General features: G+C 32.0%; 3 protein-coding genes, 1 long non-coding RNA gene and 2 other non-coding genes across 6 annotated transcripts; 1 reads left to right on the top strand and 5 right to left on the bottom strand.

Moving 5' to 3' along the window:
• Positions 1-3371: 3371 nt before the first annotated feature.
• Positions 3372-3480, bottom strand: LOC126685261 (small nucleolar RNA snoR113). Its single transcript, XR_007643372.1, has one exon. It is a non-coding gene; the product is annotated as a small nucleolar RNA snoR113 (small nucleolar RNA).
• Positions 3481-13067: 9587 nt separating this feature from the next.
• LOC126680199 (uncharacterized) lies at positions 13068-14067 on the bottom strand. Its single transcript, XR_007641078.2, has 2 exons — positions 13874-14067; positions 13068-13589 (listed from the first exon to the last, which is right to left on the bottom strand). It is a non-coding gene; the product is annotated as an uncharacterized LOC126680199 (long non-coding RNA).
• LOC126685260 (small nucleolar RNA snoR113) lies at positions 13726-13834 on the bottom strand. Its single transcript, XR_007643371.1, has one exon. It is a non-coding gene; the product is annotated as a small nucleolar RNA snoR113 (small nucleolar RNA).
• Positions 14068-40177: 26110 nt separating the features above from the next.
• On the top strand, positions 40178-42992 carry LOC126683378 (glycine cleavage system H protein 2, mitochondrial). Its single transcript, XM_050379250.2, has 3 exons — positions 40178-40420; positions 41624-41883; positions 42605-42992. Exons 1-3 carry the CDS (start codon positions 40342-40344, stop codon positions 42731-42733), a joined length of 468 nt encoding a protein of 155 aa, XP_050235207.1. The 5' UTR covers positions 40178-40341; the 3' UTR covers positions 42734-42992.
• Positions 42993-55784: 12792 nt separating this feature from the next.
• Positions 55785-57108, bottom strand: LOC126681593 (uncharacterized mitochondrial protein AtMg00810-like). Its single transcript, XM_050377140.1, has 3 exons — positions 56796-57108; positions 56558-56629; positions 55785-55990 (listed from the first exon to the last, which is right to left on the bottom strand). The coding sequence occupies exons 1-3, from the start codon at positions 57106-57108 to the stop codon at positions 55785-55787; spliced, it is 591 nt and encodes a 196-aa protein (XP_050233097.1).
• Positions 57109-62357: 5249 nt separating this feature from the next.
• Positions 62358-64839, bottom strand: LOC126683001 (patatin-like protein 7). Its single transcript, XM_050378810.2, has 3 exons — positions 63819-64839; positions 63081-63143; positions 62358-62971 (listed from the first exon to the last, which is right to left on the bottom strand). The coding sequence occupies exons 1-3, from the start codon at positions 64701-64703 to the stop codon at positions 62681-62683; spliced, it is 1239 nt and encodes a 412-aa protein (XP_050234767.1). The 5' UTR covers positions 64704-64839; the 3' UTR covers positions 62358-62680.
• Positions 64840-72089: the final 7250 nt, after the last annotated feature.

Here is a 72089-nt window from a genome sequence, read left to right as displayed (position 1 = left end):
ATTGGAATGAAATTTAAAGGTGGGAGGGTTTTGAGAGAGTTTTTCAACGTCAGAGTGTAATTGAAAAAAATTTAAAGGTGGAGGATTTTTAAGTGATTAGCCCAAAATTTTATTAATGAAACTAAGTGAAAAGAGGAATGTCGTGGTAGAATTTTGTAATTTGACGTTTTTTTTTATTCTTAAAATTTTGTGGAGTTCATTGAATTTTCCCTTCTTGATGACACTTTTATTTTTAGGCAAAATATTCCATAAATTACTTACCTTTAATTTTTTTTCAGTTGCACTCTGACGTCGTACGTTTGCCAATTTTATTCTATTTCGCAATTTCGACTTTCAATTGTACCGTAAATTAAAAATTTCGGACAATTTTGTTACTTTATAAATGAAAACGTTCAAACCAACTAAATACAAGTGTTATATCATATTTTTTTTACATAAAAAAATTCAAACATGTCCTTTATCTTTTAAAAAAATTCAAGTAAGTTCTAAATGAGAAATTAATTAGATATATAATTAATTTTATCAAAAATTAAATAAATCAAAAACTAATATTTGCCTACGTTTAATCCTCCGATCCGCCATTTGGGCAGGTCTTGGAGGAAGATATACCTGTTTTCCTCCATGAAAGACGAACAGATATGCTTGAGCTCTAACTCATCTCCCATGAGAAAGACGAGCCACATCTGATTCAACCAGATCTAATTCATCTTCCTCCATGGAAGACGAACCAAATTTGGTTTGGTAGGTCCTAGAGCAGCGGTGGCTCGAAGAAAAACAAAGGCAGAGTCGGAGGCGTTTGTCAAATTAAATATAAAAAAGTAATATTTTTAATTTATATTAAATAATAATAATTATTATTATTTTGAAATTATAGAGAAAAAGAGTTTTTGGTTGTATTTATAACATCAAAAACTATTTAAAATATATGCTAAATATAAAAGATTTATTTGAATGTTATCCGAGTGAAAAAGATGTCAATTTAATGCTTCAACGTACAATTGAAAGTCGAAAATGCAAAATAGAGTAAGGTTGATAATTTTACAACGTCTGGATACTATTGAAAAATGTTTAGAGGTCGATGGATTTTAAAATAATTTGCCTGAGGGGTTATTTTTCTCCTTCCTCTCTCCCTTTTCCTCTCAAATAGAAAATTTTAGCCGTCAAGGTTTCTTTTTCCGCTTCGGCTGCCGTCAATGATGTATTCTTGCCGTTTACGATAGCTATTCCTTTTTTTTTATTTCTTTATTTACATAAAATAAAATAAATAACCGATTTTTATCATCTTTTTTGTTTTTGTTGGTAAATTTATCGACGAGGTACATCATATCAACATAAACTCGAATAAAAAATCAGAGATAAATCAAGACCTTTTCAAGACTGAAGATGAAATTGTTTAAAGGTTATATTAGTTTTTTTTTGTTTTTTTTTTATACTTTTTATTATGGCGATTGTCTTTTTTTTTTAAAAGTTTTGTTGTCCTTTCTATATCGAGAAATTTGTTTGTTGTTTTTTATGAAATTTGGTGAGTCTTCTGTTAGACAGCAAAGCGAAGAATTGGAATTTTATGATGGTAGAACAGTTATGTAATTTTAATTTTGATTTTATAAGGCGATCTGCGAATAAGGTTTTGCTTCTTGTTCTATGTTAGGTTATTAAAAACAGTTATACCCTTTTCTAAATTCATAGATTTGTAACTGTTTAATATTAATGGAAAATTATTTCGATTATAAAATGCCTTATGTTTATTATAATTTAATTTCTGAAAATTACAGTTGAAAGCCTTGAGAGTTCATGAAAGTATCTTTGGAGATAGTATGGATGATCGTAAGAGAAAAAGGTTGCGAGACTTTAAAGCAAGGCTAACAAAGCTTTTGAGTGTATTGAGTCATGGACTTTAGTATGGACTATGGAGGACATGGTTAGTTACTTTTACTTTTAATTAACGCAAAAGGTTGCTCTTATTGTTCTTATAACGAACAATTAGTTATTATGTTGCTTTTATTTATTGAAAAATATGTTATATGAACTTTTTTAGTTATACTCTGAAGCATCCATAAAAATTTGATGTTAGTTTCAGCTCAATTTTAACCCACTCAGAAAAGAGCCAATTCGTGCCATTTTTTAAAGTTTGTTGGCATGAGCTGAGCTTGCCAAAGAAGAGTAATTGTTAGGTAAAGTTAACACTTGGAAGATTCATAATTGATGGCTTGATTGCTCTAATACCATGTAGAATTATATGAATTGATCGATATATTTATGTATGTGAAAGTTACACAAATATAGATAACGAAAAGAATTGTGATATATACAAAACTCTATGAAGCTAACCAGGAGTTGTGTAGGAGCTGTGATCTATACAGAACTCTATGAAGCTATCATCTAATCTATAACCTTGTCAATATATATACCCAAGTCTAGTGTTAATTTTCATTGTACATGGTAGAGATGAGTACTACTGCAGTTTAAACTTGGCTGAATACATAGTTTGACCCCTGAACTTGTACCCTTTTACCCATCTAACCTCCAAACTTAACGTCTCACCTATCGAACCCCTGAACTTGTTAAATAACCCGATTTAACCCCCGAACTTAATAAATACGTAAACATTTAACCCCTCCGTACACAATTTCTTCTAGAACGTTTCAAGTGACAGGTGGACACGAAGGGTTTAATACTTACATATTTATCAAGTTCAGGGGTTAAATCGGATTATTTAACAACTTCAGAGGTTCGATAGATGAGACGTTAAATTTAGAGGTTAGATGGGTAAAAGGGTATAAGTTCAGGGGTCAAACTATGTATTAAGCCGTTTAAACTTCAATGCTGCTGGTTTGATTTTGTTAGGTTTAGCAGAAGCAAAACTTGTGTCCTTGCGGACCTTGCGCCTCCTGGTTGCAGACCCAAAGAACTCCAGGTTGGGGAACTAAATACAAGATGCGGCCTCTGCCTATGCAATTGTAACCGTTCCTTTTCCACGTTCTTTTTCCGGATTTTCATAATCGAAAACTTACCCTACGCATATGCCCCCCAGCCACACTAAAATCATTATGGCAGCCCCCAAAATCACAGCACCCAGCGCCTTCTTTCGCGTATTGGCAGCAAGTGACGGTGAAGATGGCATGTATGATTGCTTAAACAATGTGGGTTCTTATGCAAATGGCAATTTTATCGTTTTTCATATTTTTTTCTTATACGGATGGACCGAGTCTACCTAACAATCTCTCAACAAATTGAACTGCAAATACAGGAGAAAGTAACATAGTCAACATTTCAAATATCTTGTTAACAATGTTTTTAATCCATAATCAAATGTTTACAAATCAAAAAGTATGGTTTTTGTTCGGTCACTTGAGAAAAAATACATGAAAAATCTGGCTCAGAAATACACCTTTTGCAAAAGAGTTCGACAATCTACTACCAAAAACCAACTAATCTTTAGTGGTGGCAGCCGTCTGTTCGGCCTTTTTTTCATCATTGCCAGTACTTTTAGTGCAAAATAAATAAAAATAATAAGAAATGTATACCAGTGCCTATAGTTTTCTTTGATAATGGAATCCAAGAGAATTACTTTTTGATTAATGGAAGCGATTGGGTCTTCTGTTCTAAGAAATTTGTAATGGCCTCCATTTCTTTTCTACTCCTGCACAGCGGCGCAATTCAGACTTGTGTTTAAGCATACTAACCCTAGTACTTAAATATCAATTCGACCCCTGAACTTATAATCTTCCCTGATCAGCCTCATGATGTTTTTTTTCTTCAATATCATCCTCACACTATAAAGTCGGCAATTTTATCTTTCTTTTTTTCGTGTTTGTGACTTCTAGTAGCACCCTTAATTGAAGAAATTAGACGATTTTATTATTGTAAAAATGAAAATAATCAAAACAACTAAATTTAAAAGATCATACTTTTTTTCTATTCGGATTAATTCAAAATTTCAACGCCTCAAATTCTAAATCCACCACCGCCTTCATCGGACCCGCCCTGCAACCCGCCGCCGCTCTGCTCGTCCTTCATGGGAGGATGAGCTGCTCGTCTTCCATAGAGAGGACGAGCTCGGCGATTGGTCTATGGAGACGGGGACGGTGACGGAGTTGGAGGGTTTTAATTAATTTATATTAAATAATATTTTTTATTATTAGTTTTTAAAATTTATAAAGAAAATGGTTTATTTGTGATATTTATAACATTGAATGTTATTTAGAATATATGTTATATATGAAAAATTTATTTTGAATATAATCCAAATAAAAAGAGTTCAATTTAATATTTTAGGGTGTTATTAAAAAAAAATATGAAAAACGAAAAAATTGCTGTTTTACAACATCATGGTGCTATTGAAAAAAAAAATAAGTAAAGATTGATAGCTTTTAAGACTATTAGCCAAGATATAAAATAGAAAGTTTAGGAAAAACACTTCAAATTAAAAATATTTATAAATTTATTTCAACATGAAAAAATGAAAAAAAAAATTCCTTTTGAACATTTTTATGTTTTTATTACTCTAATTTATATTTTAATTATTCTTTTATCTTTTTAAATTAAAATAAATACTTTTTTTCAGTTTAAATCTATATTCTTATATAATTGAGAGGACCAACATAACTCTTTTATTAATTCTCGCCAAATATACAATTCTTATCAATTCTCATCTTTCTAAAATTACTGATTTTAATTTTGTTTATTTTGAAGAGTTTTATCTATAATCTATACTATATATAAAAGCACGGATGGGGGGGGGGGGGCAGGCAAATTTACTGGATAATCCTTTTCAGTTTACTACTAAATAAAGGTTTTATAGTCATTAACTAATTAGTTATTTAATTAATCACTATTGTAATTAAAGTCCTAATTAAAATAGGTAGCTAAATTATCTCCAATTTAATTTTTAGTATGTAAAAAATAACTAAATTGTCTCCAAATTAGTAGGAATACCTATTTTTTAGTTTGATTGAACTACAAAATTAAAATACTGTATTTGGTCAATATATTATTATTTAAATTTCTATCTTATATTTTTTTAAAGATATTATCAATAAAATTAAGTTAATTATTTAATTATGATTATTATAAAACCAAAAGAAGAATAAATTCAGTATGGAAAAAAATTTAATAACCGAATATATTATATTTACTTTTACTATTAATTATAAATAAAAAATTGATATAATTATAATAAATTTACTAATATGTTCATTGAGGAGTTACGTTACGAGCCACGTGCATAGCACGTAATGCGAAACTAGTATATATAAAAGCACAGATGGAAAAGGGGGGATAGACACATTTACTTTAATGACTTTTTATTTTATTAAATATGATTATTAATTAAAAAACTATTGAGATAATTATTAAAGTCAGAGTATTAATTAAAATAAATTACTTATAGTACTATGTCAATGAGCTATAACTCAAATAGTATAAGCGGTAATCAGTAAAATTGTTATGTCGTGGATTAGAATCTTCCAACAAGCACTTATCCCTCTACAATTATCAAAAAAAAAGTGATGGGTAATTGTTAGTACTAACTAAAATAGACTATTTTAAATATTTAATAATTATTATTTTAATTATTATTTAATCATATATAATTCAAAATAAGATAAACTACTAAGAAATTACTAATTAAATTATTATTTAATATTTTCTATATATATTGTCTATAAATAAGATGGACTATTCCTAGTTGATGGAGTTGTCTTTTTCAACATGCTTTAACTTGCAAAACAGTGTAAGACTGCTAATTGAACGATGGTTGTCTGATGAGCATTTTAATGCTTAATTCAGTATTGAGGTTAAAAGAGTATTAATTGTAATTCTAATTTGTATATAAGCATATCTCAGGTCCTTTTATAGTGAGTATAGATGAATACCTTATTGAGTCCAAACAGGAAAGAGATTCCTACTCAGCATATGAATCCAAATAAGAAAATAATTCTTATTTGGCTTGTGAGCTTATTTAGGAATATGAATCTTTTAAATAAGATTATTATTCTGGAATAGGAATATATTCCTTGTTTTTCTAGAATTTGGATCTTTTAAAATCTTCTTTATTATCGATATTGTAGTTGAGTTGTATTCAGATTATATGTCTTTGATTGTCCGTGTCTGGATATGATTGTCGATTCCTAAAGAATTCGGTCTTTTACTTTTTTGGGTGAATCCTCGCGGATTCTTCTTCATGTGGACGAGTCTCGTAGGACTCAGTCTTTCTTAATTCGAATATGATTCTTTGACTTAACATTTTTCGGCGAGTCCCGAGCTCCGCTTTGTTGGGAAAATCCCACTGGACTCAGTTTATAATATTTATATAAAATTGGATTTCCATCATTAGCTCCCCCCTCAAGTGAACTAATATTTTGGTATTTATGTCTTGTTTAATTTTTAGTTTTATTTGGTGAGTCCTTTCAAGTTCCCAACGAGTCTTTCGAATTCTATTTTATTTTATCTTTTGACATATATTTCATAATGAAACACAGATCTTTGACATGTGTTGTAATAAACTGCCACATGTCCTGCATCGTGGGTGTGTCATAGGGTTTTAACCCTTTGGTTTCTTAACCGTCGTTATTATTTTATTGGTATTCGTGCGTGTGTGTGTGTGTGTATATATATATATATATATATTCATCTTTCTTTCTTTTTTCTTCTATTTCATATCTTTCTTTAAGCTTTCAATTTCTTCAAAAACTGAAACTTCGATTCTAATTGTTTTTAAGATTTCTGGCTTTCGAGTAGCTTCTTATCTCTCCTTCGATTCATTCTATCTAATTTTCAGGTATTATTTCTGTTAATCTATGTTTTTTCAATTAATTTCTTCGTTTCTTCGTGTTCTTGTCATTCTTTGATTTGTCTTATTAGCCTTTGAAAATTTTGATCTTTGTTCTTTATTCCTCTTTCCCCCTTAAAATATTTTTAGAAATGACTAATAACACGGGACAAAATCAAAATTCTAGCTAGTACCCTTTCCTCCAAAAATATTTTTGAGATTTTTACTAAGTATGACATACCCGAAGGGTTCGAGCTTCAGAGGCTTGATATGTGTTTTTGGGCTCACCATTGTCCTGGTTTGCCCTAAAAATAGTTTTATTTGAAGAGCATTTTAAAGATGGGGTTAGGCTTTCTTTAGAGCCTTTTATCCTTGAAATTTGTCTAGATTTAGGCATCTCGCATGGGTAACTTCATTCTCTTTTTCTTTTTAAAATTTTGTAGGGCTCGTGGACGAATCCATTCGCTTAGCATTTTCAATTACTTTACGTCTTTTCGAAGCGGAAAAGTGAGATGTTTATTTATGCTGGTTGTAGGCCAAGGTAAATTTTTTCAAACTTCCCAGTTCTCTAAAGAACTGAACTTTAAAATATTTCTTTGTCAAGCATGATGATTTTTTTGATTTTTTTTTCCAGGGTTTCTCCCTTTTGCAAGCTTAGCTTTCTTCTTTTCTGTTGACTCTTGATTAGTCATATTTTACTTCTGAACTTTTCCCAGAGTGTAAGGCAGACAAGCCTTTACTTTCTGATTTAATAGATAGTTATCTTAGCCATCGGGCTTTGTCTTTGACGGATCAAAAAAATGGCTTTGGAGGTATTTGTTTAACTTGTTTTGTTTTTTTTAATTTTATTTGTAGGATGTCTACAAATTTTGATGATCTTCTTTATGATTTTAAAGTAGACATGTCCACTCAAATAGGAAAAGCGAGCACGATCATTTCTTAACTTCAAACTGTACCCGAGACTCTTCATGAGGAGGTTTCAAAAGTCCTAGAAGAAACTCCTGAAGACATGAGGGAGTATATTCCGGACAGACCCCTTCTTTGCAGCCCGCATCCCAACTTGATTCAAGCTGCCTCTAGTGATATAACAGATCTTCCTACTTCAAAGAAGCAAAGAAAGCAACTAAAAAAATCGTAGAAGGAGTTCGCTTTGAAATAGATGCCGAATCTTGCTCGATGGGATGAGAGGAAAAATCCGCCTAGGATTTTGAATTATTATATTCTCAGTTTTTTTATGAAAAACTTAACCATAACCGAGGACATTAAAATCATTAACCGAGAAACAACAAGGATCTGTTCCACACTGCTTGCTTGGACAGTCTTTCAGTAGGTTCTTTATTTCTTTGTTTTGTATATTTTTTATTTCTTTGTCTTTATTTTAACTTATTTTCTTTCTATTATTTCAGTTGGTGCAGGCGGTCTTGGTTATGCAGAAACGTTGCCAGACCGTTGCTACTGAATTGGCAAAGCTTAAAGAGCTTCTTGCTGCTTTAGAGTCCGAAAAGGCGGATCTCGAATATTCTTCCAATGAGTATGAGGATTTTATTTTGCAATCGAAAACTGCCGATTCAAAATGGGAGAACCAGGTTCAGACTTTAGAAGTTCACACTAAAGCTCTTTATGAGGATATTGACTCTTTAAAGGCTTCCTCGTCTTGAGTCTCCCCGGAAAGAGATTTTTGAGGCTGGTAGACTTTTTAGATGCCGAGTCTTTTTAGTTATTGGATGCCGAGTCTTTTTAGTTTGAGATAATGTCTGAATACCGCCTAACCATCGGGACAAAGTTGCGGGAGCATAACCTTAAGTAGACCTTTCTGACGTAAGTTAGCGGAATCCTAAGGATTTGGCCAAGACTGTACTAGCTAAGTTGGAGAAGAAGAAAGATGATGCCCTCCTCGGGTCAAAGACTAGTTCTTAGTTTTTATTTTTGTTTGTATTTTTGTAAGCTAATACGTTGTTATTGCCTTTATAATTTTAGCAAGTGTTTTTTGTTTTCATAACTTGGTTGGGGAAAATAATCTTTGTTTATTAATAAAAATGTGTTCAAACTAATTTAAAAGAGTACAAAGATTATCGAGATGTATTGATAATATTTATTCAAGTGTTCGATGTTCTAGTATCTAGGTACTGGCGATCCTTCCAAAGGCTTTAGTTTGTAAGCTCTTTTTTCAGTTGTTTGTTCAATCATATGTCTCTCCCATTTCAGTTGGAGTTTTTTGACCTCAGCGTTTCCTCTTGCAATCTTGGCATTCAATAGGACCAGTTCTCCTACTTCAAACATAATTTTTTTGTTTTACTTTTTTGTTGTGGTATCAAGCAGCTTGTTGTTTGTAAGGTTCAACTCTTATTCCGGCTTGATTCATTCTTTACTCGAGCAGATCGAAGCAGAGTCTAATTTTTCCTTCGTTTGTAGTTTTGTCTATGTAGTTCACTCTTATACTTGACATTCCGATTTTTATTGGAATTACAACCTATGTGTCGTAGGCAAGTTTGATGTTTGTAGAGCCAAACACATTATATATACAATCACTTAGAGGTGGTCACGGTTCATAACCCGGCGGTTCCGGTTCGGAACCTGTCACGACCCAAATTATTGAGCCGAGACCGGCGCTAGGGAATGGGAGTGGTAGCTCCGAAACCCGTAGCAAGCCTAAAACCACTATTAATTTTTCGCATTTAAAATTATAATATCATATATACCTTTTTAGAAAACTCTTTTAAATAATATAATTGTAGATATTAAAATATCATATTAAAGTTTACATTCAAAACTAACTATTTGAAATCCAAATGTCTATCTAATACTGACATCTACTGACTACTGCAGCTCTAGGAACTCATGCTTGTGCAAGTCCAATGACTTCTGGCACAATGGAGATGGTTTGTCTGATCTGACTCCGTCTACCTGCAAACATCAGAGTGAGGGGTCAGTATTTGGGAAAATACTGAGTGAGTTTGCAAGTTACTTATAGAATTATCAAAATATAGCGCTACACGCTTAATACGTATATAAACGTATGATATAAGCAAACATTATTAATTTCAAAAGTGTGAGTCCAACTCACTAGATACGGGGACTTCCAGACTACACCGTAGCCGAGTGCTCACTCGTATCGAAATCATAAAGTGTGAGTCCAACTCACTGGTGGGTCCAACCCACTGGTGGGCCCAGCCCACTAGATACGGGGACTTCCAGACTACACCGTAGCCGAGTTTACTCTCGTATCGAATTCATATCATATCATGCATAAATATATATTAATTCTTAATCACAAAGTTAGATACTCTAGACTAATTCACTAATGATCAAGCAGCCTATTGACACCCAATAGGTAGTTGGTCATTTCGACCGCACATTAGACACTTATCTCCAAAACAACGAATACAACCACATTCATATAATCAAATCTATCAAACAAAGCATCTTCTACGAGCAAATCATATATATACGAGATATTTAATAACGATACTCATAATATAAGAAAATAACTTTTATACTAATAATACGCGAAAGTAAATTTGCCACTCACAGTGACCGCTATCCAAAACTGCATTATCGCCACCCGAATACGTAAGCTCCGTGCATCGTTTGATTTCATAGCTATTCTAGCTCGACGGCCTGGTAGTTTAACGATACGTCCAGTTCCTATTCAAATCATATGTACGTTTAATTCATAAACGTAGACTTAATCTCAAAACCCTAAGTTATAAACTTAGATTAATATAATCGTATTTTGAATACGATTCTTAATTTTGGTTCCTTTGATCCCGAAACCCTAATCGAACTCGTTAGGTTCGATATCCAAATTTCTTATCTTCGGGGTTCGTGATTCACTTTTTAATGTCCGACGTACTTGAAGTCGGAAATTTAGGTCTAAACGGGACAAAATTACTCAAACAGGCGCGTTAACTGGCTGTGCGAGCGCATGAAAGGTCCCGTGCGTTCGCACGGTCTGGTGTGCGTTCGCACACCAACTGGTGTGCGTTCGCACACTGGTGTGCGCTCGCACACCATGTGTGCGTCCGCACACTACGGTGTGCGTTCGCACACCCGCATCAGCTCCCGGAAAATCCATTTTCCGGGCGCTACGCCGCTCGCCGGCACTCCCGACATGCTCCCATTCATTATAACGCATATTCCAATCCAATTCTCACTAAAAACGACTATAGAAACGCGATTACAATTCGTTTAATTCGTTAAAACGAAATAACCCTAATCCAATAATTTCAATACCAAAAACCATCAAATTACCTTGATTTGATGCTCGCAGTAGATAGAGAATTGAATTCTGAACAAATCGATATAAAGAACGCTCGATTTGGACGAGAAACGGCGAAACGGCGGCGGATCGACGACGATCGTCAAATTTCCTTCGTCTGTTTCCATCACCTTCTGATCATTTCTTCTTTCCTTATTCTTAAGGAAAGTTACTTATATATCTTGGTTAATTGTCCATTTTGATCCTTCATTTCTTTAACTTAAACCATTTCTCTTTTGAACTTTCTAATTTAACCTAACGGTTAAATTATTCTTTTAAATCGATTATTTACATATTATTTATATCCATATAAATAATACTAACTCAAAATTATTATTTTCCATCAATAATCTTTTAATTACTACCCTCGATATTTAATTGGCTAATTTGCACTTTGATCCTTGAACTTTTCAAAAATTGCAATTTAGCTCAAAACGCATCCGCGTCCAAATTTTAAAAAGTCTCCGATGACCCGAAACTTTTACCACATATACTATAAAACATTTCGCGAACCTTGGCGAAATAATTTTCACTTCGGAATTTATATGGCTAAAATACCACTTTAGCCCCTGGACGTTATTTTGCGACTTTCTTAACATTTTTCCTTTTACTTTAAATTCTAACTCTAGAATTGGAATATGATATTAAATTCCTTTAATTTCTTGGAAATTATTTTCGATATCGCCACCCTGGCGAATCAGAACTGGACAATAGTCCAATTAAATACTTAAATATTTTGGGGTATTACAGAACCGCTGGGTCACGGTTCAAGAAAAAGTGGAACCGGCCCGGAACCGCCTAAGAGACGGTTCCATAACGGTTCGGAACCGGACGGTTCCGGTTCCGGTTTAAGACGGTTTAGAAAAAAAATTAAAAATAAAATTTAATTACCAAAAAATATAAGTTAACAATAAAATAACTCACGGAGATAGTATTACAAGAAAATATTTTTTTAAAAAAAATAAAATAAAATATTAACCAAAAATTTAACTAAAACAAATATAACATATATTTTATTGTAAAAGTAAATATATTATATGATAAAGATATAATATATATTTTAAATATATAATATATATATTTTTTATCAATGGGTTCGACCCTTGACCCGCAGGTTCCGACCCGGAACCGCCGGTTCACGGTTCAACAAATCTGTAACCGGCCCGGAACCGCTCTTTGTACGATTCCGGGCCGGTTTTAGTCCGGTTCTGGGTTTGACCGGTTCCGGGCCGGGTTTGATCGCAACTCCCGCTCTCTCGAGCCTTAAAGAGCTAAAAAACCACAATTAATTAAGCTTAACCTACTCTCGTAGCATTAAACACAATTAGAGGCAATTAGCAATTAAACACAACTCATAGGCCACCTAATTACTAACCCACTCTCATGTTGCTACTAATTAAGCATCTAATTAATTAATTCCAATTAATAAACCCTCTTTCAAGGTGAGAATTAATCTAGCAACAAATAGTAGGTGATCAATCTAGAATAGGCATTAAGCAATTAATTTGAACACACAAACCAAACCCTAACCCAATCTAGCAATTATTTCAACCATCATATCAACCCCCAAACATGGGGGTTTAGCCAAACATGCTAAACATCACTAATAACTACTAAATAAAGAGAACTAAAAGATAAAAAATACTTACTTAGGAGAAGAAGATTCAAATTAAGCACTTGCATTCAAAGATAAATCTTGTTCTTACAATAAGTAAAGCTCCAAGCCACACAACAATGGTGGAAAAGATGGAGGCACAAAACCCTAAAACTAATCTACTCCTAAGAGAATAAAAATTAAGCTAAAAGTGTTGATGTCTAGAGAATGATTGATTACCCTAAAGTAGAGATAAAAGGCCTTATATATGGCTCACAAAAGAGGAAATAAAGTTCCTAGTACCTAGGTGTGTTGGGCCAAATCCGGAATGGGTCCACCTCTTGTTTTTTCTTCAAAAAAATCAAACTTCAAGTGTCATCAGCATGAAGCTAACCAGGAGTTGTGTAGGAGCTGCGATCTATACAGAACTCTATGAAGCTATCATCTAATCTATAACCTTATCAATATATATACCCAGGTCTAGCTCCTTCCAAAACTAGTATTAATTTTCATTGTACATGGTAGAGATGAGTACTACTGCAGTTTAAGCTTCAATGCTGCTGGTTTGATTTTGTTAGGTTCAGCAGAAGCAAAACTTGTGTCCTTGCGGATCTTGCGTCTCCTGGTTGCAGACCCAAAGAACTCCAGGTTGGGAACTAAATACAAGATTCGGCCTATGCCTATGCAATTGTAACCGTTCCTTTTCCACGTTCTTTTTCCGGATTTTCATAATCGAAAACTTACCCTACGCATATGCCCCAGCCACACTATAATCATCAGGCAGCCCCCAAAATCACAGCACCCAGCGCCTTCTTTCGCGTATTGGCAGCAATTGACAGTGAAAATGGCATGTATGATTGCTTAAACAATGTGGGTTCTTATGCAAACGGCAATTTTATTGTTTTTCATATTTTTTTCTTATACGGATGATGGACCGAGTCTACCTAAGAATCTCTCAACAAATTGAACTGAAAATATAGCAGAAAGTAACATAGTCAACATTTCAAATATCTTGTTAACAGTGTTTTTAATCCATAATCAAATGTTTACAAATCAAAAAGTATGGTTTTTGTTCGGTCACTTGAGAAAAAATACATGAAAAATCTGGCTCAGAAATACACCTTATGAAAAAGAGTTCGACAATCTACTACCAAAAACCAACTAATGTTTAGTGGTGGCAGCCGTCTGTTCGGCCTTTTTTTCATCATTGCCAGTGCTTTTCTTGTAAATTAAAATAAGAAGAAATGCATACCAGTGCCTCTAGTTTTCCTTGATAATTTGATTAATGGAAGCGATTGGGTCTTCTGTTCTAAGAAATTTGTAATGGCCTCCATTTCTTTTCTACTCCTGCACAGCGGCGCAATTCAGACTTGTGTTTAAGCATACTAACCCTAGTACTTAAATATCAATTCGACCCCTGAACTTATAATCTTCCCTGATCAGCCTCATGATGTTTTTTTTCTTCAATATCATCCTCACACTATAAAGTCGGCAATTTTATCTTTTTTTCGTGTTTGTGACTTCTAGTAGCACCCTTAATTGAAGAAATTAGACGATTTTATTATTGTAAAAATGAAAATATTCAAAACAAATAAATTTAAAAGATTATACTTTTTTCTATTTGGATAAACTCAATATTTCAACGCCCTCAACTCTAAATTCACCACCGCCGCTCTGCTCGTCCTTCATGGGAGGACGAGCTGCTCATCTTCCATAGAGAGGACGAGCTCGGCGATTGGTCTACATGGACGGGGACGGTGACAGAGTTGGAGGTTTTCAATTAATTTATATTAAATAATATTTTTTATTATTAGTTTTTTAAATTTATAGAGAAAATGATTTTTTTGTGATATTTATAACATTAAATGCTATTTAGAATATATGCTATATATGAAAAATTTATTTTGAATATAATTCAAATAAAAAGAGTTCAATTTAATGTTTTAGGGTGTTACTGAAAAAATAAATATGAAAAACGATAAAATTGATGTTTTACAATATCATGTTGCTATTGAAAAAAAAAAGTAAAGATTGATAGCTTTTAAGACTATTAGCCAAGATATAAAATAGAAAGTTTAGGAAAAACACTTCAAATTAAAAATATTTATAAAATTATTTCAACATAAAAAAATGAAAATAAAAATTCCTTTTGAACATTTTTATGTTTTTATTACTCTAATATATATTTTAATTATTCTTTTATCTTTTTAAATTGAAATAAATACTTTTTATCAGTTTAAATCTATATACTTATATAATCGAGAGGAACAATTGAACTCTTTTATTAATTCTCGCCAAATATATCATTCTTATCAATTCTCATCTTTCTAAAATTACTGATTTAATTTTGTTTATTTTGAAGAATTTTATCTATAATATATATAAAAGCACAGATGGAAAACGGGGGACAGACACATTTACATTAATGTTTTTTTATTTTATTAAATATGATTATTAATTAAAAAAACTATTGAGATAATTATTAAAGTTAGAGTACTAATTAAAATAAATTACTTATGGTACTATGTCAATGAGCTATAACTCAAATAGTATAAGCGGTAATCAGCAAAATTGTTATGTCATGAGTTAGAATCTTCCCACAAGCACTTCCCCCTTCTCAATTATTAAAAAAAGAAAAAATAACAAGAAAACCAACAAAAAGGCTTTTATTTTCACGCATTACAATTTTGATAAATCTGTTTTTATTAATAGCATTTTATTTTCATAATCACAAGCTTTCTTCATTTATTTTCACCACTACCACTTTCTTCTCAAGTTTACACACGTGTCCAGTCAAATCACCCATGTAACACTTTTCTTCTTCTCCTTCATGTGGCAAACAGAGGAAAACCCTAGGTTAGTAAAATAAAACATAAAACTTCCAAATTTCAGTCAATTCTTCATTAAATCATCAAAATAATAAAGTCTTGGTTTTTAATTCTTTATCAGTAGTCTCAAACTATTAATCGGTGAGTAGTCAACAGCGGGTTCAAATCAATCGAGGATTCACGAAGCAATTACAGTTTTCGTCAATAGATTCTTGAAGAATTCAAAAATTATGTAAGGATTATTGATTATTATTTTGTCATTGAATGGATTTAGCTTTGATTGAAGTTTTTGGATTTGTGTTTAATCTTTTAATTAGTTGTTGTGAATAAGGAACAATTCAATGTTGTTGAGTTTCTGGGTTTATTTTTGATCTTCAGGATTTGATTTTGGTTGAAAGCAAATAATGAATTGATTTAGCTTGGATTGAAGTTTTTGGGTTTATATTTGATTTTTTAATTAGTTGTTGTAAATAATGAAGAATTCTGTTTTGTTTTGTTTTATCTGAATTAGTCAATATTTTTAGAAATTATGTGATGTAAATTCGTACAAATTGATGGGTTACTCAATGTCTTTAGTGGTATGTATGGATAATGAATGTCTTTAGTGGTATGTATGGATGAATGAATGAATGAATTGAGTTGTACCTGTTTGTGAAAATTATTGAACCATTATAAAGCACTTTTGCTATTAGACTTTAAACTCGGTAGGTGTACCTATAAATTTCAATGGCCTAATTTTGTTGCTACTTGTTTTTTTTTTCAAATGATACCGGAAGATAGAAGAAATGACACTTTACAAGCAAAAAAGGTCACAGTGAAGCTCCCTACTTGTTTTACTTACTCTTCACTTTAGATTGGTTATAAAATTAAATTTATTTTTTAAATTCATTTTACTTTTATTTGTAATTTTTATTCGGTTAAATGAGTATAATACCTCTATTGTTATAGTTCTGCAAGATGAATCAATTTTATTTTATTTTTCAAAATCTTATAAATCAAGACCGGCGTTAGAAAATTGTTAATAGAGTGGATACATCTCTGATACATTTGTGATACATTTGCGGTACATTTTCGATACATCTCTAATTTTATTTTTAATGAATTGAGTATAAATATTTAATCTTTGAATGTTAGATAGTGCATTTTTAGATATGTTATTGATGCTGAGGTTATTTTCTAGTGTTTATTGAATTCTAATCGATCACATTTAATTGTAATTTGAATATATTTTTGATACACAATTTATACATAATAGATACATATTTGATACATTAATTGTATTAACTGACTAGATTGGTTCGTTTTTATATTGAGAAAAACGTATAAACATATATGTAATAATACTAATTAAAATAAATTTTTCTAGTGCTTATTGATTTCTAATCGACTATATTTAATTGCAATTTGAATATATTTTTAATACATCTCTAATACACAATTTATACATGATAGATACATATTTGATACATTAATTGAATTAACTGACTAATTCGATTGATTCGTTTTTATATATAAAAAAGCTTATAATTAGTATTATTATATTTATTGTTTTTTATATATATTTGATCGGTTTGTTTTCATGATTTGACTGGAAGCCCAAGGTGGAAGAAAGGAAAAAAAGAGTATAAGTGCAAAATATTCGATAAATATTTGATACATCTCCGATATATATTTAATGCATCTCGGATACATACGTGATACATTTTTGATACATAATAATACGTGATATTTATAAAAAAAAATTAAACATGATACATAATTCGATTGGTTCGTTTTTATATTTTAAAAAGCTTATAAACATACATATAATAATATTAATTAAAATGAACTAATTATTTCATTTTAATTAGTATTATTATATTTATTGTTTTGTTTATATTCGATCGGTTTGATTTCATGGTTTGACCGGAAGCCCAAGGTGGAAGAAAGGAAAAAAATAAGTAGAAATACAAAATATTCGATAAATATTTGGTACATATCGGATACATATGTGATACATATCTGATACATAATTTATACATATTTAAAAAGACTATTGTCAAATTACGTTGAAAATTGAAAAATTATCAAACATATAATTTAATATATCGCCGATACATATATGATACATATTTAATACATCGCTGATACATTTCTGATTTGTCAAGTTCTATAGTTTCAAGGACTTCCATCGTTGGAGTATTATTTATAGCGTGGATACATATCTGATATATTCAAATAAATCATCGTCAAATTCTTTAAAAAATATATATATATATAAACATGATAGACACATTTTTTTAAATGTATTTAATAGATACATCGCTGATACATAATTTATACACGATAGATATATTTTTAAATGTATTTAAATAGATACATGATAGATTCATTTTTACTAAATTTATACATTTTTATTAAATTTACACACTATATATTTTTTACATATATTTGTTTGATACATCATTGATACATAATTATTTATTGTAGTTAATTAAACTAACTTTCTAATTTTTGTAAATATTACTTTGAATAATTTTGTGAATTTTTTTATATTTATAAATATGCAGGAATAATAAAATACGATATATAATCAAAATATATTTTTAAAAGATAATAAAAAACTGTCAATTTTATTTTTTTTGGAGAATGTATCAATGATATCTCGGAGATGTATCGGAGATGTATCAGATGATATTACAAAACTGTGTCTATAATTTGTTGATGCTTGCGTGCTATTGGCTGACGCTCTGACGCGCTGACGCGCTCTGACACGCCAATCACATGTGCTAGCTGTTTTTATTTCTTTTCATTAAGATAATGTCATGTTTGCCATGTGTCACCTTTTTAATGGAATGGTGTTTGTTGTAAACTTTTTTGCTTTTGTGGTAGGAATGATAAATAATGGTGTTAGGTGACAATGTATGAAATGTTGAGCCATTTTTGTGGTATTTTTGTGATATTCTCTAAAAAAAAGTGATGAGTGATTGTTTAGAGTACTAAAATAGACTATTTTAAATATTTAATAACTCTTACTTTAATTAATATTTAATCATATATAATTCAAAATAAGATAAACTACTTCTAAAAAATTACTGATTGAATTATTATTTAATATTTTTTATATATATTGTTTATAAATAAGATGGACTATTCCTAGTTGAAGGAGTTGTCTTTTTCAACGTGCTTTAACTTGCAAAACAGTGCAAGACTGCTAATTGAACGATGGTTGTCTGATGAGCATTTTGATGCTTAGTTCAGTATTGAGGTAATGAGAGTGTTAATTGTAATTCTAATTTGTATATAGGCATACCTCAGGTCCTTTTATAGTGAAAATACATGAATACCTTATTGAATCCAAATAGAAAAGAGATTCATACTCAGCATGTGAATCCAAATAAGAAAGGCTTAATCACCAAAAAATGCCAAACCTATACGTCTTGTGTCAGTTATAGCCAAACCTTTAAAAATCACCAGATTTAGCCAAACCTTATATGTTATGTTTCATTTTTAGCCATTTTTGAATCGAACAGATTTTTTTGACACCATGTCGTCCACGTCACCGCCAACTCAGCAGTTGGCTAACATGGCAGCTGATATATTTTAATTAGGTTTGGCTATAACTGACACAAAATGCATAGGTTTGGTATTTTTTGGTGATTAGAGCAAATTTTAAAATCAAACTAATTTTTAAATTTGATAATTAATAAATTAATTATATTATAATAAAATTCATAGATATTTAACAAAATAATATTTTTTTTATTTAACACTAATTAAAATTACTCTAATTTTTTAATAAACTTAATTGATTCTAATAAATTTGTTTTATAATATTTGATGGATATATAATTAATTTAAATTTTATTAAAAATAAAAAATGTCATATTCATCATAAAATTTATGTTTTTAAAATTTCAATCGTCGGTCCGTCGACACCGCCGCCGTTTAAGATCCAAAATTCATATATACATGCGTAATTTTTTTCTCATTTTTTGCTCTATAAAGTGAAGTCACGTTATTTATAAAGCATTGACGCATATGTCATTTTAGTCTACAAAGCCAAAAACTTACCTTAATTTACACATAACAACTTTTTATTTATTATCTAGACTCAGTCATAATAAGATCTCAACAACATTGAAAATAATAAATCAAATTTGGAATCATCATTAACAATAAACACTTTCACCAAATTTAATTCAACATTAATTCCTAAGTAATAGATTAATCTATTTTTTTAATTTAAATGGCTAAAAATTTAAAACTATTCTTTAATTTTAATTATTAATTAAAGGATTAATGTCAAAAAAGAATCACAAACTTTACATGTTTTCTCATTTTAATCACAGTTTAAATTTTCTCATTTTCATGCACGAATTACTACTTTTTCTCAAATTTATGCACGGTGCTGAGGTATCACTCATTTATTGGTGTAAAATGACCCCACCTCAACGAATTACACCAATGAAACCGTGACAACTCAGCATCATGCATGAATTTGAGAAAAAGTGATAGTTCGTGCATGAAAATGAGAAAATTTAAACTACGTGATTAAAATGAGAAAATGTGTAAAGTTCGTGAATTTTTATGACATTAACCCTTAATTAAATTAATTACATATTCATTAAAATATATAATAAAATAAATTTATTTGATTTAGTAAAATATTAGATTAATTTTATTTAGTATAAAATAGAAAATATAATTATGTTTAAATATAAATGAATTATATAAATGATATAATTAATATATTAATTATTAAATTTAAAAATTAGTTTGATTTTCAAATTTGCTCTAATCACCAAAAAATACCAAACCTATGCATTTTGTGTCAGTTATAGCCAAACCTAATTTAAATATATCAGCTGCCATGTCAGCCTATTACTTAGTTGGCAGTGACGTGGACGACATGGTGTCAAAAAAATCGGTTCGATTCAAAAATGGCTAAAAAAGAAACGGAACATATAAGGTTTGGCTAAATCTGGTGATTTTTAAAGGTTTGGCTATAACTGACACAAGACATATAGGTTTGGCATTTTTTGGTGATTAAGTCAATAAGAAAATAATTCTTATCTGACTTGTGAGCTTATTTAGGAATATGAATCTTCTAAATAAGATTATTATTCTGGAATAGGAATATATTCCTTATTCTTTTAGAATTTGGATCTTTTAGAATCTTCTTTATTATCGATATTGTAGTTGAGTTGTATTCAGATTTTATATATCTTTGAATATCCGTGTTTGGATATGATTGCCGATTCCTAAGGAATTCGGTCTTTTGCTTGTTTGGGTGAATCCTCGCGGATTCTTCTTCATGTGGATGAGTCTCGTATGACTCGGTCTTCCTTAACTCGAATATGGTTCTTGACTTAACATTCTTCGGCGAGTCCCAATCTACGGTTTGGTGGGCCAATCCCACCGGACTCGGTTTATAATATTTATATGGAATTGGATTTCCATTATTAGCTTCCCCTCAAGTGAACTAATATCTGGATATTTATGTCTTGTTTAATTTTAGTTTTATTTGGTGAGTCCTTTCAAGTTCCTAACGAGTCTCTTTAAGATCTATTTTATTTTATCTTTTGACATATGTTTCATAATAAAACACGGATCTTTGACATGTGTTATAATAAACTGCGACATGTCCTTCATCGTGGGTGTGTCATAGGGTTTCAACCCTTTATTTTTTTTGCCAAAGATAATAATATATAAAAATATAAGAAGATAGGCCATCTCATGAAGAAAATGACCCACCTTGAACAAAGAAAATAAAAGTGGACTTAGCGGCTACTTATTGAGCCATCCAATTACACGTTCGTTTAACAAATTAAAATACCCATACATGGATAATTTGCTAAAAGAACGGTAGCAATATATATGAAACAATACAAATAGATAAATAAAAATTACTTACCGCTGGTACCGGCTTAAATAATATAGTGTTACCTTGATTTGTAGAAGTGCAAAAAAATTAAAAAGTTTGGATCATCCAGATCAAGTCACACCAGCATTGTGTACCTGATCATTAAATTTAAAAATAATTAACCATCGTTATTGTGTTCTTTCTTTTTTCTTCCATTTCATATCTTTCTTTAAGCTTTCAATTTCTTAAAAAACTGAAACTTCGATTCTGATCATTTGATCTTTGTTTTTAAGATTTTTCGTTTTTTAGTTTCTTCTTATCTCTCCTTTACCCATCCTATCTCATTTTCAGGTATTATTTCTGTTAATCTATATTTTTTCAATTGATTTGTTCGTTTCTTCGTGTTCTTGTCGTTCTTTGATTTGTCTTTTCTCTTTCCAGCATTTTGATCCATTAGCCTTTGAAAATTTTGATATTTGTTCTTTATTCCTATTTTCCCCCTCAAAATATTTTTAGAAATGACTAATGACACGAGACAAAATCAAATTCTAGCTAGTACTCTTTCCTCCAAATATATTTTTGAGATTTTTACTAAGTATGACATACCCAAAGGGTTCGGGCTTTAGAGGTCTGATATATGTTTTTGGGCTCATCATTGTCCTGGTTTGCCCTAAAGATAGTTTTATTTGAAGAGCATTTTAAAGCTGGGGTTAGGCTTCCTTTGGAGCCTTTCATCCTTGATTTTTTTTTTTTTAGATTTAGGCATCTCGCATGGGCAACTTCATTCTCATTTTCTTTTTAAAATTTTGTAGGGCTCGTGCATGAATCCCTTCACTTAGCATTTTTAATTAATTTACGTCTTTTCGAAGCAGAAAAGTGAGATATTTATTTATGCTGGTTGTAGGCCAAGACAATTTTTTTCAAACTTCCCAGTTCTCTAAAGAACTGAACTTTAAAAAATTTCCTTGTCAAGCATGATGATTATTCTGATTTTTTTCCAGGGTTTCTCCCTTTTGCAAGCTTAGTTTTCTTCTTTTCTACTGACTCTTGATTAGTCTGATTTTACTTCTGAACTTTTGTCAGAGTGTAAGGTAGACAAGTCTTCACTTTCTAATTTAATAGATAGTTATCTTAGCCATCGGGCTTTGTCTTTTACGGATCAACTAAATGGCTTTGGAGGTATTTGTTTAACTTGTTTTGTTTTTTTATTTTTATTTATATGATGTCTATAAATCTTGATGATCTTGTTTATGATTTTGAAGTAGACATGTCCACTCAAATAGGAAAAGCGAGCACGATCATTCCTTAACTTCAAACTGAACTCGAGAGTCTTCATCAGGAGATTTCATAAGTCCTAGAAGAAACTCCTGAAAAGTGAGGGAGTATATTTCGGACGGACCCCTTCTTCGCAGCCCGCGTCCTAACTTGATTCAACCTGCCTCTAGCGATATAACAGATCTTCCTACTTCAAAGAAGCAAAGAAAGCATCCGAAAAAAATCGTAGAAGGAGTTCGCTTTGAAAGAGATGTCGAATCTTGCTCGATGGGATGAGAGGAAAAATCTGCCTAGAATCTTGAATTATTATGTCGTAAGTTTTTTTATGAAAAACATAACCATAACCGAAACCGAGGACATTAAAAACATTAACCGAGAGAACAACGAGGATCTCTTCCACACTGCTTGCTTGGACAGTCTTTCAGTAGGTTCTTTATTTTTTTGTTTTGTATATTTTTGATTTTTTTGTCTTCATTTTAACTTCTTTTCTTTCAGTTGGTGTAGGCAATCTTGGTTATGTAGAAACGTCGCCAAACTGTTGCTACTGAATCGGCGAAGCTTAATGAGTTTCTTGCTGCTTTAGAGTCCGAAAAGGCGGATCTCGAATATTCATCCAATGAGTATGAGGCTTTTATTTTGCAATTGAAAACTGCCGATTCAAAATGGGAGAACCAGGTTCAGACTTTGGAAGTTCACACTAAAGCTCTTTATGAGGATATTAACTCTTTAAAGGCTTCCTCCTCTTGCGTCTTCCCAGAAAGAGATTTCTGAGGCAGGTAGACTTTGCCTTCAATTATTGGATGCCAAGCCTTTTTAGTTTGAGATGATGTCTGAATACCGCCTAACCATCGGAACAAAGTTGCGGGAGTATAACCTTAAGTAGACCTTTGTGACGTAAGTTAGTAACCCAAGGATTTGGCCAAGAATGTACTAGCTAAGTTGGAGAAGAAGAAAGATGATACCCTCCTCGGGTCAAAGACTAGTTGCTAGTTTTTATTTTTATTTGTATTTTTGTAAGCTAATACGTTGTTATTGCCTTTATAATTTTAGCAAGTCTTTTTTGTTTTCATAACTTGGTTAGGGAAAATAATATTTATTTATTAATAAAAATGTGTACAAACTAATTTAAAAGAGTACAAAGATTATCGAGATTTATTGATAATATTTAATCAAGTGTTCGATGTTCTAATATTTAGGTACTGGCGATCCTTTCAAAGGCTTTAGTTTGTAAGCTCTTTTTCAGTTGTTTCTTCAATCATATATGTATCTCCCATTTCAGTTGGATTTTTTTGACCTCAATGTTTCCTCTTGCAATCTTGGCATTAATTAGGAGCAGGTCTCCTACTTCAAACTTTCTTGATTTTACTTTTTTGTTGTGGTATCAAACAGCTTGATGTTTGTAAGATTCAACTCTTATTCTAGCTTGATTCATTCTTTGCTCAAGCAGATCGAGGCAAAGTCTAATTTTTCCTTCGTTTGTAATTTTGTCTATGTAGTTCACTCTTATACCTGACATTCCAATTTTTATTGGAATTACAACTTATGTGCCGCAGGTGAGTTTGATGTTTGTAGATCCAAACACATTATATATACAATCACTATGAGAGAAATGGTTATCACACAAATAGAATGGATCTGTTTGTTGTGCTATCGGTCTCATGCGTTTGGATTGCATCAATTGGCTTTGTTATCGACGTCATGCGTATAGGATACATCGGTTGACTTCGCTATTGATGTCAGACGTATAAGATACATCGGCTCGCTTCGCTATCGATTTCAAGCATATAAGATACATCAATTGCCTTCGCTATATATGTCAGACATATATAATACATCGGTTGACTTTGCTATCAATGTTAGGCGGGTGAGACTGGAAAATTATCATTTTGAGATAAAAGTTATAGTGTATAGTTGATATATGGTTATAATGAGGACATATACGAAATATTTTATATAAATATTTTCAAAGTGTATAAAATAGTTCCAATAGTAAGTTTAAATAAAAAAAGGGGCTTTTAAAGGCTTTGAATTTACATAAAGTAGTTTTAAAGTGTTTTCTACTTTATGTAATATTCATTAGTAATAATGTAAACTCATTCAGTTTTATAATAACTTTATTGTCCCTCCAATTTTTCAAGAAAAGCAAAATTGGTTCAAAGAAAGCTTTTAAAGTTTTATTTTCTCATGAGTTATTTTGTATAAGACATAAAAAGAAGATTTCAGTTTTATATTCAATATATCCATAATAGTCTAGTGTATTATAAATTGTGTACAAAAGTATTTAAGTGTTTAAAAATCAGATATGTATATAAATGAAATTACATGTTTTAAGATTGAACATTTGAATGTATGTATGTTTAAAAGCAAAAAAATTATTATGACTTTCAAGATTTTTACGTGTTTTAGAACTACCACTCTAATTCCTTAACGGCAATCTTGGCTTGAGATTTTGGTGGTGACAGCCACTCTTTCCGGTTCTAGCGTCAGTTCTTCTAGCACCATCGTTCTTAGTTGCAGACCCCTTCCAGATATTTGATTCTAGTTTCAATTGTTGTTTTTATGTTTTCGAGCTCGTTTAAGCTCGCAATTGGGTCCCACTTAATCCCACAGACTTGTAATTAGTTGTAGGACTATTTTTTATAATTTTTTAAACTCATACTAGTCAGGACCTGCCTGCCACATCAAGACCAGTGAACCGCTATATCGTCATGAGCTTCAAAGATAAGACTACCAGACCAACAACTTTGAGACCAGATTCTCGATTTGTTTAAATTCAAAATCGACCACAATTTGGACCACTAGATTTTTGTTGACTGGAGGAACAACTACCGCGTTCTGCCTAGTCATGAATTCGACTGTATATACAAATAGAAAATATACAACTGGCGGAGACTCTAGAGTTATGGTTTAAAAGTATTTCTAACCTTTTATGTATATCAATTCTAACCTTTTATGTATATTAATTGTATATGGACATATAAACATTGTTTAAACGCTTTGAATATATGTCCAAATCCATTTTAACGGGCTTAATAAGATAATCGCGTTAAATTAGCTCCAAAATAATCAAATAACATTGAAATCTTAAGGTTGTCATGAAAATATAATTATATTTATTAGTAGTGGTTGTATAAGAATTCAAGATGATAAAACTAAAATCAATGTCAAATATACATTCGATTTAGGTTCTGTGCATACAAACTGAATAAAATTCACTTCTATCTGTTATATGCCAGAAACCCAGAATTAGATGCTTGCTTAGGAGTAATTCTTATTTGTCCACATGTCGTCCAAATTAGTCATATGCGCGTCTTGCATGTTTATTTCATGCCCTCTATTTTTCAGCTTTTATATTTTCCAAATTGTTTACTTTCCAGCACTATATTATTTGGAGTGTCATGCTTGTTAAGATGAGATATTCCAAATATGTCTTTTAAATCAATACTACAAAGAAACCTGGATATTATAAAAGGGACGGAATAAATATGTCACTAATTGTGACAAAATTGTGACGAAATCTTAAGTTCGTGACAAATTTTATGACGGAAAAAAATTTAATCTTTTTTTTCAGCTGTTTTTTACGACGGAAAAGTGATAATGTTGTTACAGATATTAGTGACAGATATATATCCCGTCATAAATTATTTTTTTATAACAAAATTGTAACATATTTGTCCGTCACTAATATTTATGACAGATCAATCCGTCACAAATGAGGAAAAAAGGTTATCTGTCACAATTCCATCACAGATTTGTGATGCAATTGTGACGATTCATGTGTTCCGTGACAATTTAAGTGATAATTGTTTTACCTAAAAGAATTGAAATTTCACTTAGAGAAATCGTATCTCTTCGTCTCGCACTCTTCTCATGGTTACTTTTAGAGTTTTTGTAACATAATGCCTCTCTTCTTCCTCCATTGGTGGCATGATCAGAAATTTCACTGGCAATAATAAATCTGAAGTCAAGAGTAAGGGGAGGTCTGCGAACCAAATTTTTTGGTCCGATGCATGATTTTTCATCTATAAACGTGTAAGATCATTCAATTAGTATTAGAAATATTTCCTAACTGACTTAAATAACCACTCCATTCATTTCAAATCTAACCAGATTCGAGATCAGCTATAAGTCTGGGTGAGCACCACTTAAACTCACTCCACTCACAAATAATACTTAATATAATCTGAGTAGTAAATATTATTACAACTCAAATTATCATAATTAATACTAATTACATTATTGTAATCCTAGCTAGTTAAAAAAATAGCAATACCAATAATACCGACCAAGTATAAAATATTATTACAACTCAGAATACTAATTATCAATCACTTTTTAATCCAAACAAACAACAAATATTACTTTAATATACATAGGCTTATTAAATTTTTGTTCAAAGGCAAAAATAAGTTTTTATATCTAAATTTTGATCATTTTATTAAATATAAATATCTAAAATAAATTTTGGACATTTTAATCCATTTAATTTGTAAATTAAGACAAATATATTTGAATCGCAAATTGTATCCATTTTGGAAATTATTTTTTTAAATTTATTCCATAAATATTTATTTTGCACAGTTTGATCTATAAGTTTAGTCTAACGGTAATTTTTGTTTAAAATGAAGATTATGTGTTAAAAATTAGGTTTAGATATTCATAAAAAAGGTTTAATTTAAAGGTAGGATATATTTATTCTAATGTAAAATATTGGTGGATCCAACTGTCTAAATTATTTTTTAGAAATACATTTAACAAAATTGTCAAATGTGTAAATATAAAAAATTATTTTACCTTTTTTAAATAATATATAGATTATTATATACCTCTAGTATTAGCGATAACAAAATATCGGCAGAAGGTATAAAAAAATCCTCGATTTTTTCTCAAAAGTACAGATCAGCCCTTTTATTTTTTGGGCACAATTAAGCCCTCGTGTTTTTAAAATTGAACAATTAAACCCTTGTTGTTTTAAAATCGAACAAATAAACTCTTTTAATTTCTTTTGGGACACTTACCTCCTCAAATTTTCGGTCAATATTTTAAACATTAATTTATTTATTTTGAACTTGTCAGCCATTAACGAGTATTTCTAATGATGCAGGATGAAAGGTGTTATTTGTTATATTTGAAAACAAAGAGGGTTTAATTATAACCTAAAAAATAAAAGGGCTGATTTGTATTTTTGTGAAAACAACGAGGGTTTTTTGTACCTTCTGCCCAAAATATAAAAAGCTGTTAAGGCAAATACTAATAAAGATAATAATTTAGATAAATACGAGGAAATGGAGAGATAACACAAAGTTTATCAATCTAACAATAACTCAACTGCCTTATTTTTTATTTTATATATACGTGACTCCCTAAATACTCATATACCGTATCAAACTCAAAACTAGTGTTAATTTTCATTTTGCACGGCTGAGATGAATAAAACTACTGCACTTTCAGCTTTAATGCTGCTGGTTTTGGCTTTGTTAGCTTCAGCAGAAGTGAACTCGTCATGTTCTTGCGGATCTTGCGCTCCCGGTTGCACACCCGAAATTGGCAGATCAAACTCAAGAAGCTGCGTTTGCAAATGCAATTGTGATGACCCGCCAACCATTCCTTTTACGCATTCTTTTCCGGGTTTTCCAGCATCGCGAACTTACCCTACGCCAATGCCATTGCCGACGCCACAAAAACCACGGAATTTTTTCTCGTATCCGAGAAAATCCGAACTAAGGGACCGTGATGATGATGAGTTTGGTTGTGCTGGCATTAGGGCTTCTTATGCGGGGTGTTTGACAAAAACTATGAACTTTTGGGATGGTCGAAATAAAAAAGGTGGTGTGAGTGCCGAGTGCTGTGCTATTTTTATAAAATTCTCCAAGTCATGTTCTAATGGACACCAAATGCTTCCTTCTCAAATCACTCATTATTGTGAAACTCATTGAGTTTGGGTTTTAGGGTTTGATAATCAATGTTTTAGATTCTTTTTCATTAATAATACCAAAGGCATTTGTTATTAATTAATTGTTCAACTTTTATTGTTATCAAATAGTACTCATTATTTGTGTGATTGAATAATATTATTTGTCATTTTGCTCTCTATTTTTGGATGATTTCGTAATAGGATGAAATATTCTGAATAAACATAATAATAAAAATTATCTTCGCTAAGCTTAGATTTTATTGGTTTCGAGCTCTCGTACTATGATAGACAACGCAGTAAAAATACAATAGCAGACTCCATGTCCTATTCATTCAAAACCGCTAGTAGAATCAGAAGATATTTGAAGTTTATCTAAACAAACAACCACATTTATTTCATCTAAACTATCTACTATCTTAAAAAAATTAAAAATTAACCAAAATGCAAGAGTTTATAATTTTATTAAGTATATTAAAATGTAAGAGTTTAGTTTCAATAAGTAAATATAAAATACAATATTCATCAAACAAAAAGTGAATATAAATAAAATAAAATACTAGTTTCAATATAAAAATATAAATTAATAAAAACTTTCATTTTAATCAATATTATAAAAAAATTAGAGAAAAAAAAACAAAAATATTCTAAAATAAATAAAATATTACTCAAATAATCAAAAACCAAATTCTTTACATTCATAACAAAATAGGGAGAAAGTTTACATTTTCTAATCGACCACTATAAAAGACACATGACACACTCAAAACATTAAAAAAAAGTTAAAAATGTGCGAAAATGGGTCAAAAATGCGCCTGACACACGCGTCAGTCACGCATCAGCGCATGTCATAAATATTTAAACATGTATCATTTATGTATTAGAAATATATCACAAACATATTTGATTATCATTTTTTCATATTTCTAAAATAATTTCGAAGAGAGATATAAGACTAAAAAAAATAGGTGGTTCGTTTCTAGGTTTACGTTTTGAAAAACAAAATGGGTTTTTTCGTTTTGTTTTGTTATGATTTAGTTGGCGCAAAGAGTTTTGATTGTTAATTAGTGGATTTTGATGATATTTTAAATTATAAAAGCTTATTTGTTAGTCATTGAGAAATTATTGGAAGTTGCCGCTAATTAAAAATTTATTATTGAAAGTTGTTGTTAATTGAAATTTTATTATTAATTATTCTCTTCTATAACTATGATGTCTCGGTAATATATTTATAATATATCAGCAATGTATTACAATGTATCTATAATGTATCATCCATTTTGAAATTTATTTTGTTAAAAAAAAATCATTTTGAGATGGAGACAGATTCTAGAAATTATAATCAATGGTCTATCTACAAAATTTATTTGAACAAAGGGTCAACGCGCCCCCTGAACTTGTGACACGGGGTCATCTAACCCAATTTATACTTTTTTTAGCAACTAATCCCAAAACTCTTCATTTTTGGGTCAAATAACCCCATAATTTATATTTTTATTTCAAAAAATGGATTTAGCATAATTATATCGCAACAATTAGGGAAGTATCTAATTACTTTTTTACATCCCTTACCTCCGATTTGTATTTTATGTGCTTTAAAAATACAATCATGGGGTTATTTGACCAAAAAATGAAGAGTTTTGGGGTTAATTGCTAAACAACGTATAATTTGGGTTAGATGATCCCGTGTCACAAGTTTAGGGGGCGCGTTGACACTTTGTTCAAATTTATTTCGTTAAAATAATAATAAAAAATAAAAATATGTATCTACGATATATCAATTGTGTATCCATGATGTATCAGCGATTTATGTATATTAAGTTCTGTACATCACCAGGCTTTTCTCAAATTACAAAAAGGTCACTAAACAAACTTTTGTTATAAAATGGTCACTGAACTATACTTTTTGTTACAAAGGGGTTCACCCATATAAAACATACAGTTTTCATAATAAAATGCAACATTTTTGCTTACATGGCAAGCCAAAATTACAAAATGTTACATAGTTCAGTGACATTTTTGTAATAAAAGATAGAACTCAATGACTTTTTTTGAAATTCACAAAAAAGTTTAATGTTCTTTTTGTAACAACAAAAATAGTTTTGTAACAAAAGGTATAGTTTAGTGACCATTTTGTAAGAAAATTTTATTTGGTGACCTTTTTATAATTTAAAAAAAAATCTAGTAATACAAAGTTTAACATTCGTATTGGATATTAAACTCCCTGGGTCACTAAACTTAGGCCAGATTACAGAAAGGTCACTAAACGGACTTTTATTACAACAGTATCTCTGAAGTTAACAATTTGTTGCAACGGGAGGTCACTTACACGAAACTCACCGTTTTATATGACATGTCTCGCCAGATTTGTTCACATCATACATGCCTCATATGCCACGTTAGACGAATTCTAATCAATAAAAGCTCAAAAATCATATTAATTCATAAATAAAAATATAGGAACCCAACTTCATCATTTCCAGAATTTTAAACATAATTAACCACTAAATTCATCTTATCTTCTTCATTTTCCTGGGCCACCATTTTTCGTCTCTAGTCACCACCACTGCCTGCCATCACCTCACGTGCAACATCTCCACACCTCTTCTCTTAATCTTCACCATATATCCATCGTTGATGTCTAACCTCCGCCAGCAGCTGCCGTTCAAAGTTATCTCCGTCCCCGTTGCTCCTCTTTTTCTGGTGCTCGTTGCAACTGTGGGGAAAGCTAAGAAGAGATCTACCAGTGACGAGAGAGAGGAAAAGAGATGAGTGTTTTTGGTCGTCCATTGGTGGAGAAGCGACGCTCTTCAGTTCGTCTCCGGCCACAGGTATTAAGAGTTTCAGATTATAGATTTGGAAAATCATTTTGTTTTGTTTTTGAAATTCAAATCGTTAGTGTTAATGATAATTTTCTGGAATTTTTATTTATGGATTTGAGGAAGAAGATGAAGCAACAGTGAAGATTAAATTCAAATCATTTTGGCTCTTGATAATTTCAACGATTGTGTTTGGTTTTTGAGAGATGGGCTTTCACCATTGTTCTTGTCACCGGTCTAGAAAGGAAAGTTGTTGTTGCTAGCTGGAGAGGATCTGCACCCGTCGCCGTTCTTGGAGATGCAGCGCTTCCGCCGAACATGTCCTTCCACCTGCGAAGATGGCCAATTTTGAATTATTAGGTTTAGGTTAAATTTGATTTGATTAAATTAATTAGAATTTTAGTTTAGTTTTAATTAATGTTAAAAACTAATAATTAGACTAATATTAAATTTAATTTAATTATTAATGTAAATAGTCCAAAATCATCTCTAAATTTTTATTAAAATGATATTTAATTAGAGATAAATTCGTCTGATGTGGCATATGAGGCATGTATGATGTGACAATAGACATGTCATCAAAAACGGTGAGTTTCGTGCGAGTGACTTTCCGTTATAACAAATTGTTATCTCCAATGATACTTTTGTGACAGAAGTCTGCTTAGTAACCTTTCTGTAATCTGGTTTAAGCTTAGTGACTCAGGGAGTTTAATATCCTCCGTATTTATCTATAATGTATCATTGCTGTATCCAATATATAAGGGTTAATTCCATAAAAAAATCATGAACTTTACACGAAGTTTCATTTTAATCACGACTTTTAGAAGTTGCCATATAAAATCATGACCTTTTATTTTTTTTTTCAAATCTATCACCGATTATACTGGTGTATTTTTAACTTTCATTTTTTTTTTCAAATTAGCAGGATTCTGGTTTCCACATCAGCAAAAATACACTGAAAATTAATTTGGTGATAGATTGGAAAAAAAAAATGAAATTTCGTGGTTTTATATGACAACTTTAAAAGTCGTGATTAAAATAAAATTTCGTGTAAGGTCATGATTGTTTTATAGAATTAACCCAATATATAAATATATATCTATATAATAAACTGAACAAATAATTATATAATGGCTTCATTAAATTTGTCATCAGCTAAAGTTAATCTTAGGATAATTATGTAAGGAATTAATTACTCACAATGCTTGTTTTACGTTATGGATTAGCCTAACAGAATCACTGTAAAAAAGTCATAATTTCTTCAACAAAATTAAAGTTCGCATAATCTTACATAAAAACAGCAACTCAGATGCTAACAATATAAAATAAAAACACCCAATTGAAAGTCACCCATTAAATTCTATATAAATTAAAGTTAAATAGAAATGTTAAATTATTGAATTAGCTAGGGTTATGAAAGAGGCCAAACTGTATTGGCATAAAAAAAAACTGAGTCGTTCTCTTTGTAACAGTGATCAGAGGCGTCTGATTTGATGAAAGTGATTGAAGATGAGATTAACAGGATGATTAGAGGATTATTAGTGCTGAGTGATTTCCATGTAAGCGGTAGAAGAGAACGCCGCAACGGATGGTTCTATTTGATCATAAAACTGATACTAATGGAGGTTGAAAGAAGAGAGTGAGATGTAAAGGCTTTTTAGAAATGGTTAAAATGCAAAATAAATTAAAAACATAAGTCATCCATGGTTAAATATAAAAAATGTAAATATTTCACTGACTTGACATTTGAGAAATAACATGCCGGTTTTATGATATTTCTATATTTTCTCAAAAAATTAAATTATACAAAAGATAAGGGATTTTTATAAAATTATTCAATATTATTACAATATTAAAAATCTTTGATTTAATCTATAATAATACTACACGATTAATAATAATTAGGCAAATAATATATTCATAATTTTGATTATTTTAAAATAAGATTAATGTCATAAAATTCACCAACTTTACACGTTTTTTCATTTTAATCACGTATTTTAAATTTTCTCATTTTCATGCACGAACTACTACTTTTTTTCATATTCATGCACGGTGCTGAGATGTCGCGGCTTCATTGGTTTAATTCACTAAGGTGGAGGTCATTTTACACCAATGAATGAGTGCCACCTCAATATCGTGCATGAATTTGAGAAAAAGTGGTAGTTCGCGCATGAAAATTAGAAAATTTAAACTGCCTGATTAAAATGAGAAAAAGTGTAAAATTTGTGATTTTTTTTACATTAACCCTTTAAAATATGTACCCTTAAAAAAATGGATTACTAAATACCGCCCATTTTTACTATCCACCACCCCTTTTTACTACCCACCGCCCCTACACTTTACCTTTTTTGCCATTTTCTCTATTTCTATACAAAACTAAAACCTCTCAATCCATTCAAACTAAAACCATATTCTACATGACTGTCCCACTTCAAGAGGCTGTTTCCGGTTGCGATCAGAAACGTCGCAGCTGAGGTTTTTTTTTTAAAAAATATATATAATTAATTTTTTTTGTAATTTTAGTTATTTTAGAAAACTTAATCGATTTAATATTTACTGAATATTAGTAGTATGACTTAATATTTTTTCGTATGGCTGAATCAGAATCTGTGACCGAATCTTTGTAACGCTCACCCCGAGCACATCTCAAAAGCTTTCGTTTTCTCCCGTTCTTATGAGACGAAATGACTAACTCAAACCAAATCCCTATAGCAATATTCTTAGCCCAACTAATTGCTATAACATCAGTATCAAACTCATGTTCTAAAAAAAACTGATCGTTGTAATCAGTTGCGTCACCGCTAAAATCTTCTAATGAACCTGCACAACATAAATAATTACGTTTAACAATTTATAAAATTTAAAATTTTTTTTAATAAATATACTGCATGCGGCGATATTGTTCGCCGCCGCCGGCAGAAAGGTGGGACGTCCCGGAGGGACATCCCTCCACAAAGAGGGACTTCCCATAAGGGAAGTTATGGGAAGTCTCTCCAAAAGAAGGGACGTTATGGGAAGTCCCTCTAAAAGAAGGATGTCCCCCCTTCTGGGCCGATGTCATCAGGGGACGTCGGCCCAGAATCCAGAAAATAAAATAAAAAACTGTTTTTTATCTCTGAAAAGCCGGAAAAATTTATTTCCGAACGTCGATAATCGTTACCTGACGAATTGTAATCGTTGTCCATCATTTTAATCAACTTTTTACGTATTTGTTCGAATGAGTTGAGAGAATTTTTTAGTTTTGGTTTTGCTAGAAGGGCGAAAATATTTTTTGTAGGGACGGTGTTAAGTAAAAATGGACAGCAAATAGTAAAACCCTAAAAAAATTAAACAATTTGTTTTTCTATTTTTACTATTTGGAACAACTATATTCAGAATGCGGCTGGTATGATGTAGATTGCTTACCATGCTTTACTTGTTTAGTCCACTAATAAAAGAGAAATTTCACAATTTTAATTAAAATAATTAAAATAAAATTATTATAACTTGCCAAATGGCAGACTAAACTCTTTAAATATTTTTAAGAATATATTTATTACTATTAGAAATTCTGTTTTTACAGACTAAAAATCTATCAATAAACTAATATTTACTAACAAATTTTGCGGCAAATTTTTCGATCGCTAAATTCCCTACAATTAGCTATGGAATCCATTGCTAAACTTCCTAATTTACCGACAAATTTTATAATCCATCGCTAAATTCCCTACAATTAGCTATGGAATCCATTGCTAAATTTCCTAATTTACAGACAAATTTTATAATCCATCGCTAAATTTAGCGGTGGATTTATTTATCCGTCAGTAAAATATAACCTAGTATCGAGCGGTTCTCTTCATTTCTCCCCTACTTTCTTCTTTTCCTTCTTTTTGATTTTTGCCGCCGCCGTTCTCTTTCTCTGGCACGCCGTTGGTTTTCCTGCCACCGTTCTAGTTCGTTAAATCAGATTATTAATAAATTTAGGTTAGATTAATTTAAAATTAGGTTACCTTATTGATGGTGTTTGTCTCCTAATCATAGATTAAACCTGCAAAATAGAGTACATGGTCAATTAGACGGTGGTTTTCCGATTAACGCTCTGATGCTTAAGTTAGGCTCAAGTAGTGTATTTGTGTATTGAATTCAGTTGTGATTGTATGCATACCTCATATCTTTATATAGTGCATGATGAATGTCTTGTATGAGTTGGAATAAGAAAGTGATTCTTATTTAGTAGTATGTCTTTGAATGATTCCTTATTTAATGAGAGTCTTATTTAGATAAATAGGTTTATCTTCCCAGATATAGGAGTATATTTCCAAGTAAAAAACTGATTTTGTTATATATGGTCTTCTAGATATTATTTGTTTCCGTATAATCAGGTCTTCAATGACGCGCTTTGAACTTGATTCCGAATCTTATCGAATCCTTTGGGATTCTGTCTTATTGCAGATTCAGGCGAATCCTCTTTTCAGTCTTTACGCATGGCGAGAAGAAGAAGGTTTCCTCAGGGCAAAGCCCTCCGGAATATTATAAACATCGACAATATTGACAATGTCCTCTTGTGAAAGAACACTGACATTATGCTCGATAGTCTCTCTAGAATTTTTTATCTTCCCCTCACCAGACATTTTTTAAAATTATTTTGGGGGGAAAAGGAATAAAACGAGAAAAAGGGACAACTCGAAACCCTAATGAATCAAAATTTGCAAAAAATGAAGAAAATCTAAAGATGAACAAAAGAAATACAAAGAACAAATTAAGAACAAACCCATGAGATTGAAATTAAAAGATTGGAAAATAAAAATTACCAGAAAATTAAGTAGACTAGGATAAAGGAAAGGTAGGAAGCGACTCGAAAGCGAAGGAATGAAAAATCTTGAAAAAACAAAGAGGTTAAGAAAAATAGTAAAAGCTCTAAGAAAAATTTCAGAAAAGAAGTAAGGAAGAAAAAGAAAAAAGATGAAAAATATATACTTAAAGCAAGAATCCCTAAGGAGAAGAAATGATTACGGTTAAAAAACCGAAAGCGTTAAAACCACAAGAAAAACAACACGTGTCGGTCACAGTGACAAATGTCGGGAATCAAAAAACCTCCTTGACAACACGTGCCTGTCACGACCCAAATTATTGAGCCGAGACCGACGCTAGTGAATGGGAGTGGTAGCTCCGAAACCCGTAGTAAGCCTAAAACTACTAACAATTTTTCGTAAATAAAAATATAAAATCATATATAAAACATCTTTAGAAAACTCTTTTAGATAATACAATTATAGATATTATAATATTATATTAGAGTTTACATATAAAATAAACTGTTTGAAATCAAATCACAAATTTTATACTGACACTTACTGACTACTGCAGCTCTAGGAATACTCTGTGCAAGTCAATCGACTTTTGGCACAACAAAGACGGTTTGTCTGATCCGACTTTGACTCCCTGAAAAAAACATCAGAGTGAGGGGGTCAATATTTTGGAAAATACTGAGTGAGTTTATGTTTACAAATGGTATTATCATCAAAATCATGTAAACAGTTAACATACTTTTAAATGCTCGAATAATCAATTCATAGATCAAATATCAAACAACACACAAATATACGATCCGACTGAAACCCTAATCCAAAGATTCCTAAGAAACCAACTACAAAGTCTAATGGGTTTAATAGCAGCATCTGGAACCGGAACAAAGCCAACGTCGCTACATATCTGCGAGGTCATAGCAGCATCTGGACTGGGAACAAAGCCACCGTCGCCACAGATCTGCGAGGTCATAGCAGCATCTGGACCGGGAACAAAGCCATCGTCGCCACAGATCTGCAAGGTCATAGCAGCATCTGGACCGGGAACAAAGCCACTGTCGCCACAGATCTGCAAGGTTATAGCTTATACGAAACTCTAGGACACATGATTATCTAGCCTCAGTAGTGGTGATCACACAGTCCTATTGACTCCCAATAGGTAGCACGTTTCCTGTAATCGTTAGAACAAAATTCATCACATCAAAAATCACAAATCAATTAATAAACATATAACAAAGATAAAGCAGATAGTTCAAATAAACAATACACAAAAGTAAACTGCAAACTCACAGAAACCACTATTCCTTATTTCTGAACGTAAGCTCCAGGAGACTGACCCGTCAATCTTTGCCGAGCTCCTTGGTTCGTCATACTCGTAGCTCGATAAACCGTCACATCTATCATAGGATTATATCATTAAAACGTATACTTAAAGAATCTATTCTAATGATTATTCTAGCCACTAAATATGACCAAAAGCGTAAAACATAAGCCGTCGCGTTCTAAACGTATCTTTCTTAATATCTATTACCAAATCTCATTCTTTTCTTATCAATTCTCGATACCACCTTGACTTTGTCTTTAGGTTTACTTAAGTAAACCAACCATGATTATAACATTACTCTGTTTCTTTATTCGAACACATTTCGTCAGCATATCATGCCCATTTCTCGTCATCGGAGGTCATTTTTTGCTCACGGGAACCCTCGGAGGTCACGGTTGAGGTAGGGCACGTCGTGCCCATCACCTTGCACGTCGTGCAGGTCACTTGCACGTCGTGCACAGTGCTCTGCATGTCCTGCATTAGCACGACGTGCTGAAATTCAGCATGTCGTGCACAGTGCTCCACACGTCGTGCATTAGCACGACGTGCTGAAATTCAGCATGTCGCGCCCTCCTTCGAGTGCGACTCAAATGGCGTTTCCAGACCATTTTCGATGCTCCAAAACACTCAAAATCCATACTAACACATACCCAAATCGTTTAAACATATAATCCATCCTTTCACACTTCAAAAACATCGAAATAACGCGTTTTCTGAGTGTTCGATTCAACCGTATTAATATCGAACTAAAATAGCCCAAAAACTTCTAATTTTAACACCCAAAACTGAAATCTTACCTTGATATGAAGCTTGAATAGGATAAAGAATTGAATTCCGAACAAATCGATATAAAGAACACGCGATTTGGATGAGCAACGTCGAATCGGCGGCGAATCGAAACGATCGTCACTTTTCTCCTTATCTGATACGTTTCCTTCCTTCTGGATCATTCTTTTCATTCCTTATTTCATATCTTTATTTTATATATATTTTGGCAAATGTACCACTTTAATCCTTCATTTCTTTAACTTAAACCATTTCTCTTTTAAACTTTATAATTTTAACAAAACGGTTAATTATCCGCTTTAACTCAATTACATACGTATTATTTATATCCAAATAAATAATACTAATCCAAAATTATTATTTTCCGTTAATAATCTTCTAATTTCTATTCTCGAGGCTTAATTGGATAATTTATATTTTGGTCCTTGAACTTTTCAAAAAATGCAATTTAGCCCAAAACTTATCCGCGTCCAAATTTTACACAATCTCCGATTGACTCGAAACTTCTACCATAGATACTACAAAATATTTTACGGATTTTGGCGAAATAATTATCAACTCGGAATTTATATTTTATTTTATATTAATTTCTCTCAATTATCTCTTAATCCCGACAATTCTGCTTAATGGAAATTATTCCAAATTTCCTTCTCTATTATATTAAATTCACTTTTATCCAAAATTCCGACACGTAGCACGATATAATTTATTTTAAATATTCGAGGTATTACAGTGCCCAACAAATATAGATATGGAGAATATGAAACGATTTGTCTAAAATCCAAAACAACTTGCCTTCTAAAAATAAAAAAGTCAAACTAACAATGAGTATGAATACTCCAAATATTAGCTTACCTGCGGGAAGGTACTAATGAAAACATGTTTTGTATCAATCAAGGACGGGCCGAGTCCTAAGGGGTTCAACTAAACAAAGCTTACCTCAAGACTCGCCCTAAAGTTAACGAGCGACATGTATTGGCACAGACAAATCTTTAAGGATTCACCCAATGAAGACAACGACCGAATCTTCCAAGCGGTTGGCCAAATAACTAAGAAGATCGACCTCTAGGAATAATCTTGAAAAGAGATTGAGTATATAGTCAACTACAATACAAGAATGTAGAAGATAAAATCTTCTAGGTACATAGAATATACTCTCTTAAACGAAAGTGAAGACTAAAATAGGAAGACTTTCCCATTCATGACCCCTCCCTGAAAATGGAAAGAGAATATTCGGCTATGCCTTTCCTACTTCAAAATATATTCCTTAAAGAACTCCAACATGTCAGATCTCACTGCTATAGAAAAGGAGTGAAGGTATGCCTTTACACACATTCAATACATCTTTTTCCAGCTTAAACATAAGCTGGCTTAAGCATCGGAGAGTTAATCGAACCATCCCCGTCTAATCAGTTATCTACCTTATTTTGTAGGTCACAACCGTCAAGTGGAGTCAACAATCCATCATTTATGTTTTAAAGATTTATATAATATATAAATTTAATTTAATAATTTCCAGCATCTGCAGTTATTAAATAAAATTATTTAATTAAATTTTTAAGAAGATCAATTTATTATTTTCAGAATTTAAAATTAAGCACTTAACTTTAAGCACTTAATTTTCAATTTTATCAACAATTTGCATCTCCTAAACACATCTTTTTCAACTTTAAAGATCATACTACTAATACACTATATATCTCAAATGGTATATATGTTAGCTAGCATTTTGCTGAAGTCGTGCGATCAATCCCTCTCACAAACGCCAAAAATCTCCTTTCTCCAAATGATAAAAAGAGAAACGTTAAGGATCGTTCGGACCCGATATTGAATTTTAAGCCTTAAGTAAGATCTACACCTAATATTTTAGGGGCTTTTCCAAAAATATGCACGCCTTTGCACCGCAGGGTTACTTGTTTTAGCTTTCCATTTAAAAATCCAAAACACAAGAAAATATATAAAAATTATAAAAAAAAACCCACCAACCCTCTAGTGCTGGTGTTGTGAAACACACTCGAATAAAACGATACCAATAATATAACAAGTTGGTGGAGGCGCACCGAGTGAGGACCGAGTACTGTAGTTTGTTGCTTTACAAAACAGAAGCTATTCAAAGGGTTTGCTGTGCATTGGTAATCTATAACAATGGCTACAAGATCCGTATGGGCTTCCAGGGCTGCTTCTTACCTCAGGATTTCTGTCTTCAACAGAGGATTCGCTTCTGGTAAATTATTTTTTGTTGTGATCATGTGTTCATACATATACGTACTGTTACATGGTTTTCACTTAGATTTAGATCTTATGTCTCTTACTATGTCTGTTCAGACTGTTTGATCTTTGTCTCATTACATTTTAGTGCAAAGATTTGATCTTTGCATTTGGGTTGTGCTTTGATTTTAGAATATCATTAGCTTTTTGCAGAAATGAATGTGTTGCCAATCACTGATCGATCTGGTTTTTATTTATGCATTCATTTTGTCTTCAAAAGAAACATATACCAATATAGAAAGATGGAGAATTTGGGAATGATTGAATGATTTAAGTTATTGTTAAATCAGTAAAGGTGGCATGATTCTTTTCATGTTGTTCGGTATCGAGTGATTGCAAGTCGTTCGCTTGTATATACTGCGGAAATGACATTTTCATGTATTGTGAGAAACCAAAAAGATTAGTATTTACTGCAAACTAGATGAAAATTTTGATACAATAAATTTTACTTTTTTCTGTACAAGCGAGATCCGGTTTTGGACCAATGCATTTTCTGTTTCACAGCATGGCTCTTTGTTCTGCATATGTGTGTTCTTCAGTTGTAGCTATTCTATTTGACAATGTACAGCAGCACGTCCCTTATGCAAGCGGAATACACCAGCTACAGTGAAGAGAAAAAGCTAATTAACATAGGAAGAATACAAACATAAGCATTGAGTTTAGCAACTCTTCTGATCCGTATCTGCTTTCAAAGGAAGAGCAGCTTCATTGCTTTTTTCATCGCTAGCTTCAAATGTTCACATTCCTCAATGTCTTGCATTATTTTCTTTACCGGGTTAAGTTCAGCTGTTCATATCGGTATAAATAGAGATCATCCCCATTCTGGTGGATGTATAATAATCTTAAACTGTTAAGACTCTCGAGGCCGAAAATACCATCTGTAGATGGATCACTATAATATATCTTTTCTACTATTATATTCTTGCAAGCAGTGCCTGCTATTAGGTTTCAAATTGACAGCATTATAGTTACAATTCTACGCCTTTTCATTGAGCTAACCTATTCTTTCTGAAACCAAATGCATTGATCTCTCGCATTTATCTTCTGTCTTGCACATGATTCTGTCCCATATCTCTCTTTCTCAAAATTGGAAAATTGTTTTGATTTTGTTGAACTTGAGGAATTATTACTTTTGCTTACAGCTTACATTTCATTGCAGTTGTAAAAGATCTGAAGTATGCAGATAGCCATGAATGGGTAAAAATAGATGGTAATTCTGCCACTGTTGGTATAACCGACCATGCTCAAGATCATTTGGGTGATGTTGTGTTTGTTGAATTACCGGAGGTGGGTGCTGCTGTCACACAGGGAGAGGGTTTTGGTGCAGTTGAAAGTGTCAAGGCTACTAGTGATATAAATTGTCCTGTTTCAGGAAAAGTGATTGAAGTCAATGAAGAGCTGAACGACTCCCCTGCTCTGGTAAGTCCTCTTATGTGATGCCTTACTGTTAATCTCTTTGCTTTTATACGTTGATTTGGACTTCTTGTTTACAGTTTTGGTACATTTTGTTATTTTGTTTTTTTCTTCGTCTTAGTGCTTCTTTTTGAATGGTTTGACGACCCTGTTGTTTATGCTTTAGAAATTGGATAAAATTTAATATTCATATGCTTTTCAAACTGGATATTATCTAATTTCTCTCTGTTTTTCAAATTTCAGTTTAACATGTTCTATGTATAGCCTTAGAATTATACTTTGGTTGTCCTTGTCGATAACAGACCAGAAACTCCATTATGTTCTACAACTTTGCAAATGAGGAGAGATTTCTTTGATAATTGCTGCTGCTTTGCTGGACAGCTTCTGCTTGGCAGGCTATGTTTGAGTTATATGGTTGTGATCTTATAATTTGATGTTGCCATGATTTCCTATTCAGTATTCTGTCTTGTGGCGTTATTTACTCGCTAATTGCAAACAATCCATCCATGAAAGTTTTGTCATACAGAGTTACGGTATGCTATTGGTAGATGATCCCAGGTCCAAGTTTGTTATCATTTAAAGATTTTAGTATTTTCTGTTTCCATCTTTCCTTTAAAATTTTGGCTAAATTGGTTTTTCTGCGTTAACAACTCATACCCGAGAAAAAGTTATTATTCTTTTTCTTCTGCGAAATTGTTTATTGATTGTGCAATTTGTTCTTATACAGGTCAACTCTAGTCCTTATGAAAAGGGATGGATCATAAAGGTTGAAATGAGTGATGCTGGTGAGACAAAGAATTTGAAGGACTCTGATGAGTATTCTAAATTCTGTGAAGAAGAAGATGGCCAACACTGAGTAGACCTTGGCATGGTGGAACACTGAGCATTCATCAAAAAGGGCTCTGGTTTCTCGAGTTCATGATATGCATTTCTCTCATCCAATCATGTGTTTTCTCAATTCTCTTTGTTGCAAATGATAAAACCAGTAGATTTTGCCCCTTGGAACATCGGAAATAATCCTTAGTTTTGCATGGAATAATCGGTGTTTTGTTAAATTTTGATGATTTGATTCTCTGCAAAATAATATTCGGAGGCAAGAAGCCCTTGATAGAGTATTTTATGCAGTATGGTTGAGATTCTTGCGTTTTGGTATGGATGATAGAATGCAGAAACCGTCTTTATGCGGGAGAATGCATAAAATTATCAAATATTTTGTTCATATTCAAAAAGAAAAAGGGACTTCAATGTTCTGAAACCAAACTTTATCAAAAATTAAGTAGATTTGCCTCATATTTGTCTATACATCATACTTGCAGACAAAAGGTTAACTTGTCTGTAATCACTATATTTCAATGTTTCCTTTCAATTTCGGAAATTCAGAATTTGATATTTATTATCTGTTCTTTTAAAACATCTGCATTTCGGGTTCCATGCAATACAGTCTGTCTATACCAGTTGTGAATTTTAGACACATCGAAATAGTAAAGAATAATTAAAAAACAAGGAAATAGCAAAATAGAGAAATTAACTAAAAGAGCGTAAATGGTTTGTCAAACGACTACGTTCACGTACTAATAAATGAATTTAATTCATTAATAATATCTATATTATAAAATAATGCTAGATATTTTACTTTAATGCCCAAAACCCTTATAACAATGGATTTGTTTATGAAAACTCAACAAGCAATATGCCTCGTTATAGTTGAAAAATCAATTTAAATTGACATGAATGTAATATAAACAACCTGAATCCACATAAAAATTCGGACACAAATTTTGTTGCTGATGCCTAAACCTTAACCGGTCCTGCAGCCGGTTCACTGGGCAAAACTCGCTGTAGTACTAGCTCACTCCTCGAGACAATTTTTCACTAGCCAATTCCAAGTAGAATTAGCTGTAGAGCCGGTCTACATAAGCCGCTCCCCAAAAATTTTAAATTTTCTTCAAAGACTGCTAGCACATTGCAATGCTCATCGTCATATTCTTCTTCAACAATATTTGCTTTAACAATTGGTTTTCGATAGTGGTTGCCTTTTGAATTTTTCCAACAACCAATATTTAGATGTACTTTCTTCTTACAATTAAAGATGTCCAAATTGATCATGACACGCTAACACGATTCGTCTAACATGTAAATTTGGTGAATTTGGGTTGAAGTTTAGCGGGTTAATGTCGAAAACATATCAGCCCATTTACGACACAAAATCAATGGGCCGTGTTAGGTGTTGACTCGCGAACCAATCTAACTTGTGTTACCTGTTTACAAATTATATTATTTATAATAAAATAGAAACTAAATAGTTATAATTTCATAAAATAAAAAATAAAATTATATTAATATATAAATAAAATAAATGATATTAAAATTTTATAATTTTTTTTCCAAGGTAGATATATTAGTACAGGGAGACCAAAAGTATGATTACAATACTATGAAAAAGAAAAAACTTAAAGAGAAAAATTAGAGATATGTAGATGTTTGACCGATCGTTAGCCTATGCGCCTCTTGATTGAACCGACGATTGATATGCTTAAACTGACAATCTTGAAAACGATGTTGAAGATGTCAAATATCCTGACAGATACCCCAAGCCTGACCAATTTGCACAGAGTGAGAATCAATAGACTGAAATACTTGAAGAGCGTCCGTTTGCAAGACTATAGAATACCAGTGTTTAGATATAGCCCAGGCCATAGCCTCTCGAACAACTAAAAATCCCAATATTCCTGGATCCCATATACTACGGAAAGTAGAATAAAACTTGCCTTTGACTGCTCCGGAAGATGAATAAGCAACCGCCGCAATAGTACCAAATTTATATTGAGAAGAGACTGCAACATCAACTTTTATAAGAAATTTTTTTATAATTTGAGTATTAATTAATAAATTTGAGATTAAAGTTATATTTATATCGTTAAGCTATTTTTAAATACAAAGTGGGTCATGATAGTCATGTCTTGTAATTATTCGTGTAATTGTGTTAATCGTGTTATATGTCTATCTTAACGTATTAATCGTGTCATGTCGTATCACTCGTTTAAATTCGTGTTTTGTTAGGGTTGAAAATTTTAAACAAGACTTGAGCGTAAAGAACGGGTTTTGGTGAGAGATTTTCGGATGCTAAAATTCGAGTGAACCTAAAAAAAGGAAATGTAAAATTCCTTTTATACTAATTATTGTTTAGAGTGTGCAAGGTCATGGGTCAAATAACAAATGTCAACTGAAATAGAGCCTTGACCGAGTCTTGGAGAATGGAAGAGCTCGAAATTCTCATTGATGGTCTAAGTCCGATGTAACAAGCCCAATAGCCAATATTTTATAGAGGAAATTACACCCCTTACCTCTTTTTCTATTTTCTTTGCAAAATCACTCCTTCAAAATTTATATTATCAAACGTGTCTTATTTTAGTTTTTCCTTTCCAGAAATACGCTTATTCTTGCCAACTACATCCAAGCAGCTCACATATGTTCATTTGTTTACTAACCATGAAATGCAATTTTTCTGGCCACTGCATGCATTTAGCATGATTCATATTATTTTGTCAAACCAATTTCTTTATTTTGTGTTCCTTTTCTATAAATTTTTTTATACAATACATATATTTATAGTATTTAATTATTATTTTTATTAGTTATTATATTTATTTATTATATTTATTTTTTTGTTTATATATATATTTTTATATTAGTAATTCTTTGATTTTTTTTATTATTCAAATTACTTATTTTGATCCCTGTTTTTAATTTTTATTTAATAATTTCAACTTTTTTGTATTTTTTATTATCTATTATTTATTTATTTCTTATTTGCATGAGAAATATTAAAATTAATTCATTTTTAATGAATTTAAATTGCCTAAATTATACACATGTCTTTTGAAATTAAACACTCAATTTTTTATATTTAATTTTTTATACTTGGCCACTTGTTATCTAATTTTAGACACATGTATTTAATAGTTAAAAACTTATTTTTTTTCTTATTTCAACTAAGTTAAAAACTTATAGTTAAACCTTATTCTTTTTATTCTTATAAACTGAGACAATTATTTTCTGTATTTATACATTTATCATTCTAATTTTAAATTTACAGTTTTAAAATTTGTTTTTATCTTATTATTTTATTATTTATATACTCCTTTTTTACTATATAATTTGTATTCATATACTTGTCATTTTGGTTTTAGCTTTTTAATTTAATGTTTAAAATTTGTTTCATTATATAATTTTTTATTTGTTTAATTTTTTGTATATTTATTTTTCATTTATTTTGAAATACTTTATAATTATTAAACAATTACAATTATGTTCAAATACCATAAAATGAAATACCAATTAAAAAAAATCAAAATAAAAGTAAAACACAACAAATACGAAGAACAACTATAGAGTAACTAATGAGCTACTAATTAGCAACCAATGATCTACCATTGAGCTGTCAATAATTAACTAAAGAAAAACTAACTAATAAGCTACTAAAGAATAATCAAAAAGCAACTGATGAGCAACCAAAAATCAACAAACAATTAACTAATGATCAATCAAAAATTTATGTTTAAAACATTGTAATCAAAATATGATGAGAGTTTTATTTTCTAAAATGTAACAAATTTAATTTTATTTCTTCAATAATATTATTTTTGATTTATTTTAGTTTTGATATAATTAATGTTTAAGTTTAGAGCAAATTACTCTAAAGACTCTCACATTTGTAATAATTCACTGTTTGATAACTCTTATTTGAAAATCAAACGATTTGATACCTTAGTTGTCATGTCGTCAACAATTAGGGGTTTTTGTTAGTTCCGTTAATAGTTTGATGTCCACTTTCAAATAATTTCGTACCTCACTTTCAATTATATTAACGATTTAGTACCTCACTTTCAACTATGTCAACGATTTAGTACCTCAATTTATACATATGGATACATCATATTTAGTTTCATCAACGATTTGATACCTATATTTAACAGAAGTTTGTAAGTGTTTGTAAAATTAAAACTGAGATACCAAATCGTTAGATTTTTCAACAAGAGATACCAAATTGTGGATTATGACAAATATGAGGGGGTTTAGAGTAATTTGCTCTTAAGTTTATAATGTTATAAGGTTGCTCGCTTAGTGACGACAACGTGTGTGCATCTCCAATTAAACATGTGTTGTTTCATTAATATTCTCTAGTAGTAATGCTTTATTCCAACAAGTTATAGTTCAATAGTTTAAATGTTGGATAATATTCTGTCAAGATTGTGAGTTTAATTTTTTTCATAAGCGCGCTCCCTAATTATAAAAAAATAGCACAGATTCATAAAATCAAAAATAAGTAAAATTTATTATATTAATTTTTTAATTTTATTAAAATAAAATTTTCTAAATGAATTTTAAAATGCTGAATTTTTTAAAATTATACTACAATATTTTAAAGAAAAATGATAATTTACATAAAAATTATTTTAACAAAATTAATATTTTAATTGTTTTTAGTAATTAGAAAGGGAAAGCACTTTCAGAAGAAATTGAATCGACGCTCTATGTGATGTTTCAACTAAATTAAAGTAATTTCAAATAATTTTTTTTCTTTCTAATTATTATTTAAGAATTCAAAAATAAAATTTATGTAATATAAAATTTATTTTAAAATAATTTAAAAAGACAAACACTTAATATAAATTAGTTATTCTAACATATTTTGATTTGAACTAAAAATGGAGACACGTAGTATGAGGTGGACAAGCCATGTTGATTATGTAACATGACAATAGCGTATAATTGCAAAACTAAAAGTTAGAAAAGCGTAAGGCTGGCACTTTTTTGTTTGAAGCGTGTTAATGCTAAGTGTTTGACTAAAAGGATTCATAATTAAATCTATATTAAAAAGTCCATCTCTCCCTATTTTTGTGGAGCTCTCTCTACCCTAATTTTTTAGGGTTAGGGTTTCCTATCTCTTCTACCTGAAGTTTCTATCGGATTTATTCCGTTCGTTGTTTCTGTTAGTATTATGGAGGGTGAATTGGCTGATTTGTGTGCGAATATGAGTCTTACTGAGGATGAGTGTGTTGCTATTACTCTCGAAGATGTGGTTGATGAGAATCTAGAAACGAAAGCTAACTTGAGCGTGGTGGGGAAACTGTTAACGAGGAAGCCGTATAACATTGCACATATGCGGAATGCATTAACTAGTGCATGGAAACTGATCAAGGGTTTTGATTTAAGAGATATTGGTGATAATTTGTTTGTGTGTGAATTTCGTTCTATGGCTGACAAAACTAGGGTTCTCCGCGAGGCATCGTGGCACTTTGATAAACAACTAATCATCTTCGAACCTATGAGTGGTAACATGCAACCCAATAATATGGGATTGCAGAGCTGCCCATTCTGGATACGTATTTATGATTTGCCCATGAACTGTCGTGGGAATGCTGCTATAAGGAAGATTGGGGGTAAGGTTGGGAGAGTTATTGATCTGAATGAGGAAGATGGACGGTGGAACAGGTATAATAGAGTTCGTGTCTTAGTTGATACGACTAAGCCGTTGATTAGAGGTACCAAGATCATTAACCCGCTTGGGGATCATTGCTGGATCTCTTTCAAGTACGAAAGAATCCAAAATTTTTGCTATTGGTGTGGCTTCTTAGACCATACACTAGCTGATTGTGAGTCGAAGCCGGATGAAACGGAGGTGTCTGAGTGGCCTTATGGACCTGGAATTAGGGCTACGCCTCGCAAACGAACAATGATGGGTCAAAAATATGAGGCAGGTCAGTCTAGTAATAGCAGGAGCAGTTTTGCAGGTATTGCTGAGGTGCAAACATCTCCTGCAGTTGATACTCCCTCCACGGCTAGGAGGGTTTTAGATATGAGTGATATTGTTGAAGATCCTTTTGTCTCCACAGTTAACCTCCAAAAAGAGAAGAGTGTGGTGGAGGTAGCTAATGTTGCTGTTTCAACGATGACGGGTATAACAGATCCTATGCATGGAAATTTTGTGGAGGTTGGAGTTTCACAAGTACAAGATACCAACCAGATTTCTGTGTTAGCTGAGAAATCAAAATCCAGTACTCCTAATCCACAGCAGCAAGGTGAAAAATCTATAAGGAAGAGTACGTGGACGCGCAGTAAAGGTCCGAGAAGTGGGGTGAGTGATGTTGGAGAAGGCTCGAAGTCAAACAGAGTCTCAAAAAGATCACTGGTGGAAGCCCATATTATGTCTGATTCAGATAATCTTTTCTCAAAGAAAGCTAGAGATGGACTACTGAATAAGTTTGACAACATTGAGATATCGGCGGAGACTGACGAGCAGTCTCGCCGGGAGAAATATCTACTTATGTTATGAGTTGCTTTGCGTTGATCACTTTTAGAAATATCTCGGGATGCCCACCATGATTGGTCGATCTAAAAAGCCCATTTTTGCTTTTCTAAAAGACCGTTTGCATAAGCGTGTCCTAGGTTGGAAGGAGAGGTTTCTATCAAAGGCAGGGAGAGAGGTATTAATTAAGTCAATTGCGCAATCTATTCCTACTTATGTTATGAGTTGCTTTGCGTTGCCTTCCACGTTTTGTTCTGAGATGCAGAGTATTATCTCTAAATTCTGGTGGAGTGGTACGGATGATAAAAGGAAAATTCCATGGATCAGTTGGAATATGATTTGTAAAGCTAAAAAAGATGGCGGCCTTGGGTTTCGGAATCTGAGAGCGTTTAATCTTGCTATGCTTGCTAAGCAGGCGTGGCGGCTAATTCAGAATCCTGAAAGTCTATGCGCTCGTGTGTTTAAAGCGAAGTACTACCCAACTTCGGATTTTCTTCAGGCTAGCGGCAGACGTGGAGCTAGCTTCGTGTGGCAGAGTATTATGGATGGGAAAGCAGTCATTGATTCGGGAGCAGCATGGAGGATTGGTGATGGTCGTTCTGTGGATGATAGGAAAGGCAACTGGATCATTCCGGCGACTTACATGAAACCGATTGGTCCTTTAAATGTTCCAGAGGAGTGCAAGGTTATTCATTTTATCAATGTCAATTCTGCTTGTTGGGATCAAAATCCAGTACTCCTCATGCACAGCAGCAAGGTGAAAAATCTATAAGGAAGAGTACGTGGACGTGCAGTAAAGGTCCGAGAAGTGGGGTGAGTGATGTTGGAGAAGGCTCGAAGTCAAACGGAGTCTCAAAAAGATCACTGGTGGAAGCCCATATTATGTCTGATTCAGATAATCTTTTCTCAAAGAAAGCTAGAGATGGACTACTGAATAAGTTTGACAACATTGAGATATCGGCGGAGACTGACGAGCAGTCTCGCCGGGAGACTGACGAGCAGTCTCGCCGGAAGCAATGAAACTCCTCAGCTGGAACCTCCAAGGTGCGGGGAATCCTTGGACGGTACGTGCTCTAAAAATTTTTGTTACTAATAATTCCCCGGATCTCTTCTTCTTAATGGAAACAAAACTTGTTGATAAAAAGTTAGCTTCCATTAAGAGGAATTTTCAGTTTTTTGACTCTTTTTCTGATGATTGTGTTGGCCGTAAAGGTGGATTGATTTTGTTCTGGAAAAAATCCAATACTGTTGACATTATTGATTTTTCTAATAATCATATTTCTTTTAATGCTTTTGATGCTACGGTTAATCTTAATTGGGTTGGCATCGGATTGTATGGATGGCCGGAGAGTAATAGGAAGCACCTCACTTGTGATCTTTTAAGAGAGGTTTGTCGGAATGTTAACAAACCGCTGCTCTTATTTGGTGATTTTAATATGTGTTTATCTCATGTTGAAAAAATGGGTGGTCGTCTGAGAGACCAAAAAGAAATAGATGGATTTCTAGGGGCTATTCATGATTGTGGAATCGATGATCTGGGGTACGAGGGAGTTGCGTTTACTTGGTCGAATATGCATGCTGCGGGGCAAAACATACAAGCTCGTTTGGACAGATTTTTCGGCAATGCTCTATGGCAGGAGATGTACTGGGGCTGGAGAGTTCATCATTTGGCTAAAAAAAGATCTTATCATTGTCCTATTCTTGTGTGCACGTTAAATGAAGCTACTTCAGAATCGCCAAAACCGTACAGGTTTGAGAAAATGTGGATGGCTCACGACTGTTTTGAAGAAGCTGTTGCATCGTCGTGTGTCAAGCTACTGGGCAGGAGTTTATGGGCAAGATGGTTTCATGTGGCGAGAATCTGAAGTCATGGGCTTACCATAATATTGGCAGTGTCCGTCGAAAACTCAAAGATTCGATGGCAGCTCTTAAGAGTCTTCAGGACAGTAATGTGTCTTCCTCTACAGATAATGAAATATGTGCTCTAAATGCTGAAATTGATGAGCTGCTTTATAGGGAGGAAACTTTGTGGAAGCAACGCTCTCACGCTGATTGGCTTAAGGATGGTGACCGCAATACCAATTTCTTTCACCACAAAGCTTCTAACCGGAAAAAAACCAATACCATTCATCGTTTGCGTGACGATTTGGGTCACTGGCGTTCAGGTGAAGCCATTTCAGTGGTGGTGTCCGAGTATTTTCGCAAGCTTTTTATGACGTCTGATCCATCAAGGCAAGAAGAAGTAGTTGGCTGCATGGATTCTCAGCTTACTGCGAGCCAAATTGCGAAGTTACAACTCCCGTTTTGTGAAACTGAGATTGTTGAGGCGCTTAAGCAGATGGGACCTACTAAGGCACCAGGGCCTGATGGAACGCCTGCTCTTTTCTACAAATCCTACTGGCACATTGTTGGTAAGGATGTGGTCTCCACTGTCCTTAATGTTTTACAAACTGGAATCATGCCTGCAGGTATGAATCATACTTTCATTACTCTTATTCCTAAGAAATCCTCTCCGGAGTCGATGAAAGATCTTCGTCCTATTAGTTTATGTAACGTTGTTTATAAGCTAATAGCCAAGGTCCTAGCTAACCGTTTAAAAAGAGTTTTGTCTAGTTTGATCAATGAATCGCAGAGTGCTTTTGTGCCTGGAAGACTTATCACGGATAATGCTTTAGTAGCTTTTGAGTTGTTCCACTCCATGGCTAAACGATCCCAAGGCAGGCGAGGTTCGGTGGCTCTCAAACTCGATATGAGTAAAGCGTATGACAGGGTGGAGTGGAGTTTTATTGCAAAAGCCATGACTCATACGGGCTTCCCGGATCACTTCACTAATCTCATCACTACCTGCATTTCCTCGGTTACTTTCTCTTTTCTCATCAATGGGATCCCATATGGTTTCTTGCAGCCGCAGCGTGGCCTCCGCCAAGGTGATCCACTTTCGCCGTATCTGTTCCTTTTCTGCATGGAAGGTTTCTCGGCTCTTCTCCGGCAGGGAGTTCACAACGGCCTCATCTCCGGAAGCAGGCTTTGCAGAGGTGGTCCGAAGATAAACCACCTTTTCTTCGCGGATGACAGCGTGTTATTTGCTCAGGCGACTAGCAGCGAATGTCAAGCTCTAAAAAGTATCTTCGGTGTCTTCGAAGCTGCTTCTGGTCAATGTATCAATTTTGATAAATCTGAATTGTTGTTTAGTACAGGGGTCTCACAGGCTAACCGTCAGTCTATTCAGCAAATTCTCAATTTTCAGGTAGTTGATCACTTTTAGAAATATCTCGGGATGCCCACCATGATTGGTCGATCTAAAAAGCCCATTTTTGCTTTTCTAAAAGACCGTTTGCATAAGCGTGTCCTAGGTTGGAAGGAGAGGTTTCTATCAAAGGCAGGGAGAGAGGTATTAATTAAGTCAATTGCGCAATCTATTCCTACTTATGTTATGAGTTGCTTTGCGTTGCCTTCCACGTTTTGTTCTGAGATGCAGAGTATTATCTCTAAATTCTGGTGGAGTGGTACGGATGATAAAAGGAAAATTCCATGGATCAGTTGGAATATGATTTGTAAAGCTAAAAAAGATGGCGGCCTTGGGTTTCGGAATCTGAGAGCGTTTAATCTTGCTATGCTTGCTAAGCAGGCGTGGCGGCTAATTCAGAATCCTGAAAGTCTATGCGCTCGTGTGTTTAAAGCGAAGTACTACCCAACTTCGGATTTTCTTCAGGCTAGCGGCAGACGTGGAGCTAGCTTCGTGTGGCAGAGTATTATGGATGGGAAAGCAGTCATTGATTCGGGAGCAGCATGGAGGATTGGTGATGGTCGTTCTGTGGATGTTAGGAAAGGCAACTGGATCATTCCGGCGAGTTACATGAAACCGATTGGTCCTTTAAATGTTCCAGAGGAGTGCAAGGTTATTCATTTTATCAATGTCAATTCTGCTTGTTGGGATCGTGACAAGCTTGCTGCCGTCTTCTCCCCACAAGAAGTGATTGATATTTTAAAAATTTCGATCAGTCATAGACTTCCCCCGGATAAACTAATTTTGCCGCTTAATAAGAATGGGTTTTACTCGGTTAAATCTGGCTATTATAAGGCTGTCACCATTGTTAACAATAGGAATGCTAGTTCGTCGAGCTCAACAATCGATAATGGTTTGTGGAAAAAATTATGGCAATGTCCGGTTCAACCCAAAATCTGTCACTTTCTCTGGAGGATTGTTCATGGGTCCTTCCCCTGCAATGATAATCTCATCAAGAAAGCTATACCGGTCGCTAATTGGTGTCCTAGATGTGGTGTATCGCCTGAAACAGATTTGCACGCGTTGAAGGACTGCGAGGAGGTCAGAGGTTTGTGGCTTCTGTCGCCGCTAAGTCTTCGGGTAGATCGCTGTCTAGTTTCTTCGATGGTGAAATGGCTGACGAATATGTTTACTAAAATCAAGGCTGAGGCTCTTTCGTCTTTTATTTTGAGTTTGTGGGTTATTTGGAACGATCGCAATAATATCGTCTTCGAAAATCCTAGGTTGCCATTTCAGTTCCTCTTTCGCGGCGTCCCTGCTCTTTGTAGCCGTGCTGATTCACAGCAGGTTCGTATCCCTCGAGCAAACGTCCCTTTAACTTGGCAAGCTCCTCCGTTGAACTCGATTAAAATCAACTCTGACGCTGCCACTGCTGCTCATAAAAGTCTGTCCGTCGCTAGTGCAGTGTGCAGAGATCATAAGGGCTCAGTTGTGAAGTGTGGGGTTGCTGTGATTCATGGTGTGACTGATCCTGAGTTAGCCGAAGCTTTAGCTGTCCGTTTGGGTCTCCAACTTGCTGCTGATATCCAGTGCTCTCAGGTGATCATCGAGGCTGATGCGCTGGAGGTTATTTCTCGTCTTCAACAACCTGATCGTGCTATAGATAATGTGCAACTTATCATCGATGACTGTTTAGCCTTAGCTACGAATCGCAATGTTGTTTTTCAACATATTCGTAGAGAATGCAATCAAGTTGCTCATGCCCTTGCTAAATGGGGTATCTTCTTTGGAAGAGATTGTAATTTTGACGATGAACTTCCATTTCCGGTCAATGAACTCGTTTCTTCAATTCGTTAATCAATAAATTTCTGTTTTCCTCTCAAAAAAAGTGTTTGACTAAAAGGAGTATATCTATAAGTAACCCTATTTTATATATCAAATTTATTTGGGGATTATGATAAAAGTACCTAAAATTTTAAAAATATTTACAAAAGTACTCATAGATTTTTTTCAATTTTAAAAATATCAACTGATTTAAAACTATTTACAACACTACCAAAAAATGAAAATTATTTACAAAAATACGATATGCATAATGTCGGTATAATTTTGGTATAATTTCGGTATATTAAAACTATAAATCAGAAATTTAAAAATAGTATTTGGTTTTTTATTAGTATAATTTTAGTATACTTTTAGTATATCGTTATACTTTTTTATATATTTTCTAGTTGATAACATGTACATTTTTTATATATATATTTTCCTATAGTTGATAATGAACTAGAAAATTTGTATATTGTTGGTATAATTTTAGTATATTAGTGTAATTTTTAGTATACGATTTTTTGTAATGTTGGTGTAATTTTTATCTAATATAAATAAAATATTTTGATGTGTATACTCTTGTACACTGTTGGTATAATTTTGAAATATTATTTATTTAATTTTTAGTATACAATTTGATGTAATTTTAGTAAATTTTTTATTTAATATTAATAAAATTTCAATATGTTCCGATTGGTATAATGTTGGTATAATGTTAGTATACTTTTAGTTTATAAGTATACTGACATTATACCAATAGTATACACCCTATGTTTGTAATTGTTTAATTTTAGGTATTTTTGTAAATATTTTTAAATCAAGTAAGATTTTTGTAAATGAAAAAAGTCAACATGTATTTTTGTACTCCCTCCGTCCCGTAAAGATAGAAAAAGTAGCTACTTTTTTTATCTCACAAAGATAGAAAAAATAATGTTAGTTAACTATAAAATTATTAAAATATCCTTATATCAACATTAATTTTTATCTCACAAAGATAGAAAAAATAGTGTTAGTTAACTATAAAATTATTAAAATATCCTTATATCAACATTAATTAATTTAAAGTTTCAATATATGCTTTTTATACATCTAAAATCCTATTGGTTAATATTTATATAGTAGCTTTGGGTTGTGTGAATCACTAATTTATTATAATTTACTTTAAAAAATTAAAAGGACAATTTAGAAAAAATATCACAAATTACCTATAATTAACTACTTTCTTAATTCTTGTGAAAGAGCTACTTTTTCTATCTTTACGGGATGGAGGGAGTAATTATTTTCATTTTTTTTTGGTAAATGGTGTAATTTTCTCAATTTATTGAGGGTATTGTTCATACCGACGCAAAAGAGTAGTACATGAATTAAGCTGGACTGATTTGAATAGCCCATAAACTTTATTTTATTGGGAAATTTACACCCTATACTACGAAAGAGTAAAATATTTATAACAGTACCACCTCATTTTCTCTTTACAAACAAAACTAGCTTAGTTTTTAATTTATAAAAATATTATCTTTTTTTATTCTTCATCTTCAACATTTTTTAAAACCCTAATTTTTCCTCTTCTTTTCTTCCATTAACACCCATCATTAACATCAATATCCACCTTACAAACTCACCACCACGACCCTTTACTCGCCGCCGCTGCCCTCTACTTGCCGCCGCCGCCACCACTTCCTCCTTCTCTGCTCGCGCATACCGCGGATGTCCTCCCTTCCTTCTTCGTTTTAAGAAAAATTGTATACAATCTGTATTATATACGAATTATATACAATAAAACTCTATACATATATAATCTAATTTGTATTAATTGTATACAAAATCATAGTTTTGTATACAAAAAAGATAGTATTTTCGTAAATATTTTTAAAAGATAGTATTGTTTGTAAAATGAACTTTTAGATAGTATTTTTATCAATATTCTCTATTTTTCGGTATTCATGTAAAAATCCCTATTTTATTATAAATTTTTATTTACTTTATATTTGGATGTTTGAACCTCAGTTATCAAGAATATTAAGAATTAAGAAAGTAAAGTGAAGAAGAAGATGAACACGTGAAAGAAGAGTAATTCTCATTAGAAATTAATGAATACTGTTACAACAGTATTTATAGACAGAGGTGACAGCTGTCACTTGACTATTCTCTAAACTTACAACGGCTATATTAACAAACTTCTTTAACTAACAAGAACTGCTGATGTGGCAGTAATTAAACTTAAACTTCTAATTTCTTCACTTATAAACAGCTTCTCCTTCTTGATTTAATTATCTTTAATATCCCCCCTCAAGATGGAGCATATATATCAAGTATGCCCATCTTGTTGATGAAATTATGAAACTGAGCAGTAGGTAGAGGCTTTGTGAAGAAGTCGTCAATTTGTTGTTCTGAAGCAATTGGAAACAGATGAATCAAGCCAGATTGAATCTTCTGTCTGATAATGTGACAATCCACTTCTATATGTTTAGTTCTCTCGTGAAATGCTGGATTGTGAGCCAAATAACAGGCTGACTGGTTGTCACAATATACCATTGTTGGTGTAGCATTACTTACTTTGCAGTAAGTAGGAAAGCCATTGAATCTCACATGCGACATTTGCCAATGCCCTATATTCTGCCTCTGTGCTAGATTTTGATACAGTTGCTTGCTTTTCGGTTTTCCAGGATATTAAGGAGTTTCCCAGAAAAGTACAAAAACCAATTATAGACTTCCTACTGTCAGAGCAAGTTGCCCAATCAGAGTCTGCAAATGCTTTCAACTTGAGATCATTAGATGCGGGAAAGAATAATCCTTGCCCATGTGACTTTTTAAGATATCTCAGAATTCTTCCAGTTGCAGCATAATGTTTGTCAGTAGGATAATCCATGAATTATGATAATTATTGAACTGGAAATGAGATGTCAGGCCTGGTGCTGCAAAGATAGATTAACTTCCCAACTAATCTTCTATAAGCTTGTATATCTTTGAAGTCTTCACTGTCAGCTTTATTCAATCTAGTTTCTGATGTCATTGGTGTTGAAGCTGGCTTTGATCCAATATAGCCTGTGTCTTTCAACAAGTCCATTGTATATTTCTTTTGGCATAAATTTATACCTGCCTTTGACCTGCAACCTCCAATCCTAAGAAAAACTTTAAACTGCCAAGGTCCTTGATTTTGAAAGCATCATCAAGGTAAGTTTTTACTGATTTGATATCATCCATATTATTGCCTGCCAGGATGACATCATCCACATAAATTAACAATGCTGTGAAGGACTCATTATTCTTTCTTGTGAATAATGAAGAATCTGAAGCTGTTTGATTGAACCCTTGTGATAGTAGAGCATCAGTTAGCTTCTTATTCCACTGCCTACTAGCCTGCTTCAATCCATATAATGATTTTGTTAACTTGCAGCCTAGATTGGGCTGTGTACTTGAAATTCCAAGTGGAAGCTGCATATACACTTCTTCATGAAGATCCCCATGTAGGAAGGCATTGTTGATTTCCAGTTGCTGCAAAAACCAATTCCTGGAAGCTGCAACAGCTAATAATACACGAATAGTAGACATTTTGGCAACAGGAGAAAATGTGTCAATGTAATCTATGCCATACTGTTGAGTGTAGCCTTTTGCTACTAATCTAGCCTTATGTCTCTTTATAGTTCCATCATTATTGTATTTAGTTTTATAAACCCATTTACAACCTATTGGCTGCTTTCCAACAGGTAATTTGTTAGAATCCAAGTATTATTGCTTTATAAAGCATCTAATTTCTTTTGCATTGCCTCTTTCCAATAGACATGCTTTATAACTTCACTGTATGTCTTAGGTTCTGGAACAGACTCTATTGCAACATTAAAATTTTGTGATTTGTACTAAGTTTATCAAAAGTCATAACTCTAGATAAAACATGTGGTGTGGTCTTATGTTTACTAACAGCATTAGTTTCTGGAAGTTTATAAATATAGTCCTTCAAAAAAGCAGGTTTGCTACTGACTCTAGATGACTTCCTAACTATATTTCTATTTGTTTCAATAACATTATCATTAGTAACATCATCATTAGAAACAATTGAATCATTTATATCAGTAGCAACTAAATGTTCATCAATATTATTATTATTAGTAACTAGATAACCCTAATAGACTCTGAAATATTAACATTTTCTTGAAATGGAAACAAATGCTCATAAAATCTTACATTCCTAGAAACAAAGATTTGCTTAGATTGCATATCATACAACTTATATCCTTTAGTGTTTTCTGAAAAACCTATAAATATACATTGTGTAGCTCTTGGAGTAAATTTATGTCTTTCATGTAATAAAGTTGATGCATATGCCATACAACCAAAAACTTTTAAATGATTTAAATCTGGCAATTTATTATATAGAAGCTCATATGGTGTTTTATTATCAATAATGGGAGAAGGTGTTCTATTAATAAGATATGTAGCATGTAGAACACAATCTGACCAGAAAATTAAGGCATGGATGACTGAAATTTAAGAGCTCTAGCTACATTAAGAACATGTTGATGTTTTCTCTCCACTACTGAATTTTGTTCAGGAGTGTACACGCATGATGTTTGGTGAACTATGCCTTTTTACTGATAAAATGCAACCATATCAAACTCAAGTCCAATATCACTTCTAATACATTTTACTTTGCTATCAAACTGTGTTTTTACAAGCTGACAAAAACTCTGAATTATAGCTCTAGCATCTGACTTAGCTTTCATTAAATATAACCATGTATATCTACTCTTGTCATCAACTATAGTCAAAAAAAATCTGTGACCATATAATGAATGTGTTCTAGCTGGTCCCCAAATATCCATGTGCAAAAGATCAAATGATTTATCAACAACAAATGAACTTAAAGGAAAAGGAATATTTTTCTGTTTTGCTAAATGACATGTCTTGCAATGTTTTTCAACAGGAACCTTTATTGATGATTCAATAGATTGCAAACACTTCAATCTAGAATTAGCTAAATGTCCTAATCTATAATGCCAAATTGTATTAGCATCAACAGAATTAATCAAACTATCAGAAACAGAAACAACAGAAGTAGCAATAACATTTGAAAAATCAAATTGTTCTTTATCAAGATGATAAAGTCCTTGAATTTGTTTAGCTGATCCAATCATCTTCCATTTGATAGGATCCTGTATAATGCAAATATTTCTATGAATTATGAAACAATAATCATATTGAGATATCAACTTGCTTGTTGACATTAAATTAAAAGAAAAATCAGGTACAAACAACACATCTTTAAGGATTAAATCACTACTAAACTTGACTATACCTACATGTGTGACTGGAACTTTAGTGAAATTAGGTAATGTAACAAATATATTATGCACTTTTTTATAAGCAGTAAATGACTCCAAAGAACAAACAATATGGTCTTTAGCACCTTAGTCAATTATCCAATGAATTTTAGTTTGTTTTTTTAATATATGTCCAACTAGCAAAAGTATTAAAATAAGAGAAAGAAAAGAAATGTGTACCTGTCTCCTCAGGTGCAGCAACAAAGTTTGTAGATACAGTATTCACCTTAGGAATCACAGAATTCATACCACTAGAATCATTGGCGGCAACAAAATTATTTTGTTGTTGTATCATATTCATGATTTGTGAATATTGCTCCTTTGTGAACAATGATGAATTATTAGAACTCTGAACTCCATGATCCACAGAACCTTTATCATAATCAGCAACTCCTTGATGTCCATAAACTTCAACATGACCATAACCTTGATTCTGCTTATAACCTTGATCATGTTCATAATCTTGACTTTGCTCATAGGAATAAGCATTTTCATTATCCTCAAATGCACTTATATCTCCAACTTGATCCACATAAGACTGAGGTTGATTTACATAAGATTGAGGTCTAAATCTAGGCTTATATCCAGGGAGGAAATCCATATTTTTAAAAACATATGTCAATGATGTGACCAGATACACCACAGTTAACTACACAAGGGTTTACCATTATTAGGTGTTGTATAAAACCTCCTTTGTCCCCCATGAGGACGAAAACCAGCATTTGAATTTCCAAAAGATGGCCTAAAACCTCTATATCCAGGTGGCCTATAAACATTTCCAGATGGTCTAAAATTATTCACTTGTGTTGCAAACACAGATGATTCAGTAGTAGATATTCCTCCTGTACTAATCTGTCTCTCATGTTGTAAGGCTAGTGAAAAAACTCTATTGATCTTGGGAAGAGGATCTAACATTAAAATTTGTGTTTTGACAACAGAAAAACTTTCAATTAATCCTTTCATGAATCTTATCACATAGTCATTATCTTGATTATCTTTTACCATCTTTAAAGCATCACAATGACATTGAGGATCACAAGAACAAACAGGAACAACCCTAAGATTAAGATATTCATCCCAAAGAACTTTCGATTGAGTGAAATAGTCTGTTACAGACAAATTATTTTGCCTAAAAGCATATATTTCTTCCTGTAATTCTGAAATTCTTACTGCATTACCTTGAGAAAAACGATCAAAGAGATCCTTCCAGACATCCAGTGCATTGTCCATCCACAATATGCTTTGAGCTATAGAAGGAGATAAAGATCTCAGAATCCAAGAAATCACCATAGTATTACATCTTTCCCAGTATGGATAGAGTGGATCAGTCTTTGCAGGAACAGTTATACTTCCATCCACAAATTTCAGCTTGTTCTTTGATAAAAGACACATACGCATAGAACGAAACCACGAGTGAAAATTTTGCCCATTCATTAATGGTGAAACAAGTATCAATGAGGGGTTCTCACTTGGATGTAAGTAGAAAGGATGCAGGATTTTCTGCTTCAGAAACTTGAAATCCCATGATTATGGAAGAAAAATTAGGGTTTTTAGAAAGAAAATTGATAACAAGAAATAAGAAAGAGGAATTTAATAATCTGTAAAGAAGAAAAGATCAAAGAAATTGATGATGAACTAATTGTGATTTGTAATTGATTTTTGAAATTAATTTTGAACTGAAATTGAAATTGATTTCTCGTTGCGATTTGAGATTGAATTTTTCAGAGTTTATGCTCTCATACCATATCAAGAATATCAAGAATTAAGAAAGTAAAGTGAAGAAGAAGATGAACACGTGAAAGAAGAGTAATTCTCATTTGAAATTAATGAATACTGTTAGAACAGTATTTATAGACAAAGGTGACAGTTGTCACTTGACTATTCTCTAAACTTACAACGGTTATATTAACAAACTTCTTTAACTAACAAGAACTGCTGATGTGGCAGTAATTAAACTTGAACTTCTGATTTCTTCACTTATAAACAACTTCTCCTTCTTGATTTAATTATCTTTAATATCAGTAGAATAAGTTTTTTTATTAGGATTTGTATAATAATTAAGATTTCATTATTTGTAGAGACACGTTTTTATTAACAAAAATCATTCCGGAGTATTTATCTCTCAAACCATGTGATTGATTAAATTTAGGAGTATAATGGACTAATCTCCTTTGGATTTCTTATTTAATACTTATAGATTATAGATCAATTGTTACTTAAATCAAATGGTTAATTTCTAAAAAAATCACGAACTTTACACGAAGTTTCATTTTAATCATGACCTTTAAAAGTTGCCATTTAAAGGCATGAACTTTCATTTTGTTTCAAATCTATCATTTCAGTGTATTTTAGTCAATAAACTATTAATGAAAAACCCAAATTATAAATTGACATTAAATCTTATTATCTTTTAGTTATAGTAAATAGGATTAGGAATTTTTGGTTTGATAAAATACACCGGATTTTACTTTGGCGATATATTTGAAACAAAATGAAAGTTCGTGCCTTTAAATGACAACTTTTAAAGTTCATGATTAAAATGAAACTTCGTATAAAGTTCGTGATTTTTTTAGAAATTAACCCTAAATCAAATCATGTTACTATTTGAACTTAGAGCGATTGAAGTATCAAGTATAGAAGGATAAAGGAAATGAAAAAAGACCGTAATATGAACATTTTAGACCATATTGATCGCTTCTCCAAATAAATATAGATGTTTAGGGATTCAAAAGAAACTTAGTAATTGTTTGTAAAGTAAAACTATGAACTATGCAGCTCCCAAATTGGGAGTGAAGTAGAGTTGTAAAGAAAATAGATTAAAAATTCATTCCATCAAAATTTACATAGCATCAAACTCTCTACCAATCTCTACTATGAGTATGACATCTCTAACATCACAAAGAAAAGAATTCATAAGACCTTATACACAAACATCACTACATTAATACATACACCTAACTATCTCATCACAATTCACCCAAAAATATAAATTCAGATGCACTCAACAGCTCAGCTCTGTCTCGGATGTCTTTATTGTTCCATCACGAGCGGCAGCAAAAGCATCAAACTTTTCATTTTTTTTTTCTCTATTAAAATTAATAACCAATTTTATAACTTTTTTTTTCAAGACGACGACGATGAAGTTGAAAGAGAAGTCGCCGAAGAAGTTCTGGGCGATGGCGATGATGCCTGCTTTAACACGACGGCCGGTAAAATGCTCGATTTTCTTCTTTCTTCTTCCTTTATAAGCTCTCCAGCAAATGACTCTAATTTCTCCAAGTTTGTGCTTTCACCCAATTTTTTTCCTTTAAATAGTTCTGACTCTACATTTTTCTGTTCCAACATCTCTTCAATTACACTTAAAATCTCTGCCTTGTTCATTTTCCCTTGCTTTTTACCTACAATGCCATTCGCCTGAAATTTATACACAAATATTTTAATTAATTTACATTCCAATAAAAAAATTAAAAGAGAATAAAATTTAGTGGTTATTAATATTAATTTATAAGAAAATGATGATTACCTGAATGCGAACATAATTACTTGTCCGAAAGTGACCAAAGGCCATGGAGACAGCTTGATCAACCTATATTTATATAAATAAGATGTAATTAGCTTACCTAACCAACTATATACAAGATAATACATTTTATTCATACAAACACCATGCACATATATACAATTATTTCCATTATTGTATAGGGCCACCATAATATACTACTATAATCTCACTAGTGACAAAAATGAGTTAAAATTGTTTTTTCTTTTCTTTTATTTTAAAAGTGGACCGACACAAACAATTCAATTAAATTACATACTTTCAAATAATATTTTTTTAAAAAAAATTTCACTTTAGTAGGAATACTTTTAATCGATGCGCTAAATAAATAAAACTTCTGATTGAAAAGATTAAACTTCTAAGATGGCGTTATTTTTAAAGAACAATCAATAGAAACAATAATATTTTCAATTTTGACGAAATTATTTCCTTTTGATTTGAATCCGTTTTTCTGTTATGAACAAAAGATGCTGATTTATCAAAATAAAATTTGTGTTCAGTTATTATCAATTTTTATTATTAATAATTGTTGCTCTGACACGAGCGTCAACTATTTTTAAATATTTTTTTAATATAATTTTTACTATAACTTTAGTTGATTCAAATTTTAATCAGTATGATATAATATGATGTTAAGTGATTAAATTAAAAAAGTAATATAAAAGTGAAGTTGATATAGTAAAAGTGAAAAATGTGTATTACCGTATCGGAAGCTCCTTCTCCGGCGATCCTAACAAACCGTGCCGGTGATGAATTGGGAGCACCAAAACCAACCTCCGATTCACCGCCGCCGAGGGACACAACAAGAAGATCCTCAACGCCACTACATAAAGGAAACTCGTGTTTATTATTCAAAACGTGAGTAATAGCAGCAGCCGTAGGATTATTCATAGCAATGCCGCCATCAACGGCCACGATTCTAGTCCTTTTATCAACTGATCTCATTTCCACAGCTCCATTCACCGTAGGATCAGCACAAGTAGCCAGACAAACGTCACTCATCTTAAAATCATAACCGTCGAATTCGACAGCATCAGCGCGTGAGAAAACAAAAGGCCCGCGCGTGGAAAGATCGTAGCACGGGATTAAAACGGACTTAACCGTATCTTTCAAACTACATTCTCCAAAAGTTGACCGTAACAGCTTCTCCAGCTTCCCCTGCCGGAAAATCCGCCGGAGTATCGACCGGGAATTCTGATTGTGGCTCAGTGTTTTCTGATTGGTCAGCATGAATTTAAGAGCTGAGTCAGCAGTGTGTAAAGGACGGCCGTCTTTTCCGCGGGTGAAAAGAAGGGCGGCGAGAATACCACCGGCGCCGGAACCGGCAACAATATCGAAATAATCAGCGAGAGTTGCGTGAGGATTGCCGGACTTACGGCGGATGGATGATTCGAGATGGGAAAGTGACTTGGCGGCGAGAATAGCGTGGGTGGCGGCGCCGCCGTCGATGGAAAGGATTCGGACTTTGGATGGAATTTGAGGGTGTTTGTTTTGTCCGAAAAGAAAATTATTTTCGAGGATGGAAAATATTTCGCAGGTGAGCTTGTCGGAGTCAAAGGCGGAGTCGAGCATGTTGATGGACTCCATTGGAATATTTTAAGTTAGTGAGAGAAAGTTAGAGAGAGAGAGAGGAGAATGTGAAATGATGATGGAGAAGTGGAGGCGTTGAGAGATGAGATATAAATAGTGAAGTAATGTGGCCATCAAAGAACATTCCTGTGATGTTAGCCGATTAATCGCCATGCCAACTTTTTTGCTTATTTCTTTATTTCTTACTCTCTCTACTTGCATAATCTTTACAAGTTTTATATTCTATTTTGAAAATTTTTATTTTTCAAATATTTTTATATATTATTTTTGGTAATTTTAAATAATTTTTATAATTTTTTTTATTATTAATAGAAAAACAAGGCAAAGATAGAAGGCTTTTCAGTTTAGGCTTATCCCCTTAAAAACCCTTCACCTATTACCCCCAATTTGTTTGCACCCTCATATTGCAAAACCACCAAATATACCCAAATTACGACCTTTCACTTTCAATTACACCCTCAAACATTAAATTGATCTTTTTTCACTTGAAAAAATAGGTTTATTTTTGTTTTAAATAAAATATTAAGTCCTATTTTAAAATATATATTAAAATTTAAAGTATTAATTTGAACATTTTTTAAGTGAAAAGAGGTCAATTTAATGCTTGAGGGTGCATTTGAAAGTGAAAAATCGTAATTTGGGTATTTTTGATGATTTTACAATGTGAGGGTGCAAATGAATTGGGGGTAAAAGGTGAGGGAATTTTAAGGGGATAAACCTTCAGTTTATTCCCATATATGAATGGTTTGAGTTGTATGTTCCATTTTCGGAAGAGGATAGTCAAATACTTACTCAGATTGGTGAACAACAAAGGATGAACAAAAGGATGCTGTAGTTGTGTTTCAAATTTAAAAAATGATAACAGTAAAAAGAAAATTTAAAAAGATTATGAAATTTTTCTTATAAATCATAACGAAAAATATTTCTATTCTTTTTACCCCTCTGTTTGGTAAACAATTGAAGCTGTGTGTCATTAGGGACGTGCTAAAATTGAACCGGATCATAAAACCGAATCGCACTAAAATTGAAGTTGATAAATCACTGCCGATTAGGTGATCTGTAAGCTTCGAATGGTAGCTATAATTCGGTTATTTAATGAATACGGGTTGGTTCGATTTGTAACTATATAAAAGTAAGGTGTTTGGTTTTGGTTTCGGGTTGGACATTTTCAAAATTGAAAACCGAATAAAAAAATAAAAAGTCCATTTATAAAAACTATATTCTTTTGATATATACATACATTAACACTTTTATTATTTTCATTCCTTAATTATATTAACACGTGTTACATCGAGATTCTAAGTTATTTTTCATTTTTATCATTTATTCTTCGTTCTCAAACCCTAAAATCACGATTCAAATACAAGTTTTTCATGCAAACACATCGAACTAAGTTAAGTTTGATTGTAGAATCATAGATGGAGACTGAAAATCGACAAACGGTTGGCGGAATCGACGAGGTTATTGATTCGTAAGTCGGGTTCTTAACATTTCAACGAAATAATTCTGTGGAATTTTGGAAAAGCTATTGTTAAGGTACGGTTTGATGAATTTGCGGTCAATATGGATTGAATTTGGTGTTTAATGTTGGAAACAAGTTAGCGGTTTAGATTTGCTTGAAAATGGTTATGTAAGTTGTTGAAAATGGTTATTTGGGTTTGTTTATGGTTGTAAATGATGTTTGGTTACTGGCAACATGAAAAAGTGAAGGAAACGACGAACGCTAGAGATCAAAGTGCGGGGCACGAACAACTGTGCGCAACACAACAACCTGTGCAAACGCACATACATAAACATGATGTGCGATCGCACAGGCACTTGTGCGAACGCATACTACTTGCTCGAGAAGTGTGTGCGCTCGCACAAGTAGGTCAATAATATCCCGACTAAAAATCTTATTGAGACATATGTGATAAACACACATATTATTCGAGCTGTGATCAAGGATTGAGGTTGGTCTGGTGTTATGATATGGTAGTTAAAATTAATCTAGTATTATCGATATAAAACTTCGAAGAATTGGGATTTTCAATAGAGGTTTTAAATAAACATTGAAATTATGTGTTATGTAAATGAGATGTGAACATTAGTCTCAAAATTTACGATCTCGGTCGGCGAGAACATGATAAGTGTTTTAAAATTAGAGCTTAATCGATAATAAATTAACTAGCTATGAAGAGGATATAAATTTCAGAATGCTTGTATTATCTAATAATACGATCCGAGTCTAGGATTACCAATTTATAATTATGTGTATTAATACATGATTATTGTATAGATCCAAAGAGTAGAATTTTGAGACCAGGACGATAAAGAGTGAAGTTGGATTAGCAAAAAAAAAGTTTGTTTATTTACTTTTAAATATTATGAAAAGCAATATTATGTACACACATACACACAAAGAGAGTATATATATATATAATGTCTAATTTATCGCATTTCATACGAATGCTTAATTTGTCACATTGCATATGAATGATTGTTAAATATTGATGTGGTGAATGAAATGCACTTCCTATACAATAGGGGTGTGTGTGTATTAGTAATATTGAACCTAGAAATGAGACCTAGAAAAGAAAAGTAAAACTGGAAAGAAGAAAATATACGGTTAACTCGGTTGAGTAATTTTTCGGGAAAGAAATCTCGGTTGAGCTATTTCTCGGAACTTGTATCTAGTAAGTAAGTTGATTAGCTACTTTTTTGGAATAAGAATCTCGGTCGAGCTATCTTTCGAGACTCACAACTTGTGGATTAAGAGCTGTACGTCGGTATGCTTGGTTGAGCTACTTTTTCCCAAGACCGCACCTTCTTTATAAAGACATTGATCTATTTAATGATATCAAATAAAAAAGGACCTAATATAAGGATCATGGTTTTGGTTGATTACGTGTTTAGTGTATATGTTATACAATTGTATTTTATTTAAAGACTAATGTTTCAAAAAATCTCGACTTTGTAGCTCCTTTTTAATTTTATTTCGACGTTGAAAATTACCTATTATATTCAAATCCACACATTTTACTTTTATTTGTACCGATAAGTATTAAAGTGGCATCTTTTCATTGGAAAAAGGTTAAAAAGTCATTCATTTTAAGTTTTTCAAATGAAAAAGAATTCAAATAAGTCATTTATAAGCGTTTCTTTGAGTTTTTCTCAAATAAAAAAGAGTCTAATTTACAAATTAGATACAATTGAAATCTAAAGGTATGGATTTGAATACAATTGGCGATTTTACAATATCGAGGTGAGATTGAAACATTGCTAAAAAGTCGAGATTTTTTGTGATATTGAGGCTTTATTTAATGCTCTTAAGTAAATGTTTCAAACTCACTCAATTTTATATAGATCATGTTGTTCCTTAGATTTTTTTTTATAGAAAACATAATTTGTTTGAAAAAGGTTCCCGAAGTTTATTTTTCTCGAAAATATTTGTACAAAACATATAAAAAAGTTTTAATTCTAAATTTACACAGTAGACTAGTTTATTATGATTTATAAACACAAATACTAATGTTTTATATAAAAAAGGGTCTCATATGCATGTTTCAAGAGTGTTTATCGCATACAACCGTTGCGCCACGTCATTTTTACATCAAGCCAATGAACATTTGCGATAGGGAATCTTTTAATTATTACTTGTTTTTTTATCATTCAATTTTCCACATGGCTAACGCATAGTTGGTTTGTTGCACGAATGACATGGCGCAACGGTTGTGTGCAATAATTTTTCATGTTTCAATTATAAACATTTGACTATATTTTTATTTTTAATTTTCAAATTACAGTAACTTTTCAGGGTTACTACGGGTTTCAGAGCTAATATTCTCATTTGCTAGCGCTGGTCTCGGTCCGAGAAATTGGTCGTAAAAATATTAGACTATAATTCTTTTAGTATTTAAAATAAAAAGTAAAAATATTGATTTTTAAATTTTGTGCAATCTAAATTTACAGTCCAATTAAATTTGATTTGATAAAATTAAAAAACTGTAATTGATTAGTTTCAGTTGATTTTAAATTAAATCAAACCAAACCGACCGATGGACGGCATAAGAAGATTATATGGTAGTGAGGCAAATTGTTGTTTAGCATGAAAGCATAGATGATTAGATTTGGTAAGAATCGTTTGAGACATCATCATTGCATGCTAATTCTTTTTCTATCTTTAAAGGCGAGATGTTGATATTTAAATTTAGAAATTAACAGTACTAATTTTCAGTAATTTTTGTTTAGTCTGAAGTTTAATTCTGGTATAATTTATATTATTATTTTCTAGCTATGTATATAATAAGTACATTATTATTATTATTATTATTATTATTTATTTCACTAGTTATTTTTTTATATATTTATTCTTACTTATTAAAGGTAGTTTTTTTTTCGATTCATAAAAAAGGTAGTTTTTTTGTAACTTATAAATTATCAAATTAGTCTGAGTTGATGAAATTTAAATTATTATTTTATATTTGGTTGCACTTTTTTATTTTATAAATTATTGAAGTAATCTATATACATAAACTTTGATAAAAAGATATAACATTTTTATATTTTATATAAATTACTAACTAACATGAACAAACAGAATTTAGGAGAAATTGTATTATTATTATTATACTTTATTCAAATATTAATTATTTCTTTTTATATATAGATTATACACAATATACTTTATTAAGGTTTCGATGACCAAAATAATATAAATATGTTTGCTTTTCTTTATTTTTTAGGGGAAAAGAGTCATTTCTGTTTTTATGGTTTGTCTCCAGGATCAATTAAGCCCTCAATGTTCGGAAAGTTTTAAATATGTCCCTAACGTCTTGAAATGTTGACAACCAGACCCCTAATTTTGACGCATAAATGAGACATTAGGGGCCTGGTTGTCCAAATCGGGGGCCTGATTGTTTATTTTCTAAGACATTAATGACATATTTGAACCTTTTTATACATTGAGGGTTTAATTGATCCTAAAGTCAAACCATAAGAGCATAAATGACTTTTTTCTATTTTTTTAATGAAGGGATTAAGTTTGATATTGAAAAGGAGATTCCTGCTAACTTTTATTTATATACATCATACTAATTTCTGTGGTTTAGGGGCGGGAGAGTATATGAATTAAATGCAATAACGGACTTATATATATGTAATAGTAAAAGAATGTCTGGAAAAGTACAGAAATCATAATGTAAAGAAACAAAATCACGGAAAGTATCATCACCCAGGATATTCATGCTTGGTTTTTTTTGTAATTCAATAAATTATGTTAAATTGAAAACACAAAAAATTAAGTTACATTTGTAAAAAAGATTCAAAAATTGAATCTAACCTGAATAAAACTTACATTTGCACTAATAAATGTATCCCTGATTTACAGATCTAATTATGAAAATAAAAATTAAATTATCAAATTTTTTTATTGATAAAATCTTATCTTCGATTAATTTTTTTTTATCACCCACAAACTGATTTTTTGATGTTAAATTATAGTCATGGTATCCGATTACAACGTGAAGAACCTTTCATTGAAAAGGATCAAATAAACATTTAATAAAAGAAGACAGACAAAAATATCAAGATAGATTATAGAATAAAATATTTTTAAAAAACTATTATTGCTGTATACGATTGTTAAATTTTTTTAGTCCATCTATGGTTTTTTTATTTTTCATAAATTAGATATCATATTAGCATCGTCAATAAATTTTGATCGATCAAACAAAACAATAAAAAAATTAAATATTTATTATATCTATTAAAAATAAAATAGCATAAGAAAATAATTACTGTTAATAATAAAAAGGGTTAATTATTTAAAAGCCACCCACTTTAAACTTTTTTTTCGTTCCTGACCTAGAAAAAAATTCATTTATACCCTAACGTATGTGTTTATGTTTCACCTCTACCCCGAGGCACTAAATTAACCTTTTCTTATTTAGAAAAAAGTTTTAAATAATCCTTACTTTTGAACATTTTTAAAGATGAAGTATTTCTTTGTTTTTTTTTAATAGAAAAAAGTATAAAATAATCCTTATATTTAGTTGTTTTCAATAAATAATTTTTTCTTTTTGAAATTTGGGGTAGAGGTGAAACATAAACACATACATCAGGATATAAATGAATTTTTTTCTAGGTCAGGATATAAACGAAAAAAAAAGTTTAAAGTGGGTGGTTTTTAAGTAATTAAATTTAATAAAAATAAACAACTGACGACATCCAAATAAAATAAAAAATAAAAAATAGACAGCTAGAAATTTAAAATTGATAGGGTTATATTCTGCTTAGTTAACATAGTAAAAACATTCTTCACTACAATCTGTTTTAATTTTACGACTTTTTAGATCAATACCAAAAAAAGATAAAATATTCTCAAAAATACTACCTCAAAGTTTTTTTTTTTGAAAAATCAATATGTACTTTTTTTTTACAAAAATGACTTTTGTTTATTCTCAAAAATATTTTTTTTAATCTCAGAAATACGATTTTGGTTATCCAGCGGTATACTAACACCGTTGGTTAACCAACAAACAAAACTATTATAAATTTAAACCTCAATTTCTATTAAACTAGTTGAAAATTCTATTACAAACCCTCCGACTTCATCACCGCAAGAGCAACCGTCAAATAAAACCTAAATCGTCTCTTTTTAAATCTAAGATTATTGATTAACCATTTGTTAACTAACAGTGTACTAAAAATAAAGTCATTGGTGTACCTTTAGTACACCATTGGTTAATAGCAACAAAATAAAATTCAACAACAGTTAACTAACGTTTTTATTAATAATATATTCAAAATAACGTTTATTACAAGTTATCCAACGGTTTACCTAATATTAACCATTGGTTATCCAACACCCAAAAACATAACAATTCTCATAAGCATTTTTCAAACACTTAGAGTGCTGGCAGTACAACACCAAAAATCGAACCACCACCACATCACCACCGTTGTTCACAAAAGAAAAACCAGTTAACTAACGATTGGTTAAATAGCAACAAACTAAATTTCATCACAACAGGTCCGCTTCCTCCTGCGACGGCAACCAGTTAACTAACGATTTTATTTATAATATATTGAAAATAAAATTTATTACAAAGTTATCCAACGGTTTACCCAGTGGTAACCATTAGTTACCCAACACCCAAAAACATTACAATTCTCATAAGCATTTCTTCAAACACCTAGAGTGCAGGCTGAACATTGATTCTATCTATACAATCACGACAATATACCACAAACCTCCACAATGAACTCAACAAAACTCAAGAATCCAGCCACAACAAAGAAAAGAACAACCCCAACCGGAAACCAAATCGGAGCCCCGCTGGACGCCTATTCTAGGTAGAGTATGCCATGGAGGCCGTAAAGCAAGGCTCACCGGCAATTGGA

Source organism: Mercurialis annua, linkage group LG5, assembly GCF_937616625.2.
Source record: "Mercurialis annua linkage group LG5, ddMerAnnu1.2, whole genome shotgun sequence".
Lineage (NCBI taxonomy): Eukaryota > Viridiplantae > Streptophyta > Magnoliopsida > Malpighiales > Euphorbiaceae > Mercurialis > Mercurialis annua.
This window is presented reverse-complemented; position numbering and strand designations above follow the sequence as displayed.

Bases quoted from the DNA above. Each gene is read 5' to 3' on its own strand.
- LOC126683378 (XM_050379250.2), top strand. From the start codon at position 40,342: ATGGCTACAAGATCCGTATGGGCTTCCAGGGCTGCTTCTTACCTCAGG. The intron at 40,421-41,623 runs GTAAATTATTTT...ATTTCATTGCAG, and splicing joins CAACAGAGGATTCGCTTCTG to TTGTAAAAGATCTGAAGTAT. The intron at 41,884-42,604 runs GTAAGTCCTCTT...GTTCTTATACAG, and splicing joins TGAACGACTCCCCTGCTCTG to GTCAACTCTAGTCCTTATGA.
- LOC126681593 (XM_050377140.1), bottom strand. From the start codon at position 57,108: ATGGATTATCCTACTGACAAACATTATGCTGCAACTGGAAGAATTCTG. The intron at 56,630-56,795 runs GTAAGTAATGCT...CAATTGCTTCAG, and splicing joins GCTTTCCTACTTACTGCAAA to AACAACAAATTGACGACTTC. The intron at 55,991-56,557 runs GCATACTTGATA...TATATAATACAG, and splicing joins TAATTTCATCAACAAGATGG to ATTGTATACAATTTTTCTTA.
- LOC126683001 (XM_050378810.2), bottom strand. From the start codon at position 64,703: ATGGAGTCCATCAACATGCTCGACTCCGCCTTTGACTCCGACAAGCTC. The intron at 63,144-63,818 runs GTAATACACATT...ATATAAATATAG, and splicing joins GAGAAGGAGCTTCCGATACG to GTTGATCAAGCTGTCTCCAT. The intron at 62,972-63,080 runs GTAATCATCATT...TATAAATTTCAG, and splicing joins GTAATTATGTTCGCATTCAG to GCGAATGGCATTGTAGGTAA.